The sequence below is a fragment of the Pongo abelii genome, chromosome 19, assembly GCF_028885655.2.
Source record: "Pongo abelii isolate AG06213 chromosome 19, NHGRI_mPonAbe1-v2.0_pri, whole genome shotgun sequence".
NCBI lineage: Eukaryota > Metazoa > Chordata > Mammalia > Primates > Hominidae > Pongo > Pongo abelii.
Window position 1 is genome coordinate 22,754,994 of NC_072004.2, and position 60,948 is coordinate 22,815,941.

General features: G+C 49.7%; 1 protein-coding gene across 1 annotated transcript; it reads right to left on the bottom strand.

Annotated features, from left to right (window-relative positions):
* Positions 1-13,064: 13,064 nt before the first annotated feature.
* USP22 (ubiquitin specific peptidase 22) lies at positions 13,065-56,537 on the bottom strand. The gene is made up of 13 exons (XM_009251395.4): positions 55,809-56,537; positions 41,812-41,944; positions 34,382-34,495; positions 32,385-32,486; positions 31,241-31,410; positions 29,075-29,222; positions 26,156-26,261; positions 24,470-24,628; positions 21,210-21,336; positions 20,260-20,351; positions 18,291-18,353; positions 17,587-17,736; positions 13,065-16,479 (listed from the first exon to the last, which is right to left on the bottom strand). Exons 1-13 carry the CDS (start codon positions 55,977-55,979, stop codon positions 16,437-16,439), a joined length of 1,578 nt encoding a protein of 525 aa, XP_009249670.3. The 5' UTR covers positions 55,980-56,537; the 3' UTR covers positions 13,065-16,436.
* Positions 56,538-60,948: the final 4,411 nt, after the last annotated feature.

Below are 60,948 nucleotides of genomic sequence, written 5' to 3' on the forward strand. Positions count from 1 at the left end.
ACCTTTCTCACCTCCAGTGCAATGGATTCCCCTTTGGTTCATCCTTACCCACATCACAGATCAAGAGACTTGAGTCTCAAGTTTGGAGTGACTCGCTGACAGTCACACCGAGAATGCACAGCTGAGTTGAGATTTGAGCACAGTCTGTGGGTTCCAAAGTTTGTTCCCTCTGCAACCGCAAAATGACCCAGTGGTGTCCACAGGGCTATTGTTCCTTGGGCATGAGCTGTCGCCCCTGGGACAAGGTTAGCCACTCCTGTGTGTGACCACCAGTCAAGCCCCCTTCCCAGAGGGCACTGGCAGAACATCAGATCCTCACCTTGGCTTCAGGGATGGAGCCCCAGGCTGTGAGCATGGGGGCTGTGTGAGGACATATTGGTGCCAATAGGGTCGGCGTTACCATGCCTCATCCCGCATCAGCTGCCACACTTGTGCCATGGCGTGGATTTTGGTGGCTCTGTGACTGTCGCTGCCCAGCCCTGTATTTCTCCAGGGGCCCAGGGCTAAGGTCTGTTCTTTTCTGACCTCCGATGCCTGCACAGGCTGGTGGGGCAGGAGGGGAGCTTGCTGTGGATTGCAGACACGAAGTACAGAGCCACATGGCCAGGGGAGGGGACCCAGAGGTAGACCTATTTGAGGACAGGGAGCAGAGGACACCATGTCACCAAGTTGTCTAGCTGCACACAGTGAAAGGGCTGACCTGTTCCTCTGCCCCCTTTGTGGGCTCCCTGAATTCTGCTGTCCCCTGTCTCCAGCCCTGCCAGGCCCCACCTCACCCCAACTCCAGGTTTCTCTCGCATCCCACTGAGAACTGCCACTCCTTAGTGAGACCTGGAACTGTGGTGGGCTTGTTGTGCGTGGGAAGGGAAGAGAGTAAGGCAGGTCCTGTCCCAAACCAGTGGAGTTCACCACCTTGTAGAAAGCCAAGCAGTGGACAAGTCACGCAGGTGACACATTTCTCTCAGTGCACGGAGGCCACGTAACCCAGCTGCAGGTGAGATGGGGAAGGGGAAGGCTTCCCCAAGGAGGACAGGGCAGGCTGTGGCAGGGGCGTGGAGTGTGGAGCCAGACCCCTAGTTATGTCCCTTACAAGGTGTGTGGCCTGGAGCAAGCTACTGTTGGTTCTGTGAGGCTGAGGTTGTTCACCTCATGGAGTTGCTGTGAGGATGATTTGGGAGAATACATTTTGAGGGGATCATGTGCTCTGTGCACTGGAACTGCTCATTCAAAAAGCAACCATGGGCCGGGTGCGGTGGCTCACACCAGTAATCCCAGCACTTTGGGAGGTCGAGCCAGGTGGATCACCTGAGGTCAGGAGTTCGAGACCAGCCTAGCCAACGTGGCGAAACCCCGTCTCTACTAAAAATACCAAAATTAGCCAGGTGTGGTAGGTAGGTACTTGCAATCCCAGCTACTTGGGAGGCTGAGGCAAGAGAATCACTTGAACCCAGGAGGCGGAGGTTGCAGTGAGCCAAGATCGGGCCATTGCGTTCCAGCTTGGGTGATGAATAAAACGCCGTCTGAAAAAAAAAAAAAAGCAACCATGTTGAAACCACACGGTGGGGACAGGGGGTTCCAGCCAGAGGCAACAGCACTTACAGGTGCTGCTAGGAGCAGGGAAGGCTGTGAGGGGCTCTGTGCTGGAGGCTGGGCTAAATCCCTTCCTCCGGGGCTCCCAGCCTGTGGGAGTGTGGGGTTCATTCTACAAACAGAAGCAGGAGGGACCCCACCCCAGATCTCCTTTGAAGGTGGAGACACTTCCACATGCTTACCAAGAGGGCACAGAAAGACCTTCCACACACACAGCAAGAGGGCTGTGAAAGACCTCCACAAGGAAAACTGCAAAACTGCTGAAAGAAATCACAGATGACACCGGCAAAGGGAGACACATCCCATGCTCATGGATGGGTAGAATCAATTTTTTTTTAGTTATTCCCAAATTTTATGAGGGATTCACACATATTATGAACATTTAATAAAATCCACCTGCTGCTATTTCCAAATATTTATGAGGGATTCACACATATGAACATTTAATAAAACCCACCTGCTGTTCACACATGGGGCTTCGTGGGGAGAGCAGGGGCAGGCTCTCAAGCTGGACTGAAAATGGCTTGAGATGTTGATCAGGAGAGGAGACTGGCCTGGGGTTCTGTTGCGACGACTCCAGGCTGACGCGAGGAGCTCCCTGTCCAGGCTTGGGGGTAGGTGCAGGGAGTGTCTGCATCTCCCTAAGGGGACAGGGAGCCTGCCCCAGTGACTGGGGGCTGCTCATTTGCCCGGCAGAGGAGGAGGAGGAGCACCAAGGGCACAACACTGTCCCTCCACGTGGGGGTTGCTAAGGACTGAGCTGGGAAGAGCAAGGATTCATGGGTGGCTGGAGATGGCACCAGGAGGGACCAGGTGACGGCTCCATGTGCCAGGCTGGGAGGCTGATGTCCTGCTGGGGGGAGGGGCAGCCACTGGAAGAGGGGTCAGAGCAGGGCTGTGGGGAGAGCCCGTTGTTGCGACTGAAAGTTCCACCACCCTGATTGGATGGGTGCCATCCTGGGACAGGCTGTATTTGCTTCCTGGGGCTGCTGTGACAGGGTCCACATGCTGGGTGCTTAAAATAACAGTGATTGATTCTCTCGGGACTGGAGGCCAGAAGTCTGAGATTCCACGGTCAGCAGGGCCCCACTCCCTCTGAAAGTCCAGGGGAGGATCCTTCCCTGCCTCCTCCAGCTTCTGGTGGCTGCCCCAGGCCTCCTGGGCTGGTGGCCACTTCACTCCCATCTCTGCCTCCGTCTTCACTTGGCTTTTCTCCTGGGCCTGTGTCTCCTGCCTTCTCTTCTCGTGTAGGACACTTGGCGCTGGATCTGGGGCCCAGCCTAATCCAGGATGATCTCATTTCCAGATCCTTGTATTCATATGTCTGCAAAGAATCTTTTATCCAAATAAGGTCACATTTGCAGGGGGCATATCCTTTGGGGGGGGCACCATTCAGCTCACTACATAGGGTGAGGGACAGGGCCGCCTGCCAGGGCAGGGACTTCATAGGGACCAGGACCTCTGAGCTAGGACCCCCCCGATGTGAGGGTGATGCCAGCCTTGGGGTCAGCCAGGGCCCCCATGTGGGTTCAGAGTTCTGGGGAGCCTTTCACCTGGAGAGTTTAGATTGTGTTGACCTAGAAGGTGGCAGTTGAAGTCACAAAAATGGAAAAGGTTGTGCAGGGACTGGAAGGTGTGAGGAGAGAAAGGGACAGAAAAGAAGGTCCTATGTGGGGGAATCTGCATTTGAGGGGTCAGAAGAGGAAGAGGGTCCCACAGAGACATGGGGAAAGAGCAGGTGGAGAGGTCAGAGCAGCTCCAGCAGGGCTGTGTCCACAAAGAAAGTTCTAGAAGGCCGTACTTAACAGCACAGAGAAGGGACATCATAAGACACCCACATATGTCCCCAGCTCTGCCACAAGGAGGTCAGGGGATGCTATAAAGGGCCATTTTCAGGTGCCCCCAAGTTGAGGTTGCCCTTGGTGGCTCCGGCCAGTGGCATGGTGGGGGCTGTGAGCTTGGAGCCCTGCGTCACTGCCTGGGAGGCTGACAAAAGGCTGACAAACTGGACCCTTCCTCCGCCCTGCTTTTTTCCTGCTTACATGCATCATTTGTCCGTCCCTTCACTGTGGCTCAGGGGAATCTAATCAGATACAAATGTGGCAGGGGTGCGGTGTGGGTGGACAGGAGCAGCACAGAACCTCTCTTGAGGGTCTCCTTGGTGTCTGGGGGACCTGGCCCCATCTGGAAGAAATCAGAAGTGGTCAAGCTGATGCCTAGGGGTTGGAAGACAGTGCACACTAGGGTCAGGCCAGACATGGGGTGATTGTGAACCCCGTGCTCACGGAGAGGAAGGACGTGCCAGGGAGTGCCGGCGTGACATGGAGTCATGGTAGCCTTGAAAGCAGAGGCCGCGCCGTGGCCGGTAGGAGCAGGGGCCCCAGGAGCCCGCCTGGATGGCAGCTTAAGTCAATGCTCCACTGAGACCTTAGCTCAGCTCTGCCGGGCTGGGAGTCGGGGGATGGAGTCACACTGCTTTTGCTCCAGGAACTGCTCAAGATGTCACTTATTTTAGGTGCTAGAACTAGATGGGGCGGCCCTGGCTGCAGGTCTCCTGGTTTGCATTTCATCTGTGTATCTTGGGTTGGAAGGGTGCTTTTTCTTTTGTCCCGACTGCACCACGTGCCCTCACAAGGGACCAGCAGGATGCTCCAGTTTTGCTTCCCAGGTTTGAAGCCACGGTCCAGGGACCTGCAAAGGCAGGGACAGAACCACAGGGGAGAAGGTGGGCCAGTGTCGCAGGGGTGAAGGGACACCCCTAAGGAGATGCTGCATAAGAAGCTGGGGAAGGGTAGGAGCTGGAGTCAGATGGGGGGTCCAGGGAGGCTTTTTTTGATGGGCATAATCTGGGTGCTGGGAACAGGGGCTGAAGTCTGTGTGTCCCTCCTGGTGTACACAGACAGCCTCCCACCACCAGCAGGATGGAGGCTCGCCTTAGAGAGGTGGCCCCAGAAAGACCCAGGGACCCCAGGCCCAAAGGAGGAAAACTTTCAGTCAAAGGTGACACTCTGGAAACCACTTCAGTCAAAGGCCACACACCGAATGGGAGACTTACGCCCAGCCTGCCCTCCTGCCTTTTTCTGAACTTAATACACGTGTGCATCATGCACACACATGCAGATGCACATGTACACACACACACACATGCACATACGCAGACACCCTGAGGACATAGGGTCCTCTGCAGGGAGGGCCTGAAGGTGTGCACATTTGGAGGTTGTAATGATCTCACAGGAAGGCTGTACCTCACATGGAAAAGCCCCTCTTAAATATTGGCAGCCCACCATGTGTCAGGAACGTTCATGGTGCCAAGACCACAGGGAGGGAAAGAGAGATGCTTGCAGAGCAGAAGGACCAGGAAGTGGGGACCACCACGGGGACCTGCAGCCTGGGACCCCCGAGGAGGGTGGCAGAAACCTTGGCCAGGTGAGAGAGCCGGCAGCCCCTGCTCGCCTGTGCCCACATTGCCTCCAGGCTCCCCTTGCTGGCTGGGCCCCCAAGATGTGAGTGCATGGCCACGGGCTGGAACTTTCTACCCAGGTCCTCTGCCTCCTTCATGTTTGCAGGGACCCTTGCTAATGCCAAGCCCCTCTGTGGAGAGAGAGGGATATCAGGCCCCACTCTGCAGATGCAGACACTGAGGGCCAAGGCGACTGAATGAAACATCCAGAACCATAGCCCCCTGCCCTCCTGCCCTGTCCCTGTCCCCCGCCAGGCCCACCCCTAAATGACAAGTCCCAGTGCTGTCTAGCGGGCTGGCCCGAGCCTGCGCTGGGAGCTGCAGCAGGCTGGGGCAAGTATTTTTGGGTGAGAGATGGCTTTGAAAACAGTTTGAAAAACAAAAGAAAAAGCGTAGAAATAAACTTTATGCCTGCCTGTCTGGTCCCAAGGCCTCAGAAGCTGTGGGTGCTGCCTCCTGGTGGTAAGGCCTGCAAACTGCACCTCTGGGACCCTTCCCCCTGGACTTGATTTTCAGACAAGGCTAGAGAATGAGCCTTTTTTTTAATTTTTCTTTTTCTTTTTTCTTTTTTCTTTTTTTTTGACAAAAGCTTGTGACTAGGCCCATTTGTTTCCGGGAAACAGCAGACGGTGAGCCGCAGGGCAGGGCCTCTCCATGCCGTGGATTCCCGCCTGTCCTTTCTCATATAATCTCAAGTGAGGCTTATTTACAGCTCCTTGTCTGCCTTCCACCGGGGTGGCATTGGAGTGCCTGCCTGGCTATCCTTACCCCACATCTCTTGGGGATCGTTCCCTCTTAGGACACATGGCCTTGCCTCACTGGCTGGAGTGACTGTGTGGTATTCCCTCTCATGAGTGTGTCATGGTGCATTTAACCCTTCATCCCCTGCAGATGGAAGGTTAGGCTGGATCCAGTCTTTTGCAACCTGAACAATGTTGGAGAGATACCATTTGTGTGCTGGGGGAGACGCAGCCCTAGAAGTGAAGCTGATGTAGCAAGGGGAGCCAGGGAGGCACATTGTAAATGGTGGGGGGTCATTCCAAATGGCCCTCGAGAGTCCATTCCACCACGAATATGCGAGGTGCCTGTGTTCCCTGCCCCACCCCCGGCGTGACAGGTAGAAAGTGATATTTTTCCTAATTCTAATTTGCATTGATTTTCTTAGGCTAGGGATTTTGAATCACGTGTGTATCCTAAGGGCCAGGCAGGATCTATGTTTCATTTCCCACGGAAAGCCTCAGATCACTGGTCTGGGCAGAGAGGAATGAGAAGCTGGGGCACCTTCTTCATGTCCTCAAGAGCAGCGAGTCTTTGTTCTGGTCATTCAAACTCAGTGCCCTAAAAATGACCATTATGTGACCTTGCATGGCTCTGTGGGGCGGCGGGGCTCAGCTGGGTGGGTCTTCTGCTGCTCTTGCTTGGGGCCTCTCGAGCAGATGGTCCTGGGGATGGAGCCATTGGAGGCTTGGCTCTGATGCTGCGATGGTCGGGGCTCGCTTCTCCTGCAGGTGATCTCAGGGCCTATCCCTCTCCATGGGGCCTCTCCACCTGGACGACTTGAGCGGTTCTCAAAGCTCCCAAGGGAGCAAACACCGAGGCTGTCAGGCCTTCTTGAGGTGGAGGCCCAGAGTGGCACAGCCTCACCCCCACGGCACTCTCCTGGAATGAGTCTCAGATAGTCCACAAGGGCGTGATGTTGAGTGACCGTACTCTGGGCATGGTGGATCAGCTGCTGGACGGTGAGAGGCACCCCCTGCAGGGTAGGTGGACAGCTGCCCCCAGGGCCTTACACGGCAAGGCCAGGGGACGGCCACCCTGGCCGGTGATCCCGACTTCCAGGCAAGGCGCCTTCCTTGCATCCCGGCTTGTTTGGAGCCTCGAGGACATCCCTACTGAGGGTCCCACAGGAGCCTGGGTCTGGACAGGGACCCTCTCACCTCAAGTCAGACGCCTTTCATCCCCAACAGCAGAGGGACTGATACCTCCCCCTGGCCACCCTCTGTTGCCCGAAGCCAGCCCTGACTTTGTGCAGGCGCCACTCACCTTCCTGAGGGTCCTCCCGCCTCCCAGCTGGCTGTGCTCCCAGCCACCCTCCCTGCACATGAATGGGCCAACGAAGCCCAGATAGCAATGTCGGCCCATCACATGTCCCCCAGCCTGACCCCATATCCAGCATCCCAGCACCCACCCTGTTCTCCCTGCTGGCACCCACCTGCCTCAGCCCTGCTTCATGGTGTCAGAGGCAGGCCTATCCTCCTGGCACCTCGACCCAGGAAGCCACTGGGCAGCTCCTCCAGCCAGGGCCCTCCTCCCCCGGGCTGAGGCTGTGTGGTGGGGTCACCGGATGGGAGGGAGGGAGGCCTTGGGGCCCGGGGTCCCTTGCCATTACCCAGCAATTCCAGCTGATGCCTCCACATCTTTGGAGTTGGGTCTGATTGGTGATGGGTCGGGGGCTTCTCAGTGTTCTACAGCCCAAATACTGCCCAGCTCCAGAGGCTCCTATCGTACCAGGAGCAGTTGTTGCATAAGTCCTTCCTGAAGATCATGAGACACCTGGCGAGTGAATGACACCCTGTGTCCCATGGGCCAGGGGAGACTCAAGCCCCTCATGGGGCTGGCAAGAGGCCGAGTCCCAGCCATGGCCTGACTTGGGATGGGGATTCTCCATGAGTTGGAAGTTTCCTTTTCCTGCCCCAGAGGATCCAGAGGTACTGGGACCAGGGCTGAGCTCTGGCTAAGCAGGGCTAAGGGAAGTGTGTCCACCGGGCGTCGTGCATGGACGTGTTGGGAGACCCCTGTCCACCACCCAGGGTTCTGCCTCTTGAGGAAGGGTCTGCAGAGGGGCCTGAAAAGGAGGATTGCAGGGCAGCTCAGGAGGCCCTGAGTACCTCTGCCCCTCCCTGCAGGGCAAGGAAGGACTGTGCATTGAGGGTTTCATGCTGCGGTGGCTCCTCCGGTGTTTCATTGATGGGGTAAGGAGGCACAGGGAGACCCCAGCCCATGGACACAGTGCCCAGCTGCCCCAGCTCAGGGGTCCAGCTCCACCAGGAGGACTCGGCTCACCCCCAGCCCGTAGGAGGCACAGGCAGGTCCCTGCGTGACACACAAACCAGGCCCTGCATGAGAGGGTGTATCCCACGGCAGAGGCCAGGGCTCAGGCCCAGCCTTATGGGCAGACTGGACCAGGACCCGACTTGGGAGGGCCCAAGGAAGCCCCAAGTCCTCAAGAAGCCCCTCCTTCCAGAAGCAACAGCGCTGCTGAGGTGGGTCCCCCATGAGGAGCTGCAGGACCTTGTCTGACCCTGCTTTATAGGGGGCTCTGATCCCATGAAGAGGGGTTCCCAGCACTCCAGGAGACTGAAACCCCAGGCGGCCCTGCTCAGGCCTCTGACCCCAGCCCAGAAAGGCAGGTCCTCCCACAATTCCTGTCCCCACAAAATCCTTCGGGCTCACCCTGCAACTGTGGGATGTGCTCATCTTGGAGGGCGAGCGGATACTGTCGGCCGTGGCGCGTGCATCATTCAGAATACACAGGGCCCGAGGGTGCCTGGGGGAATATGCAGGACAGACCCCGGCTGGCCTGAGGGAAGTGTCCTTACACTGTCCCTGTGACTCTCTGCTCTGTCTTGAAGGGAGGGTCTGGCCTGGTGGGCTGGGCAAGGCACGATGACACTGAGCCCACCCCCGACATGACCCAGATGAAAGTCAGGAGTGTGGTGAGCACTTCCTACCCGCCCTTCCCCTGCTCTGGCCTCCTGTGCACAGCTGGACCCCGGGGTGGCCAAGGAAGACCAGGCACCACCCAGTGGGAGGTGGGCCTGGTAGAAATGGGGTGCAGGCACAGATCCCCCCAAGGGACCCCTCCTGGCCTGATACCCGCCCTGTCCCTAGAGCACCTCATGAAGCTTTCCTGGAGCACCATCTGGGAGTTTCAGGAGCGACTGTTTCAGAGCTGGGCCCGGGAGGACAACGTGGTCCTCAGGAACCTTCAAAACTCCATGAAGGAACTCACAAGGAAACACTGGGACCTGCCACCCCCAGGTGGGCTCCAGCACCAAGTCCCCTCCCAAGTCACCCTCTGGGGCAGTGAATGGTGGGGAGTGCCCTGGCCCCACCCGTCCTCCTACCTGGCCTTCCTCCTGCACCTCTCCTTCCTCCTCTTCCTCCTCTACTCTAAGGAAGTCAAATGGGTCTGCCGCTCCTCAGGGCAGGCGCTGAGTGCATGTGTGCTGGAAATGAGGTGCGGACAGGCAGGGGCTGTGGGCAGGACCCCCCAACTTTCCTCCCACCCCTTTCCACATTGTCCCCATCGCCCCCTCAAAGGGCCCTGAAGGGCACTGGGGCAGTCAGATCCAGGTGTTGAAGCCCCCACCCCTGCCTCCAAGCAGCAGGATCCCTCATTCTTGAGTGCCCCTCCAAGGCTGTCAAGACAACAAGCCAGGGAGACAAGAGAGAATCAGTGTCCCTGACCCAGGGAGGATTCAGGCAGAGGGCACAGGGGGAAGCCCTGACCCAGAGCCAGAACCAAGAGTTCAGCCGGGCGTGGGATTTGTCCGGCCCTGGCATGGGGTGGACGGCCTGGAGGGCAGAGGGAAACCCGTGCCCATTCACTTCTCACCCACTGTGGAGACAGACCCCATGTGAGGTGGCAAGGGGACTGGGTGACAGCGAAGGTCTCTTTCACCTAAGGCCTGAGTCAGGGCTGCTGAACAGCTCTGAGGTGAGGGTGTGAGGCAGGAAGCCCTGAGCCAGCCTGAAGCCTGGGAGCCGTTTCAGGACCGACCTGAGGTTCCCTGAAAGCTCCCCCACCCCAGGCTGCACACAGCCCTCACCCTGGGATCAGCAGCCTGCAGAGGTGTCCTCAGTGTCAGGCCAGGGGAACACACGGGGACCCCAAGGACTCCAGAGGCCCAGGCCTGTGGGGCCCAGCCCTGGAGAGGCCCGATGGGCTCGGTGACCATGTGTTTTTTTCAGCAGAACTGAAGTGAGGGTCCTTGAGGGCGCCCCCTGGCATTGGACCCCTATGTGAGGGGTACAGACTGGCCCTCCCCACCCCACCAGCTCAGCTCCAGGGACTCATGCCATCAGTCCCTCTGGGACAAAAGCCTTGTCCTCCCTCAGCCTGGCCTGATGGAGCTGTCCCCAAGGCTGAGGCCAAGGCCCAGCAGCAAAAGGAGGCTTCACCAGAACCCAGGGCAGCAAGCCCCTCTGTGAGGGGCCCAGAGGCTCAAGATGAGGCCAGCCTGTCGCCCAGTGAGGTCAGGCCTTGCACATGAAAATGCCTGTGCTGGAACTCTATGCCACAGCTCCCAACAGACCTGGATGTTGGGAGTCCATGGTTCCCTAACTGCAATTTTGAACAGGGCTACTGGGCCCGTCACTTCAACATCTTACCTGGGCAGCTCTGGAACCACAGGACAGGCCCAGCCCAGCAAGCCCACTGGGACCCCGACACCAGGCCCTGTCTGGGCTTATGACAGGATGCAGGTCGAGAGACACCCCAGCAGCAAGGTGGCACCTCCCTGCAACCCCCCTCAGTAGAAGAACTTGGAATGGAAGGAGCCCAGACGGCAAACGCCCAGCTGCCTTCAGCCCCAGACGGCTGCCGGACCTTGGTTTTTACTGCTGTTTTATTGTTTGGCCTTTGGGCCTTGGAAAATCCATTTAGTGGGGAACTTGGTCCCATCAAGGCCTCTGGAGAGTAGGCTGACCATGGGGGTCCTGCAGCCCCAGCCAGCCAGCCTCAGCCTCAGGCCAGGGAGCCACACGGGGACCCCAGGACTCCAGAGCCCCAGGGCTGTGGGCCCAGCCCTGGAGAGGACCCTGAGGCCTCTGACCCCACCTGTGGGTCAGAGCCTGTCCCCCAGGGCCTGAGTCCCAGGCCCAGAGGGACCTGGCTTCAACCCAAGTTGTCCTAGAACAGGGGCATCGCAGGCCTCCAGGTGACCACACAGGGGACCAGGGCACTGCAAGCCCTGACGCTGTAAGGATTCACATCAGAGAACCTGAGCAAGCCAGGCCAGAGACGCTGAGCACTTGCAGTGATGACGATGTGGAGGGCTGGCTCAAGGGGGTCAACAGCTGTGAATGCTGCTGCCTCTTCCCCGCCTCATCGCTGCAGTGCAGGCAGTCTGCACCCCAGAGCCTGGCCCAGCAGCACCCCGAATGCCCTAGTCCACTATGCCAACATGGCACCCGGAGGCTTCAAGGCCCTGTCTGCCGCACCACACGCCTCCTGGAGGCCTCGTCCTGCAGCCTAGCCCCTGCCGTAGCCACAGCAGGCACCACTGCCAAGCGCCTTCCAGCCGGGCTTCCCAGAGGACAGAAGCACCCTGCAGTCATTGCCTCAGCAGCTCAGACTGTGAAAATAGTTTCGTCCACATTCCCATGTTCCCACCAAAAAATCCCTGCAGAGGATGCTCTTGATCCTGAGGTGGGGAAAACAGCACACTAGGTGGATGGAGTCAGCTCCTTTCCCTGGTCACCATGATTGCTGGATGGCCCACAAACAAAGCAGCCATCAGGCATGGGAGGGAAGAGGCTCATCATCCTGCTTGTTCCCTGACCAGGCCAACACCACTGCCGAGTGCCCCATCTGCTGATGAGAGACGTGATGTCCATCCCTGGACTGGCATCGTTTCCCAGGAGGACCGGCTGGCTACCTGTGGGCAGGGTGCCCAGTGTGGAGAGGGCTGAGATCGGCCTTCACTACAGGGAGCCCCTACCTGGACATAGACTTGCCAGCCCTGCCTGTTGCCATCACAGCAGCCCACATGGCATTGCTTGTGACCAGGGTACCTCATTCACAGTGAGGGACATGCAGCAGTGGCCTGACTAGGGAACTAACTGTTCTCGCTACGTCCCCCACCACCTGGAAGCAACTGGACTTACGATCGCTGTTATGCTGAAGTGGTGAGGTTGAATTTTATGCTTTCTACTGGAAGCCAGTGTATGGTGATGATTCTCCCACAACCAGGTGTAGTTCTGAGTGAAGGTGTGAAAGTGGACGATGTTCAGTGTTGCACCGCATGTCTCAAAGTTTTCCTCTGCCTGTCCTGGAGAAATGGAGCTTTGCTGGTTGGAAGGTCTTAGGACCCAGGAAGAGTGAAGCTTCCCCCAGGGGAACACAACAATGGTTCTATTTAATATGAGGAGACAGGACTAAGTCTGAAACCCCGGGGCATTCTCTGGTGTTCTTAAGTGTTTCCAAGTAAAGGAAGTCAAGTAACTTGCCACAAAGGTTTGCCACAGAAGCATCTGAAAAAGGAGGGGGCAGAACTATTCAGAACTCAGAGGCTTCAGAACCGAAGATGAGGCCGAGAAGACTCCTGACCCGCTGAGGGCAGGCGAAGTGTGTGGCGGCGGCTGGGAGAGGACGTTTATAGAGGTCCGCCATGGCCTCGTGACCTGTCACAGAACCGCGCACTTGAATAGCTGTGCACATCTTTTCTCCACTGATGATAGTATTTCTTTGCATTTGCTACTCTCCACACAGGGAACTTGCTACAAAATGCACATAACCACAGCCCGAGTCTTGCAATCTGAGCCTGGCAAGGATTCAGCATGTCAAGGGCTTCAGGTCTGAAGGTCCGTGGCTGTCCTGAATCCTGGATGTCACCTTCTTGCCCAAAAAAGGAGGGACGAAGCTCAAACAGCAGCAGGCCACTCACAGAAAGGGACGAAACGTTGAATGCGTGGCCTTCCTGACACCCAAACAAGACTTTGGGCACAAAGCCAGGCTGCAGCTTTGGCCACTGACTCAGGCCAGGAACGCCCCCATGCAGGCCGGTGTGCCCTGGCTGCTCTTCTCCCTCCTGCCACCCTCTCTTCGGCTGCTTGTGTCAATAAAAGGAAAACCGGCCAGTTTTCAGAGAAAATGTAGCTTTATTATGACATAGGAGAGACTACAAAGCATTGGGGGGGAGGAGGAGGAGTGACACAGCTCCTCAAAATGGGAGGGGAAAGGAAAGAGTAAACATCTTGGTAAATAAAGTCTCCAACCACAGCACAGTCATTGGAATTTTTTTCTTAATTTTTATTTTCAAACTTACAGTAAACAAAACAATCACTTAAATTGTCAAAAGAACAGCAATTTTACACAATGAAGAGCATACACACCAAGCCAAAATACAATAGCACTCAGGTCTATATGTTGCAGTGGTGCTGGCGCTGAAGGGAACGCCCAGGGAGGTTGCAGTGCTCACCAGGAAGCCCAGGTCCACGGAGGGAGCCCAGGTCCACGGAGGGAGCCCAGGTCCACAGAGGGCCCCGGGGCCGGAGGGAGGCGGCCCACACTCCCAGCACATCCCCTACCTCAAAGCACTCCCTTCAGGCATCTGAAGAGGGAAAGGCCATGTGTCTTCCTGGGAGGCACTGAAAGGCCAGCCAGCATCTCCAAAATGCAGGCCATTTTGACACTGCTGTGAATGTGTTGGGGTCACCGAGGGGGCCCCTTAGTGGTCAGATGCACTTTGTCACAATTTACACCTACATAGGGTGATTACTAGGCAACGGGAGGTTTCCTGAATTTCATAGCCAGATGGGGAGCTAAAAGGAGAGATTCCTGAACCCAACGTGTAAATATTTTGTTCTGACAAATTCACAAGAGCACATCAAACACAAGACCTAATGCAAGGGGCAGTGCCGGGGCCGCCGCCGCCTCCTGTGAGCAGCTCTTCAGCAGCAGCATCGAGTAACTGCTTAGAACGGTAATGCCACAGTGGAATAAGGGGGACTAACTTGGATACAAAAATTTAGAATAATGCCCACCAAGAATGCATGTGACTCCATCTCTCTTCCCAGTTCTAATGTTCTCAGAACAGCAGCCACCCCTGAATGCAAGTGGAGACCGGAAGGGGACTAGGGGTTAGCCGGCGGGAGGGGAGGCAGGGTCTGGCCAAACCCGGGCAGCTGCCAGAAAGGCCCAAGGCCCACACACTGCCTTCTGCACTCCGCAAGACACCCCAGTAAACCAGGGTGTCCCAAGGTGGCAAGCCTTCAGGAAGGCACTGCCCAGCTCACAATCCTGTGGGCCAACTTCAGTCAACTCTCCTTTCCATTAGATTTGTTCCTGATTAAAAGACCGCTCATAGGCCGGGCGCAGTGGCTCACACCTATAATCCCAGCACTTTGGGACACTGAGGTGGGTGGATCGCCTGAGGTCAGGAGTTTGAGACCAGGATGGTCAACATGGTGAAACCCCATCTCTACTAAAAATACAAAAATTAGCCCGGCGTGGTGGCGCATGCCTGTAGTCCCAGCTACTTGGGAGGCTGTGGCACGAGAACTGCTTAAACCCAGGGGGTGGAGGTTGCAGTGAGCCGAGACTGTGCCACTGCACTCCAGCCTGGGCAACAAGAGCAAAACTCCATCTCAAAAAAAAAAAAAAAAAAAAGACTGCTCATCCTCAAAAGAGATCTTCAAAGCACTGTCACCCAAACAGCAGAACTTGGTCACATGGGGCCATTTCTGAAAATCTCGGCCCATCTCTGTTTCTCTGTTAATTTTATTTTATAAAAACATGCTTCCATGTGAATTCTTTAAATGCAGAAAGACAACAGAAAATGAACTGAGCACGTGGGCAAGAAACCGCATCCCTCAGGCTTCTGCCACGCATGATGGTTCTGCAGGTTATGATCGCCAAGTCCTGTGTTTTCTACACTGAGCAGTGAGTAGCTACTCAGCTGCCACTGTCACTGCCCCCTCCCCAGCCCAGCCAGCTAAGGAGCTGGGTCTGGTCCCCACCAGCTTCTCCATGGCCAGTGAGCTAAGAATAGGTTTCACGTTTTTAAACAGTTAAAAAAAAAAAAAATCTTAAGTTTCTTGACATGGAACAATATATGTAATTGAGATTTCTGTGTCTAAAAGTTGTACTGGACACAGCCACACCTCTGTACTATTTATGGCAGAGACCATACAGCCCACAGAGCCAACAGTGTTTACTCCCTGGCTGTCTATAAAAACATCTGCCCACCGCTGAGACAGATGATCCTGTTCCTGCAGGACTGAAGAAGCCTCAGTTCAGATGCAGCTGGGGCTCCCGGGACAAGCACAGCCCGAGACACAGTTGCTTCATAAACTGTATTTCAGTACTTTTCCTCCCCCTTGTCCCTAGTTTATAATTTCTCAGTGGACAAATGGACAAACCATCTCTGTTTGAATTTGAATACACAGATACATGCAAGATATCTTACAAGGAACAATGCACATCCTTCTACTTTCTCTTTCAGCTCTGCTGACAAGCTCAATCACGATGTCATTTTACTGCCACCACGCCCGAAAGTACACCAAACGTAAAGCAGAGGCAGACGAGACAAGATGCAGGCTCCACCAAAGGCCACTCCAGCTTCGCGACCAACACCCTTGGCTGCCAGGCAGCGGTAGCCAGGCAATGGGACAGAAGGCAGACGAAGAAAATAGGAGGGAGGGAACCCATCAGACACTGGCAGAGGCTGCATTTACTCCAGACTGAGATGACAGAGACACCGTATGAGCTGCAGCACAACTCTCCTCTGCTGCGCCCACTGCCAGCCACCAGCAGACACCAAGGCACCCAGAGGAGCCAGGCACACAGGGCCACAGGGCGGGCAGCAACATAAACGGCACCGATTAAAAAACAAGACTCACTCTCGAGACTAAAGGAGAAGTTACCTAAATTTCAGTATAAACTCAGTAATTCATTCACTTTACTAGTATTACATTTATGAAATTCACCTTTGTGGAAAAAGGAGCGGGAGAGGGATAAGAAAATGCCTGTTTCTAGAAAACTGTGAGATGCTTCCACGTGCAGCTTGATGCTAAGTTACCTGCGGAACAGACACGCTTGAAAACGCGACGTAGTGTCCTTACTTCGAAGCTAGAAGGCTGCTTCACAGCCACTGAGAAAAATGGAGGTGAAGAGTTCCATACTCTCCGTATTTTAACACTAAAACACCAACAGAAAGGCATCTGCAAGGCCCTCTGTCCCGCACACTACACCTCTCTGTCTTCAGCTTACTGCTTTAATGGACCCATAATCTTACAGCAGGTAGGGACCTTTCCACACCGAGTGCTGGGGAACACCAGGCGGCGGTCACTCTGTGCTGTGAGGCCCCCGTTGCAGCCCCGTATCATGAGGACACAAGAGATGCTCTGGTGACGGGTGTACGCCGCTCCTCCCACCCAGAGCACACCCCTCATCTCATCCATCTTCAAAGCAGCTCCGGGAGCCTCTCCGTCCATGTGGTCCATCCCAACCCGATGGGTCCAGGTGCGGAGGGGCCACATCTGCATGGGAGGTGGTGTCACCAGGCCAGGGAGGCGGCGGGAGGCGGGGGGGACAGGGAGGATCACTTTGTGAGGCTTGCCAATGCGTTGCCTTTGTTTTTCTGACTAGCTGCAGATAAGGCTACTCGTATTCCAGGAACTGTTTGTGGTAGAACAGCAAGTACCTGTGGAGGCAGAGGGAGGGAGGAGGCTCACCTCTAACTCCTAAGACAGGAGCCAGAACAACCCACCCTACACGAGAGCCCACGTGCTCTGTGCTCTGCACAGGTCGGCCAGGCCCGAGTTGATGGTTTTGGCTTTAGTCCGCAAGGAGGAAAGAGTGCTTCGCTGGCTGGCCCTGCCCATCTCTGCAGCCTGACCACCACCCCCACCTGCCACGAGGTCACCCATTGCCTCACCCGACCTCCCACAGCCTCTCCCCCACTTGTGACAGCCCCATCCTTGTGCAGAGCCCACTGTTTTCAAGTGGGTCCAGTCCAGATCCACCTCATCGCCCTGAAGACTGTCCTTTATCCCAGATTCTTCCAAATAAAACCTCTCAAGAGGGCTTGGCTTCTGTTTTGCTCAGAATGTAAAGTGCAAAGCCCTCAGGGAGTTCATGGCAGCTGGGGTCCCCTTGACCCCTGGAGGGTCAACAGGTTTCTATGCCATGAAGGAATGAAACTGGAAAAGAGAGAGGCACTGATAAAAAACTGATGTGGGCCGGGCCCAGTGGCTCACGCCTGTAATCCCAACACTTTGGGAGGCCGAGGCAGGAGGATTGCCTAAAGTCAGGAGTTTGAAACCAGCCTGGTCAACATGGTGAAACCCCATCTCTACTAAAATACAAAATTAGGCGGGCATGGTGGCGCGTGCCTGTAATCCCAGCTACTTGGGAGGCTGAGGCAGGAGACTGACTTGAACCTGGGAGGCAGAGGGTGCAGTGAGCTGAGATCATGCCATTGCAGTCCAGCCTGGGCAACAAGAGCAAAACTCCGTCTCAAAAAAAAAGAAGAACTGATGTGTTCAGTTCACGCGGTTAAAAAACAACTGCTCTGATGTTCTCTGTGCTAAGGGAATGCCTCCAGAGAGGGCCTTTACTCAGGCACCTCTTCTCCCACCTGAGCGCACATCAAGACTGGCATCCCATCCAGAACAGGCCTCGTTACTTCGGCAAATGAAGGTCAACACCTTCGAGTGGTTCTAGGCTCAGACATGGGCTGGTCTCAGCTATACCGGAAGGGAAGCACCGTGGCCACCGCAGGGCCTTCCTCCCACCCCACAGGACGCACCCTTCGCTGTCCAGGACGTCCTTGATGCTGGCCTTGGTGATGATGGCATCGTCACACTTGAACCACTGGTCTTTGTGCTGCCGGATAAAGCTGGTGTAGTGGCCACTCTCCAAGGTTCCTTGATGGTTAACAACAGCAAACAGGGAATACCTAGTGCAGGAGGAAGGGAGAGGGAGGGCGCAGGTGACTCGATGCCCTCACTCGAGGTCATCACCATCAGAAACCAGGCAGCCCAGGCAGGGAGCGGGAGGCCTGTGGGCCTGTCAACCCCCAGGGCCTCAGGCTGATGCACAGGAGGCTGCAGGAACTAAGGGAGCCTGGTCACCCACCTTGGCTCTAGCCCGGGTCCAGGCGCTTCCTGGAACCACATCTAGTGGGAGTGGTGACTGTAGTCAGCAGTGGGGATCCTGGAACACCCCAGCCTTTCATACTTTCTACAACCCCAAGGCAAGAAGAATGGACACCGAGCTTTCCAGATGGAACCTCCCTCCTGCCAGAGGCCAGGAGTGGGGCTAGGCTCCTCCAACAGGAGGGAGCATTTGTGGCGCCACATGGAGCGGCCTTTCCTAGTGGAGCTGTGGGCAGCCAAGCGGGAAGCAGGTCAGTGGCGGGGGATCTGCTGGGCGCCCTACAAGGCAGACAGGAGCCCACCCCCAGCTCTTGGCCAGAGGCCCCAGACACCCACACCGCTGAGCACCACTTACTTGTTGTCATTGTTGAGACTGTCCGTGGGCTGCTGGTACTGTCCATTCATCCTGCTCTCTTTGCTGTAAAAGACAACGGCAGGATTCAGCATCATTAAAATCATGAGGCCCGGAGACAAAAGGCTCTCGTGAAACCAAGAGTTATCCACGCTTGACCATGCAGACGCTGCACCAAGGTGCACTTTATGCTTCAGGCAGAAATTTCCCCATGTTTCATGAGGACACTGATGCTCGAGCTGTGGAGGCCCCTGCCTCAGAGCACACCTGGGTCCTGAGGCCACCTGGCATGGCCCCTGGTTCTTCCAAGGTGGGTCCTGAATAGGGCTGGTGATGGGAGCTATATCTAGAGGAATGTGAGTTTGGTTTGGGACAAAGCAGATGGTGAAGGCGCTCTGCCTCCCACATGTAAAGGGTTAGCTTGAAAGGGTAAGCTGAATCCATTCTACAACCTAGGCAGGTGCCTCCTCAAAAGGGACAAAGATTGCTGCTCATTATTTCATGACCAGCACCTCTCCTGGTGAGATGGGGGAGAGGCGGTGCTGGGAACAGGAAGCCATGCACATTATTTACTGCATTTTCCCACAGCTGTGTTTGGCAGGAAACACCAAGATCTTTGAGACCCTGACCTTAGAACAGTACGGTCACCTCCCTCAGTACGTGACCATCGTGGTCATACTGATAACATGTAGCTCTGACTCTGGTCTTGTTTTATTCAGGAGGTCATCTGTGTGCCACAGGGGGGGGACAGCTATGAGAAAGGACACCAGGAAGAGGCCGCTAACTACCAAAAGGCAACATGCTTTCCACGGTGCTGGGGCTGGGACTGTGGCCACCAAAAAATAACACCCTGCAAATAACAACATCCACGTCTCAACCCTCAGAACCTGAGACTGGGACCTCATTTGTAAAACCAGTCTTTGCAGAGACTCAAAGCAAAGATGTTGAGATGAGATCCTCCTGGATGATCTGCCTGGGTCCTAAAGCCAGTGACCACGGTCATGACAGAGAAGCAGAGGGAACTGGACAGACTCAGGGGAGCTGGCCATGTGACCCGGAAGCCAGGGGAGTGACACAGCTACAGAAGGAACACGTGGAACCACCGGCATGGAGGCGGTGAGGAATGGAATCCTCCAGACCCTTGTAGGACACGGGGCCCTGCCAACACCTTGATTTCAGATTTCCGACCTCTAGAACTGTGAGGAGATTAATTTTAAGCTGCCAGGTTTTGGTCATTTGTCACAGACCCACAGGAAACTCCTATGTGGCTCATGCATTAGTAAGCAGCTCAATTCCAAGTGCCCCAGAATAGGCAAATTTGAAAAGGAAAACGCAATCTACAACTGCAAAACCAACTATGTCTGTCTGTACTTCAACATCTGTTCTATGAACTAAAGTGTTGCCTTCTCGCTGTGATCCCACCTTGAGGACTTTGCCGGTTTGAAAGTGGATTGAGAATTGTTGAGAAACATTCAAAACAAAAACAGGGTATCTGACGAAAAACAACTCATTAATGTGTGCCGTAGCTTAAGATCAGGATAAACAGATTTGGGGAAGGTGGGGTTTATATTAGTATCAACAGTCTTTTTTTTTTTTTTTTTTAGACGTAGTCTCGTTCTGTCACCAGGCTGGAGTGCAGTGGCGCGATCTTGGCTCACTGCAACCTCCACCTCCCGGGTTCAAGCGATTCTCCTGCCTCAGCCTCCCAAATAACTGGGACTATAGGTGCCTGCCACCACACCCAGCTAATTGTATTTTTAGTAGAGACGGGGTTTCACCATGTTGGCCATGATGGTCTCAATCTCTTGACCTCACAATCTGCCCGCTTCGACCTCCTGAAGTGCTGGGATTACAGGTGGGAGCCACTGCACCCGGCCAACAGTCATCTTATCATAGGAGCTCCGAGCTGGATTCCTGTCCTGATAGGATCACAGCCCCTCCGGACACAGAACGGGCCTACACCCCCACCTACCTGGAGGCCATGAAAGGGGTCATGTCCAGCTCCAGGGGGAAGGACACATACGTGGTGATCTTCCGCCGCAGCTTGGCTGAGTGTTCAAATCGCTGCAGAAATAGGAAGGGGGCAGAGGGAAGAGGAAAGAAGATCAGAAATGTCACTGGAAGCTTCAGGGCCTTCTTCCAATGACAGGTGTCTGTGTATTGAACTGCCTTGTAGCTACATCTAGAATTACAGATTCAAAAACACAATGGTAATCCACCCAAGTCCTCATTTACAGGGTTCAAGTCTTCAAATGATGGGATTGTTCAGTGGTAACACCAAGGGTACAAAAAGTAATCTTACAGCAAACCCAGCAAAGCACAGAAAACAAAACAAAGATCCATGGCCCGTGGCAGCAGAAATGAACAAATTGTTCCTTTCACCAGACAGAAGACAGTCCTTTGCCTAGATCAGGAGTCACCTATTCCAGCCAGCAAGCTAGGAATGGGCGCTTTCCATGTTTAAAGGGTGGTGAAATGAAACAACATGTAACAGAGAATCGTATGATCGCGCGCAGCCTATGGAGCTTGACATCTTCACTATCTGGGCCTTTAGAGAGAGCTTGCCAACTCCTGGACCAGATCTGCATGCTGAGGGCCTTTGTCTTAAAATAAAACAGAAAACCTGAGGAGGGGGTAGCTGGAGGAATGGTAGAAGTAATAAAAACTTCACAACCACTCTACTCCCAAGAAAACTCACATCCTACTTTCACTGTGAAGCCACTGATTTTGTTTACCGCAGCACAGACAAAAGGACAATTCACAGACGGGAGGACAATTCCCTCACACCCTCCCTTCCTTGGTGTTCTTCCTGCTTGCTGCAATTATAAAAAATGTAACTGCACAGCAAACCAAAAGGCTGAGGGCCATACTGTGGACTAAAAACTAAGTCTGCCATTAGAGTTGGCTTTCTAGAAAACTTACTTTGAGATGAAAACAGGCTACGATGGGCAGTTTCTTCATAGTGAGCTGCTTTGTGGACTCCTGGTAGCTATGGCAACCGCTGCACTTGATCTTGGCGCTGCTGCCCAAGTGCTCTGGTCTGGTGAATCTACAGACGTTCAAAAAAGACAGGAGCGGTAAGGGAGATGCGAGAGACGGAAAAATGACAGGAAAGAGATATTTTATCTCTTTCATTGGGTTGATTTCCCTACCAAAAACATACACTTAACAACTAAAAACGAAACAATGAAAAAAAGAGAAAATGCTGTCCACCTTTGCTGCCTGTCTCTTTACAGAATATTTATCTTAACTATTTTGTTTCCAGGAAAGGCCTGGGGAAATGGTAATAATTTTCTAAGTACCATATGACCCAGCAGTTGAATTTGAGCCAGAAAAATGACAACTAATGTTCACACAAAAACTGTCCACAAATGTGTACCAGAATGTTCCTCCTAAGAGTCACAAAACTGGAAACACCCCGTTTCTTCCCATGGCTGAATAATTAAAGAAATTGTGGAACACTGTACCATGGAGTATGAGACAGCAGCAAAAAAGGAAAGAACTACTGATCCCAAGCTGTACCCTGGATTCGTCCCCCGAGAATTAGGATGTGCAAGAAAAGCCAATCTCAAAGGGTTCTCTGTTACATGATTCAGTTGACATGACATTCTGGAATTGTCAGGTGTATGGAAATGCAGGAGTCCAGGGCGACTAGGGTTACGGAGTGGGTGGTGAGGGAGGAGGCAATGGAGATGCTGGGTACTTTCTGCATGAATGTCTGAATCCTGGCCAGGGCGTCACACCACAGTGCTGAGGAGGTCACCATCGGGGCACCGGGGTAAAGGGTACCTAAAGGCTTCTTACAACTGCATGTGAATCTACAATGATCTCAACATAAGCAGTTTCACATAGAGAGGTGAGAAGTTGGCCAGGTGCGGCGGCTCACACCTGTAATCCCAGCACTTTGGGAGGCTGAGGCAGGTGGATCACCTGAGGTCGGGAGTTCAAGACCAGCCTGACCAACAGAGAAATTCTGTCTCTACTAAAAATACAAAATTAGCCGGGTGAGGTGGTGCATGCCTATAATCCCAGCTACTCAGGAGGCTGAGGCAGGAGAACCGCTTGAACCTGGGAGACGGAGGTTGCAGTGCGCCGAGATTTGCCACTGCACTCCAGCCTGGGCAACAAGAGCAAGACTCCATCTCAAAAAAAAAAAAAAAAAAGGCGAGAGGTCTGGGAAAGGTAATTTCCTGACAGTGCAGAAGCAGGAGGTAGGAGGGCTGCATCAGAAGCGTGTCTGGCACAGGTGTCAGCTGCCACTGACAAAACCTGCAGAACAGATGATTCAACAAAGCACACGCCAAATTTTGAAGCTGAAACACCAGCAAAAAATTCACTCTTTTCACAAGCAGGTATGGAAAGCCCTTGTTTATGCTCTGGAAATTCTGCCATCTTACCTAGGGCAAGATGAGGGGGCCTCTGGGCAAAGCTGCACCTGTTTCGTTGCTAGCTTTGTGATCTGCTCTCCAAAGGACTCGAAAAGGAGCCTTTGCTTGCAATACAAAGTGGGGAAGGGCGCACTCTACCTCTCCTCCACCTTCCCAGGAGTCAGCACCACGTTATGTCTCTCCTACCAACACAGGCTTCCTACACATTGTAGTTTGTGAAGTGTGGTTTCTCCCTCATGGCCTGCTGTTTTGGCAAAGCTTTCATTTTATTGGAATTTATGATTAAATTTAATTTAGCTGCAAAGACTTTCTTTAAAAAGGTTTTGGTTGGCCGGGCGCGCTGACTCACACCTGTAATCCCAGCACTTTGGGAGGCCAAGGCAGGCGGATCACCTAAGGTCAGGAGTTTGGGACTACCCTGGGCAATGTGGCGAAACCCAGTCTCTACTAAAAATACAACAGTTAGCCGGATATGGTAGTGGCCACCTGTAATCCCAGCTACTCGGGAGGTTGGGGCCGGAGAATCACGTGAACCCGGGAGGTGGAGGTTGTATTGAGCCGAGATCGCGCCACTGCACTCCAGCCTGCACTCTAGAAAGAGCGAGACTCCGTCTCAAAAAAAAAAAAAAAAAATCACAAAATCAGCTGGGCATGGTGGCACACACCTATAGTCCCAACTACTCAGGAGGCCGAGACAGGAGACCAAGGCTGAGCCCTGGACACTGAGGCTGAGCCCAGGAGATCGAGGTTGCAGTAAGCTATGATGGCACCACTGCACTCCAGCCTGCATGAGAGAGCAAGACCCTATCTCAAAAAATAAAATAAACATGCAACTTTGGTCCTGCTGACTATGCAGCCAGACAGAAACCAAAGGCTCGTACCTCTTCTAAGGGATACTTCCACTCAACAAGGACTCTTCTGCATTACCTTTAATTGATGCAAATAAAACAAAGGCTATAAAACAGACAAATTTTAGGAAGGTTTTCTGCTGTCTTTACAATTGTATGCTACAGCTACTTAAATACATTTTTTTAAAAAATCACTCACAGGTGTGGTGGCTCATGCCTGTGAGCACTTTGGGAGGACAAGGTGGGTGAATCACCTGATATATCACGAGTTCGAGACTAGCCTGGCCAACATGGTAAAACCCCCACTCTACTAAAAATACAAAAATTAGCCAGGCGTGGTGGTGCACACCTGTAGTCGCAGCTACTCAGGAGAATCACTTGAACCTGAAAGGCAGAGGCTGCAGTGAGCAGAAATTGCACCACTGCATTCCAGCCTGGTTGACAGAGCACAACTCTGTCTCAAAAAAAAAAAAAAATCACTTTGTAAATATTATTACTTATCCCAAATGAAGCAGTACATGCACAATTTCAAAACCGGCCCTAAGAGTACAGAACATCACAACTAAGTTTTAATCATGTGCAGAGAAGGCCGTGGACCATGGGGAGAGGCCCGGGCGCATCTCAGCTCACACTCCGGGGTAGGTGATTAGTACAAGGGCTAAGGGAGCAGCCAGTTTGGCTCTGGGTTCATTTACATGCGGAGGTTGGAGCAGCAGATGCTGACACTGACATCTGGCGCTGTGCGAAGCTGGGGGACAGAAATATTGAGTCATCTGGCCAAAACAAAGGACAAACTACCACCAGAGACTGCAGCCAATCCAGGCTCATGCTGCATCTTTGCCCAGGCTCTGTCCTGGGCATGTGAAAGAGCCCTGCTTTGGTCCTGATGGAGCACAACCTTCGGGCCAGGAGACACGCCCCCACCATGGGGGTGCAGGCCTCTCACCGTCGCAGGCAGTCCGTGAGCGTGGTGGTTCCCGACACGTGGCTTTCCCCGTTTACCACGTTGCCCTCGCTCCCTGGGCTCAGGGGCCAGAATGGGGTGGAAGAGCCGGGGAGATCCAAGCTGATGTCCCAGAAGGGGTCGATGGTGGTAGAGACTCCACTGGAAGCAGAGGGAAAACAATGGCTGTGAGGACTGACACCCACCCAGCTCCAGAGGCAGCCCGGGGTGGAGGCCGTTCCCACATCCCTTCCCCGCTGTGCCCTTTGTCACACTGACACTCAGGTGGGATGGGGCAGGAGCGAGAGCAGCAGTGCTCACACCCAACGTGTCCTGGCTCCCAAGGTGGCCCTGGGGAGGGGCCTGTGTGAACTGGGAAGGTGAGGGGCACTCCTCAAGCAAGGACTTCCCAGTCTGGAGACCATCACAGTCACTGAGGGACGTGGGAGGAGGATAAACTCATGGGCCCTGTCAGAGGCTCTGAATCCACAGGTCTATCTCAGCTGCATCTAGAACTTGGGGCCTGTGACCCTAGGCGACACTGGAGACCCCTGCACATTTCACAGAGCATGCCCAGGCCAGGCCCAGCGGCCCGCACTGGACATTCAATGCTGCATCTCACAAGGCCAGTTCCTTGCTAGAAATTTATTTAACAATATAAAAAACAAAAACTTGCAGACTGGGAAATTCACTCTAGGTATTTATACAGGATTTAAATCTTGAGACAATCTCCTACTAATGGAATTCAGTAGTTAAGGGACAGCGAGGAGGTCCAACTTGCTCAGAGCAAACTCGGTTTCTAATGCTCAGAGACAAGGCCCCGAACGGTCTACGCTCCTTACAGAAAACGGCCCCCGTGACACAGGCAGCACTGGCCTTTCCCGACATTTGCTGGTCTTATGCAGTTTAGAAGTGACAATCCATTTCGGGTTCTGAAATACTTTCGGTAGATCATGTCCAGGGTTTTTAAACTTCAACTGGAGTAAAGAACAGAGCCAGGCACAGTGGCCCACGCCTGTAGTCCCAGCTACTTGGGAGGCTAAGGAGGAGGATCACTTGAGCCCATGGGTTCAAGGCCAGCCTGGGCAACATACACAAGACCCCATGCCTGAAAAAACAAAAACAAAAACCAGTAGCATGCACTGAGGTTGGGTGAGAGGGTCCCCTAACCTAACAAAGCAGTGGATTCTCCCTACACTCAACACTTGAGGCGCTAAGCAGAGACCACACCCGAGAAGAATTAGGGCCACTACATCAGAAAATGGAACCAGAAACCGTAAAATAATGAAAACTAACACACTTTGAAGCACGTATAAAAACAATCCACCATGCATGATCCACGCCTTCTTGAAGAGGGCTCTTTCACTTGGTCCCTGGTCAAGGACTGTAAGATGAGAAATGGTGGGGGAAGCTTCCAAGAACACACTGCTGGCTGTGGACAACAGCCAAGACCTCAACACGAAGGGCTCGCATCCCGAGGGGACACCTGCCCTACGACCTCCCCAAGAGGAAGCACCCCCACCCCACAACCTTCGCGCTCAAGGCGTCTATTAATCATTTCTCTCGTAGCCTCCTTAAAGACCTCTCAGAGCACACACAGCTCTGGAGACTGGGAGCTCTGGAGACTGGGAGGATGTCAGTATGGCCCCAGAGGGTTTGACATTGCCAAGCACGCAGCCTCTCACTTACTGGCAGACTTGGCAGGTGACGTCTGACTGCAGCCCGCCCGTGAAGATCTGGTCTATGATGCAGTTGCAGTGGTTGGGGTTGTTGGCCTTCTTCCCATTGTCATCACCTGGAGACAGACCACGGCTCTGGGATTAGCGTCTCCCCAAATATGGGGAGTCTCTAAGGGAAGAGCAGTTCACCCTGCAGAGGCCTGGGGGAGCCAGGGCCAACGCTTTAAAAGCCCATGTGAGGACACTCCTCATTTTAGCAGAGGGTCTCCTCGTTATTTTAATATGATGAGAAATCACAGCACTTGGATTTTCAATGCTCCTTTTTCTCATTCCCTAACAAGAGCCCCACAGCTTCAGTCTTGCCAAGAAAACCCACCTAATGCCCAGTGACTGAGCAGAATAATCGATTCTCATTATCATATAAAGAATGAATCAATATTGTTCCGGTGATACAGCTGAACATATGGTGGGCCAGGAACACCTGGGGAAGCCCCAGCAACCTCCCTCCCTGAGTAGGTATCATGGTGCCCCAAGTTCAGAAAGTGACACCGCAGGACACAGGCTGTCCTCATCAGCTGGAGCCCCCAGGGGACAGCTTGTCTTCCAGTCAGTTGCATCTGGAAGCGCCACTCCCACCCTCTCTATTCAATACACGCTTCATTCATATCCATGTGTGCAGATCTGTGAAGAAGAAACTTAAGGAGCGGAACTTAATTCATATGTGGAATACATATTCTACATAACTTCACTAGACAGTGGGGACAGGGCACAAGGCCTGTACATCACAGTTCAAAAACGCTGAATCATGACAGAGGAATAGAGAAGGGCCACTGAGTCTTCTGAGAGCGGAAGGTTTAAGATTAGAGAGAAAAATGCTTCCCAGAGGGATCTCAAATTCATGGGACAAAATTCAGGGGACAAGAATATCCATACAGGAAGATGCGAAGAATGATGAACAGAATGGCCAGGCGCGGTGGCTCACGCCTGTAATCCCAGCACTTTGGGAGGCCAGGGCGGGTGGATCACGAGGTTAGGAGATCGAGACCATCCTGGCTAACACGGTGAAACCCCGTCTCTACTAACAATACAAAAAATTAGCTGGGCGTGGTGGCGGGCGCCTGTAGTCCCAGCTACTCAGGAGGCTGAGGCAGAAGAATCACTTGAACCCAGGAGGCGGAGGTTGCAGTGAGCTGAGATCGCACCACTGCACTCCAGCCTGGCGACAAAGCGAGACTCTGACTCAAAAACAAAACAAAACAAAACAAAGATGAACAGAAAGATGCCATGAAGGCCACAAGGACAAACAACTGCACGTAACCAATGGCACGTGGCCAGGCCACCTCGCTGAACAGCTCTGGCAACCAGGTTTCTAAACAGAAGAACCTTATATTTCTTTTCAGACATTTCCAAGGGAATTCTGTCAGAAGCACGTCAGAGGTTTTGTCACATTTTTGTCATGTGAACATTTTAACAGCAATGCATTTTTGAGCAAGTGATTTTTAGAACATCTTTCTGCTGCTTACAGAAGGCTCTTTGTTATTCTCACTAGGTGCTTGGGATAACAGCGTAGTCGACTTCCACAGTGGCTCTTTCCTCTCTTATAAATCATACTAGGACATGAAATTCTACCTAGTAAGCTACTAAGTAACTTTCATTTGATTTCTAGGTAAGAATGAAAAGGATCACGCAGTTTTTCAGAGGAAAAAAAGTAAGTACCAAAAGAAAACAGAACCCAAAGTCACATTTGACCAAAACCAGCCATTTTAGCTCAACCGTGGGTTGTTTCTGGGCTGTGATCTCAGAACCCATAGGTTGTGCGTAAGCGCCTAGGGCCTGGGTGCACAGCCTTCAGATGGATGAGAAGCGATGGGAAGGCCAGCCTACCAAGCTGTTCAACTTGGTGAACCGTCAAAATAGGACTCTGTTCTCTAAAAGACTCCAAGTTAAAATTAACTGGTAGGATATCGGCTACAACTAGCTGTGCCAGCCCAGAGGCCACGGGAAACTCACTAGCAGCCAGGTGCCCTGTGACCTGAGCGCATGCGTTCTCAGAGCGTGGCATCTGAACCAGCGGCATCAGCATGGGCTGGGAACTGATCAAGAGTGAAGAAGCCCCTGCCCCCCACAGACCTGCTGAATCAGAAATGCCAGCACGGGCTTTAGGAAGACCTGCAAGTGACCAGCCCACACTCATCTGAGAATCACCCCTCAGTCTCTCTGCCTGTATGGATAGACTTCAGCTGCAGGTCCCTCACACTGGGATCTCCACCATGAGGGGTGGGGAGGAGCCGATCTTGGCTCAAGTCGTTCATTCCCAGCCTCCCGCCTCCAGCGCTAAGAGCTGCCCCCGCCAACTACCAACACCACACATCTCTGAAAAATCATGAGGGTACCACCCTGGGGCCAGGCTGTGGGACTATGTTGGGGGAGATGGCCCAGGTCCAATGAGACCCCAAGAGAAGCTTTGCTCGTCCTGTGTCCCAGCTCTCTTGGCTATTTCAGAGCAACCATCAGTCCTTTTGGAGAGTCCCCAATGGGAAGGAGACAGCTGGGTGATTAAGTTGTGTTGGGGGGATGTCCAGAAGCCTCAGGCCTGATAACCCACAGGGTCCCAGAAATGCCAGGGCAGGTAGGGGCTTCAAAGCACAGGCCCAAGAGGGCTCCAAGAGCTTGCTGTTCACTGTGATCGGTCACTGAGGACCTGCCATACTGCTGCAACTACTTCCTTGCCTCTTAAAAATAAACTAGGAGGAGCCTCTCTGAGGTCATTAGTTGTGGTGACCTCAGAAACAAATGACAACAAGGGCTACAAAACAATGGAATGTGTCGCCTGTGCCCCTTTTTGCACGAGTGCATACATTCGCTTTGCTTCCTTCCCCTTCAAGGAAAACATCCTGCCCTGGTGGAGGGTGCAGAGCCCAGGGCCCACCTTTGCAGTGTCGGTGGAGCACATCCAGGGCCGCGATGAGGAACTCGTGGGCGTCCTGCTGCTCGTAGCCTGCCAGGTGCCTCGCGTGGGTCCACACCAGGTGCAGCAACTTATACGGGATGTGAGGGGACCGGTGTCCAGAGTAAAACTGCCAGAGATCGGGGAAGGAAACCTTGTCAGGAATAAATATAGACTCTGAACACAGAGTCCACACAATCAAAACCTTTATAAGATGCCTACCATTGGCTGTGGCTCATTTGACACAAATGGTTCAATTTTACTTTTCTACTTTTTGCAAAGTCTATTTTTATCTGGGCTCACTGGACTTTGAGTCTTCATATGAATTTTTACCTTTCCACCGTCTAGTTTTCCACATATAAGCCTAAAAGATGAATTATGACTTGCTACTGTGAGATCACATGCAAATAAAAGTGACTCGATTTGCCCAATACTAGTTTCCTCAAAGCACTAGCCAAACCACTCAGGCCCATGGACACCAGCACCTCTGCAAAGGGAAGCACATCAATGTGATTACGCAGAATTCACCAGCATCAGCCACAGGACTCTCTGCCTCTGAGGCTAATGGCAATTAGCTGAGGGCTTGCCAGCCAGTCCTCTCCAACAGCTCAACTCCAGACCCAGACCCAGCAGCACACCTTCCATCCCACGGCTTCCTCACCAGGTCAGAACCCACAGAGGGGTCTTGTCTGTGCAAATACAGAATTCACGGCAGTTTTATTTCTCATCAAAAAAACCCAAAACCACAGACCACCCAAATGTGTCTGAACTGGGGAACAGACAACGAAACCATAACCCATCTACATAATGGAACCCAACTCAGACATCGAAAGCACACATCATGGATGCACGCAAGACACGGGTGAATCCACCCAGTATTATGTTAAGCAGGGACAGCCAGATTCAGAAAGGCTACTTCCTGCATGCATCCATCCGTATGATGCGCTGGTAAAGGACACTCAAGGGACCGAAGACAGATCGGCAGCTACCAGGGTCTGGGGACTGGGGGGTGACTTCGGAGGGGCACGAGGGAGTTCAGAGAGGTGACAGTTCATCATCTTGAGTAGCAGCAGTTACACAACTATGCATTCGTCAAAATTCATCTATCCATACGCTAGAAGGTGGATGTGACTGTAATTTACACCTTAACCAACCTGAGTCTAAAAACAATCTAACACAAGTGAGCTTATCACTAAAGTCAGTGATAAAACCACCCACCAACTTCCCAGCTGCACCCTCCTTTCTCCTATTTGGGCCGTGCCCCCAGCAGTTATGGCACATTGCGGGTACTTTGAGGAAATGGGTTAGGCTCGACCAGAGGCTAGCAATCTGTTTTTGAAAGGCCCAGACAGTAAATAATTTCAGTTTTGCAGGTTGGATAGCCTCTGTCCAACTGCTCAACTCTGTGCCTGTCCCACAAAAGCGACCAATGACCAGACAGACATGAGTGAGCTGGCATGGCTGCGTCTCTCGCAAAGGTTACGAACTGGAACAGGCCAGGGCTGTTGGCTGGCTCCTGTGCAAGGCACCTGAAGAACAGGCACCAGCCTGGTTATTAGTTGAGGTGACTGAGCTGCTTCAGCTCTGAGAAGCATGTCTAGGTCACGGAGCCGGTGGGGGCTGAGGTGGCAGCCGTGATACGCCTTGCCCTGAACGCTGCCATGCTCTGATGCCGGGGACGGACGTGGACAGGAACACCACACGTGCAGCGCATAGCTCATGAGGACAGAGGCTCTGACGGGGCATGCTTAGAGAGGCCTGGCAGTGGAGGAGACTCGCACACCAGGAGGACGCAGGAGGGTGACACATGCGTGCCTTTCTGAGGCAGGAAGGTAGACCACGGAGGAAGAGGAAGGGGGAGAATCATCCGTCTTTAGAGACAAATGTCACCCACCAGGGAAGTCTCTGCCACAAGCCTCTCAAAGGGCTTCTCCTTGTTCTGAGTCAGCAGTGCGTCCCGAAAAATCACGCCAGGTCTTCCCTTTTTGGAAAACTGTGTTTTCCATAATAGACATGTATATTAAACATTAAGTTACTACAAAAAGTTCTAAATGTATCTTCCTTTATCATGGTCCACTTTAAATTTTTTTTTTGAAGGTGAAAACAAAGTAACAGAAATGCTCCCCTGCAGAAGTCAATGGTGCTCACCTCCTGAAACAGTGAGGACATCTCACAGACCAGACAGGAGCTGGGGCTCTGCATCTCACAGCGGTGCCTGTCAGACAGGAAGAAGTCCCGCAGAAGTGGCGTGTGGGTCAGGGCCTGCACGATGCAGTTCATGAAGCACGTGTTCCCAAGGTTGATCAGCCCGCGCAGACCTGGACACAAATCACCAGAGAGCAGGAGTTACCTGTGTGCTGAACCACAGGTGTCGCTGGATCCCAGCAGCTTCCTCTACCTCTACATACTCATTTTCTTTTATTCATTCATTCAAGAAGCCAGAAACGATGAGATATCGCATTTTGCTAGTTTTTATGCCACTTTTACATGAACGGTATTGAAAAATGTCCACCACCATCGACCCCTCCCACTTCAGCCACTGTATGCTTTGACAGAATTACACAAATATAGTTTCCACAACAACAGGCCAGGTCAGAGTGGAGCCTAACGAACAAACAAAATAGGTTTTTAAAAATGTTCTAGGGCCAGGTGCAGGGGCTCATACTTGTAATCCCAGCACTCTGGGAAGCCAAAGCATGAGGATCACTGGAGCCCAGGAGTTCGAGACCTGCCTGGGCAACATGGTGAGATGTCTCTAAGGCAAAACACAAAAATTAACCAAGCATGGTGGTGTGCACCTGCAATCCCAGCTACTTGGGAGGCTGAGGTAGAAGGATCGCTTGGGCCTGGGAGACAGAGGTTGCAGTGAACTGTGCTCCAGCCTGGGCAACAGAGCAAGACTCTGTCTCAAAAAAGAAAAAAAAAAAAGTTCTAAAGGGTATTCCCTCAATTTGCAGAAAATTCAGCAAACACACTCACACACATCATTTCCCTCCCTGAAGATTACTGTGCCCAGCCTCACCCTGGCCAAAATAAACTTACGTCCCTTTACCCACACAGACGCTGACGGCTGTGAGGGCAGGGCTGTTGCTACGCATCACTCTGCGCCCCAAGCCCACTGCAGGTCCCTGCAGAGAACAGGTGCTCAAGAGCTGGTCACTGAGCACATTGATGAGTGACAGTTATGCAGGGCTTCAACAGAATCACGTGGACTTAAGAAACCCACAATTCTGTATTTACTTTTAAACCCGGGAAAGAAACCTAGCTGAGAGTGACGACGCGCTCCACCCACCTATGGTGCAGTTCGAGGTGATCTTTCTCCTTTTCGGGTTGTGCTTCAGCAGTTCAAGCTCCCGTTTGGTTGGTTCCCAAGTTGAAAACTTCTCTCCAACGCCTAAGCAGATGAAGGATAGTTCCAAGTGCTATTAGCTAGATTTTCACATCAAGTGTGTTTACACATAAAAGCTGTGGCACTGTGCTGTCATGTCAGGGTGCATTTCAGTGAGCAACATCCACAGCACCAGGGCTTTCTCAAACTCTCCTGTGCTGAGAGGGGCTACACAGAACACTTAAAGGAGCTTCTCACAGAGGGTATGAGCATGTGAGCTAAGTTTCCTGCAAGAAAAGCAGCACCTCCAGTCAAAACTACCCCAACACCAATGCCAAAACAGTTGGTTTTCAAATGTCTTCCATCCTTCAGCGCAGAGATGGCAGCATCAGCACCAGTGGGAACTTACATGAAGGATTCTCCCGCAAACAAGTGAAATTGAAGGAGAGAGCATGCACTTTTCAGCAAACTGAAATAGCATAAACACAGCCTCGAGTTACCAAACTAAAATAGATCCAACAGTTAAAAATGTGTGTGCCACAAAATATTCAAAGAGAGTGGTGGTAAATGCTAATTGGCATCGTATTCCATTCAACGCACACCCTATGCACTCAGAAGTACTTGTTCCATGCCAACCAACATTTCTGAATACTTCAAAATACTTTAAAAGACACAGCATGTTGGATAGACAGATGATTCTAGAAGAATTCCATTTTAATCCTGGACATACATTACTTAGGCCCGTGCTTTAAGTGCTCTGCACAAAATAATACACCCACACTTAGTCACAATGTTATTAAATTTCTGAGAGGGAAAAGAACAGGGAACACAAGTCAGAGATCGCTCTCCAGAAAAGACTTGTTAAACACAAATAATTCTGCTCACTGAAAGAGCCCCTGTTGCTATTCTTCCCTTCTCAAAACACTGGGGTGTTTTCAATGGAGAGTAATCAAGGCAAGAATGTAAAACAGGTGTCAGGTTCATATGTTTCCTTTGCAAACAGTGATGGCTTTGCTACCAGAGAGCTCAGATGCTCACCTGTCAACTGGGGTAAACCACACCTGTCACTATGTCACTATCACTGTCAACCACTATGAGCATCTGTCAGAATCAAAAACCAAAAAAAAAAAAAAAAAAAGGAAAAAAACTCAGGGAAGCCAAGAAGAAATAAATAATAAAGAAAATGACTGCATGTTTGCTCCTCTCACTCTGTGTGGCCAATAACCAGAGTGTGTGGCCGCAGGGTGGTGACGGCAAGTGTGAAACCCACACTGGTGTGAGAGCCGTGAGGGCAGCTCACAAGACGGCAAGCATCTGACTGTGCAGTGGGGCTGCTGGGAGACTCTCCTAGTTTCCGTCTAGTGGGTCTAGTTTCCATCTGGTGGGTGCATGCTGTTGACATGGATTTAACATCACCCAAACAGTCCAGAGTTTTAAAAGAGATTCTACCACAACTTGATCAGAAAATAGTCTGCTCTCCTGGGAGGAAGCAGGTATGTTTACATATAACATCACTGCAAAGAGATCGCTTGCTAGAATTCGGCAGAGCTGAGGGCAAACCACTCAGGGATGTCCAGATATGGAGTCATCTGTCCCCGAGAGGTGTGACCTCGCCACACTCGTTCAGCCCCATATCTGCAGGTGCGCCCTGGGAGAGCTTAAGTAATGCTGGGGGTTGTTCCCTTGACCCAGCTGCAGGCCCATGGGGGACCTGCAAGGGAAGCACCCTGGAAGTGGTCCCAAGCACACGGGCAGCTATGCATGCCTCGACACTAGCCACCTCCCCTGCCATGCAGAGCTTCAGCTGACTCCACTGTGGGCCTTAGGGGAAGGTGGGGGAGTCCTCTTCCTACCAGCCCGCCACTTCCCACCTAGGTACTTCTCTTTCTCCTACTGGGTCTGCCCTTGATGGACATGAGGGAACTGCAGGATCAAGCAAGTAAACTGAGGTGGAACCAAACCTTGCATTTTCCAAGCCTTTCGCTGCTCCTCCTTGGCAATTATTTCCATGTCTTTGTCATAGATGTAGTCCTGGCACAGAAAACAGTAGATGCCTCCGTACATCAGATCAATGGCTGAGGAGAGAAAGGAGGGAGGAGAAAGCAAGTTGAATTAAAAACCACAACGGAAGGCTGCAGGGCAGAGTTAAACACAGTGAGGTTCTGTAGATACTGACTATTCACAGCACCTTCCTATGCACAAGCAGGGAAGCCAGTCCAGCGGGGTCTCCTATCCTGAGCAGGTGAGGGGCGTGCACTGTGTTTGGCAGCTCATGCCCAGGGCTGAGGTGTCTAAAAAACAGAGGCGACCTATACATACTTTTCAAAGCAGCCAATGTTCCAGGATCAGGACCTCTGCCACCTTCTCTGAATGCGTGGTATTTAAAACTGGTACAACTGCATTGGATATTTTCAGTCCTGGCCACCTGACATGGAGTGACTATGCTTCCCTCCATTTAGAATTCCTGACACCATCACCATAAAGAATGTGACAGCAACTTGCTGTGACTTTTGTGGTTGGCGGCATTTGCTACTCTTACCTTAAGTACAGGGGGAAAACAGTTTCTCATCAGATGACCCTGATTGACATCTTGACCCAGAGCTACCTGAAGGTGGGTCTTCTACCACAATTTCTCAACTGCATCTTCTATAAAATGGGACTAATAGGCCGGGAGCTGTGACTCATGCCTGTTACCCCAGCACTTTGGGAAGCCGATGTGGGCAGATCATTTGAGGCCAGGAGTTCAAGACCAGCCTGGTCAACATGGTGAAACCCCATCTCTACTAAAGTACAAAAAATTAGCCAGGCATGGTGGCACACGCCTGTAACCCCAGCTATTCGGGGAGCTGAGGCATGAGAATAGCTGAAACCTGGGAAGGGGAGGTTGCAGTGTGCCAAGATCTTGCCACTGCACTCCAGCCTGGGCAACAGAGTGAGACTCTGTCTCAAAAAATAAAAATAAAAATAAAAAAATTATAGTAATACTAGTATATTCTTTTTACAAATAAGAAGAGATACATATGTATGTATAAATTTCGATTTTCTAAAACAATCACAAGAAGCTGTTGACAGTCGTTTCCTTTGGGGAGAAGTATACATTTTCGTGTCGTTTGACCTTTCTAATCATGTGCATGTCCAGTTTTTAATTGTCAACATAAACCTTTATTTTATGTAAATAAGATCCACTTTTGCTTTCTTTGTTAAAAGTAATAATTTGTAAAAAGTCAAAAAATAAAATAAAATAAAATAGGACTAATAGCTTGGGCTCTTAATTATTTTATCATAAAAGTAAGTAAGATAAAGTCCTCTGAGTGCCTGAAAAAAGGTACTCTCTCCATTCAACAATTTATAAACAACCGGGGTTGACCGGGCGTGGTGGCTCACGCCTGTAATCCCAGCACTTTGGGAGGCTGAGGTGGGCAGATCACGAGGTCAGGAGATTGAGACCATCCTGGCTAACATGGTGAAGCCCCGTCTCTACTAAAAGTACAAAAAATTAGCTGGGCGTGGTGGCAGGCACCTATAGTCCCCGCTACTCAGGAGGCTGAGGCAGGAGAATGGCGTGAACCTGAGAGGCGGAGCTTGCAATGAGCTGAGATCTCACCACTGCACTCCAGCCTGGGCAACAGAGCGAGACTCTGTCTCAAAAAAAAAAAAAAAAACCACCAGGATTACCTACCCAGAGGAAGGTAAATGGCTCTACCGTAAAGACACACGCATGCGTGTGTTCATCGCAGCACTATTCACAATAGTGAAGACATGAGATCAACCTAAATGCTCACCAATGGTGGACTGGATAAAGAAAACGTACATATATACCACGGGATACCATGTACACATAAAATGAAATGAGATCATGTTGTTTGCAGGAACATGGATGGAGCTGGAGGTCATTATCCTTAAAAAACTAACATAGGAACAGAAAAACCAAATACCACATGTTCTCACTTATAAGTGGGAGCTAAACGATTAGAACACATGGACACAAGAGGAGAACAACAGACACTGGGACTTACTTGAGAGTGGAGAGTGGGAGAAGGGAGAGGATCAGGAAAAACAAAAAAAACTGTCAGGTACTACAGTACATACCCAGGTGAGGGAATAAACTGTACACCAAACCCCTGAATCATAGGTTTATATAACAAACCTGCACATGTACCGTTGAAACTAAAATAAAAGTTAAAATATTTTTTTAAAAACTGGGAGAGAAACCCGGCGTGGTGGCTCACACCTGTAATCCCAGCACTTTGGGAAGCTGAGGTGAGTGGATCACTTGAGCTCAGGAGTTCTAGGACCAGCCTAGGCAACATGGTGAACCCCCATCTCTACAAAAATTAGCTGGGTGTGGTGGTGCGTGTCTACGGTCCCAGCTACTCAGGAGGCTTAGGTGGAAGGATGGCTTGAGCCCAGAAGGCAGAGGCTGCAGTGAGCCAAGATTGCACCACTGCACTCCAGCCTGGGTGAGAGTGCCAAACTCTGTCTCAAAAAAAAAAAAAAAAAAAAATTGGGAGAGTGGGGCTTAAATCCACGCGATGTCAGACACCTGGGAGGCAGCGAAGCACAGAGGAAAGAGCATGGATTGAGAGTAACTGGCACCAGCCCTCACTATACCATCTGCCAGCTATGCACCTTTCATCAATTACTACACGCCTCTGAGCCTCAGTTTCCCCTGCGGTAAGATGCTGATAGCAACGGTACTAGTGCTTCCCAGAGCTGTGTGATGATTAGGTTAGTATATAACTTAAGTGCATCCCCGGATAAACAGGGAAGTCTTGGAACATCACAGTTTTATTCTATTTCATGTCTTAAGCTACTATGACTTATATTGTGCTAGATCTTTGAAGTCTTCCAAAGCAGATCTGTTGAAACTCAAAATAGCAGTTTAAGATTCCCAGGGCTACCTTCTGCCCTACTCAAAAAATTCACAAAATGCCAACAACGATGTTAAAATCCTGGTGGGAGCTGTCGCAGAGCTCAGCCATCAACCCTTTGCCACTTCCTGTTCATCAGCAGTACAGCCCCAGCACATGGACGTTACAGAGAAATCCTGACAAGTTTACAATAAGGGTGATGAGAATTTACAGTAAGGCCGAGACAGCACGTGAAAAACAGCCCACACGTGTAGCTGACAACAAAAACTCTAGCCTGGGAAGACGGATCACCATTCCAGTGCCTATGTAAATCCTTCTAGATTTAGGCCTTCTTTAAGACGCCTTCGCACTGCAACGCTCCCACTGCATAAAACCAACTGACATCCACAAGGCGTCAAGACCATTTGAGGGGATAGGGTATCTAACAAATGCTGCTGGGACAACTGAATATTCACCTACAAATCCTTACCTCATACTGTATACAAAAATTAACTCGAATGGATCACAGACCTAAATATGAGAACCAAAAGTATAAAACTCGTAGAAGAAAACATAAGGGCAAGTCTTCATGACCTCGGATTTGGCAAGGGATTCTTCGATCTGACACCAAAACCATCAGCAACAAAAGAAAAAATAAAACTAGGCTGGGCGGCAGCCGCTCACACCTGGAATCCCAGCACTTTGGGAGGCAGAGATGGGAGGATCACTTGAGCCCAGAGTTCAAGATAAGCCTTGGAAACATGGTGAAACCCCATCTCTACACAAAATACAAAAAATCAGCCAAGCGTGGTGGCGCATACCTGTGGTCCCAGCCACTCAGGAGGCTGAGGTTGGGAGGATCACTTCAGCTTAGGAGGTTGAGGCTTCAGTGAGCTGTGATTGTGCCACTGCACTCCAGCCTGGGTGACAGAGGGAGATAGTGTCTCGAAAAGAAAAAAGAAACTGGACTTCATCAGAATTAAAAACATCTGATCCTGTGCTTCAAAGGACACTATCAAGAAACTAAGAAGAACCTACAAAATGGGAGAAAACATTTGCAAATCATACATCTGCTCAGAGTCCAGTATCCAGAATATACACACACACCCTAACACACGCACACACTGTATACTGTGCATGTGTACATATAAAGAACAACAACAAAAACCAAACAATCCAATTTAAAAAAAGCCACGGACATGAACTGATATTTCTCCAAACATATACAAATGGCCCAACAAGCACATGAAGAAATGTTCAACATCACTGGTCATTAAAAAAATGAAAATCAAAGCCACAATGAGACACCATTTCACACTCACTATTATGGATATTAAAAAATAAAAGTGTTGGCAAGGATGTGAACAAACTGGAAAGCTTGTCCATCACTGGTGAGAATTAAAATGGTGCAGCCATAAAAAAAAGATCGTGTTTCACATAAGCAGAGTGACCTAATGACCCTGCCAGCTCACTTCTAGGTATACATCCAAGAGAAATGAAAACATGTCCCCCCTAGAATTACACACGATGTCCACAATGGCACTATTCCTAAGCGCTAAGACAGTGGGAACAACCCAAACGTCCATCAGCAGATGAACAGATGAAGAATGTGTTCTACATACACAATGGAACATGACTGAGCTATACAAAGGAATGAAATACTAATCCATAATGCAACTCAGATGAATCACAAATGCATGCTTGCGGAAAGAAGCCAGACACGAAGGGCCACGTGTTATATGATTCCACACATATGAAATATCCAGGAAAGGAGAACCCACAGAGACAGAAAGTAGATTCAAGTCACTAAGGGACAGGAGAGAGAGCAACAGGCAGTGATGTGTTAACGGCGCATTCCTCTGCGGTGCAAAAAAGTTTCGAACTAGAGAGATGGAGGACACACAACATTGTAAATGTGCTAAATGTCACCGAGTTGTAGACTTAAAAATGGTTAATAGGGCCAGGCGCAGTGGCTCATGCCTGTAATCCCAGCACTTTGGGAGGCCGAGGCAGGCGATCACCTGAGGTCAGGAGTTCAAGACCAGCCTGGCCAACATGGTGAAACCCCATCTCTACAAAAATACAAAAATTAGCTGAGCATGTTGGTGTGCGTCTGTAAGCCCAGCTACTCGGGTGGCTGAGGCAGGAGAATTGTTTGAACCTGAGAGGCGGAGGTTACAGTGAGCTGAGACCGCGCCATTGCACAGCATGATATTGAGGCGACAGCTTCCAGATGTCCATAAGAAAACAGCTGGATCATAAACACATCGTAGAAGGTACAGGTATGTTTTGCCTTAAATCGTCTCACTTCTTTTTTACTTTATTTTTTTGAGTCTTGCTCTATCACCCAGGTTGGAGTACAATGGCTTGATGACAGCTCACCACAGCCTTGACCTCCTAGGCTCAAGAGATCCTCCCACCTCCTGAGTGAGTAGCTGGGACCACAGGCACACACCACCACGCCCTGCTAATTTTTAAATTTTTTGTAGAGACAGGATTTCACCATGTTGTCCAGACTAGTCTTGAGCTCCTGAGCTCAGGTAATCTGCCAACCTCAGCCTCCCAAAGTGCTGGGATTACAGGTGCAAGCCACACCGCTCCTCCCTCATGTCACTTCTTTAAAAAAAAAAATTAGTAGGGAAAAAAAAATCAGACACACTGTGTCCAGGCATGGTGGCTCACTCCTGTAATCCCAGCACTTTGGGAGGCCACAGCCGAAGGATCGCTTGAGCCCAGGAGCTCAAGACTAGCCTAGGCAACATAGTGAGACCCTGTCTCCACAATTTTTTTTTTTTTTTTTTTTTTTGAGACAGATTCTCGCTCTGTTGCCCAGGCTGGAGTGCAGTGGTGCGATCTTGGCTCACTGCAACCTCCGCCTCCTGGGTTCAAGCGATTCTCCTGCCTCAGCCTCCCAAGTAGCTGGGACTACAGGCGCACGCCACAGCACCCAGCTAATTTTTTTGTTATTTTTAGTAGAGACGGGGTTTCACCATGTTGGCCGGGATGGTCTCGATCTCCTGACCTCATGATCTGCCCACCTTGGTCTCCCAAAGTGCTGGGATTATAGGCATGAGCCACCACGCCCAGCCTACAAAAAATTTTTCAACACAGGAAGTCACTCGGCCTCCCAAAGTGCTGGGATTCCAGATGTGGTGGTGTGTGCCTGTGGTCCCAACGAGAGGCTGAGGCAGAAGATCTCTTGAGCCCAGGAGGTCAAGGCCGCAGGGAGCCATGACTGTGCCACTGCACTCCAGCCTGGACTCCAGACAAAGCGAGACCCTGTCTCCAAAAAAAAAAAAATCAGACACACTTTCTGTGTCGTCAGCCTCAGTTAAAGCCGTGGGTCTTATCCTTTACTACGAGTACTCCTTGTAGAGAGCTGTAAGGGACGTGGGTGCAGTGACTTTTTGGACTCGCACGTTGTTTCCAATAGGTCTTTCTAGGCTAATGTTTTTAAGAGAGCATCAAATTACAGAACTTCAGGGCGGGAAGGCCTAAAAATATCTTTACCTGGAATTGCTAGGCTCACGTGAACTATTCCCTAAAACAGGTCTCTGGCTTGGACCCCTTGAAAATGCTATTCTGAAGGATATCCTGCCAACTCCATAAGCATTCCAAGGAAAACACTAATGTGCAGAAGAAACAATTAATGCACAAAGTCAGAAAACAAAGTCAAGGCCAGGCACAATGGTTCATGCCTGTAATCCCTGCACTTTGGGAGGCAGAGGCAGGAGGATCACGTGAGGTCAGGAGTTTTGAGACCAACCTGGCCAACATAGGGAAACCCCATCTCTACTAAAAATACAAAAATTAGCCAGGCGTGGTAGCAGGCACCTGTAATCTGTTACATGGGAGGCTGAGGCAGGAGAACTGCTTGAACCCAGGAGGCAGAGGTTGCAGTGAGCCAAGATCACACCACCGCACTCCACCCTGGGTGACAGCGCGAGACTCCATCTCAAAAAAAAAGAAAAAGCCAAGAGCAAAACTGAGTTTTATGTAACTTCTAGAATGTAGAATGAGTTTGATTTTGTAAGGCTGTGAAAGGTAAATCAATCTTGAGGCCACACACAGTGCTAAGGGAGCCTTTTCAAGAACTGTGTGACTGGAAACAATGAAACCCATTGCTGAAGGCCATAAAATCACCTATGCACACCCAACCCCATGCCAACCTCAGCGACCTCATATTGCATGGAGCTCTTTCTTTATAAATGTTTGCCTAAGGTGATTCCTAACTATGTGTTTCAAAAGGTCTGATGTTTCATTAGCAGGGACAGTGTAACTTTTCACAGGAAGTCAGCTGGACATAAGACAGCAGGCCATTCACTCAGAACTGTCGGATGCTAAGGCAAACTGAGGGCGCGATTCAGCTGAGTTTGGCTTGTCCCTTCCACTTCCCTTGCCAAGTGTCACCAGTGAGGGGCACGCATTACTTGAGACAAGGGCAAAGTGGACTTTTGGAAGAGTGGAACTGCAAATCAAAAAATCAAAGAGTAGCAATTTGGGGGCCACAACTATCCCCCCATCCCAGAAGGTCGCCTCACCCAGGTTATGCCGCTTCGACTTCGCATGCTCGTGAATATGCTTCTTTGTGAAACAGCCGAAGAAGACACAGTAGAGGCAGGAATGCAGCCTGTTGAGGTGGACGCCACAGACATGGCAGATACAGGACTTGGCCTGAAATTCAGAGAAGAGGAGGAGTGAGCGCTGTGTGATAGGACAGGGGTGCTCAGAGGAAAACAGTCAAGCAAAGCATCCCCCCAAGACCGCTACTGGAGGAAAGGACAAGGAATTCCATCTCCAAGGCTTACCACTCTAGAGGATCAGTTTAATCCTTTCAATTCCCCCAAACAGGACTTCATTCGGTTGAAAACTAGCTCCCCATAGGAAAACTCAGCCCACAACTTCAACTGCCAAACCCTGTAAGCTACGGGGATGTTCCCCCACCTCCTCCTCCTGATCCTGATGGGCACCCCAAGCCCAGCTCCCATCCCCACTGCAGGCCAGCAACTCACACCTAGTCACCCTTAACCTGGACATCATTTCAGGTTTGCGAATCCAGGTTCCAGGACCACAGCAAATTTAGAAGCAATAAGAAAAAGGGAGGGAGACATGAATCAAAGCAATGTGCAGAAGAAAGAAAAAGGAGCAGGGCATTACCAAGAAACAGACCTCACAAACCTGAAATGTTAATCACGGCAATGATGAGCACAGTGCTAAACAACCCTTACACCCCCAACCACCCAGGAGTGCCACTGACTCACAATACTGATGGGACATGTGAACAGGGACAGCCGCCACTGGCAATATTTGCACAATTTGAGCACAGAAATGAATAAGAGAATTATTTATACTGAGTTTTAAAAGAATCCCTAAGTCCAGATTGATAAACATATACACCTACTATGTACCCATCAGATTTTTAAAAAAACAAATTAATACTATACAAACACAAAGTCTTCTTCGCAGGAGAATTCCATCTAATAAATATCGTAAAAAGAAAAAAATACAAGATCTTCATTTTATGCTTATCATAGTAATAACTGATTCAGACAAGAATCATCAGTAGATGCTAGAACCATTGGGTAAAAAAATATTGTGTCATTCACAACTGTCAAAATAGTAGAAAAGGTCCATATATTCATCAACAGATGAGTGGATGAACAAACTGTAGCATATACACAATGGAATATTAATTACTCCACCACAGAAAGGAGTAAAGTACTGACACATGCTACAATGCAGACTAGCCTTGAAAATATCACGCTAAGTGAAGGAAGCCAGAAACAAAGGATCACGTATTCTATCTATTTATATGAAATACTCAGGATAGATAAATCCACCAACACAACTCAGATAGGACGTTGCCAGGGGCTGGGGACAGGGAGAACAAGGAACAGATGAAAACATTTTCAAATCTGATAGAGATAAGGCAGTGACTGCACAGCCGTGTAAACCATGAAATGTTGCTGAATGATTCCTCTAAAACGGTTAACTGTATTACGTGAATTTCACCTGGATTAAAAAAATATATTGTTACATATACAATTGTCCCTCGGTATCTAGGAATTGATTCCAGGATCCCCTCAGGTACCAAACTCCACGGATACTCAAGTCCCTGATACAAAATGTACTTGCAAATAACCTATGCACATCCTCCCATAAACTTTCAATCATCTCTAGATTACTTACAATACCTAATACAAAGTAGATGCTATGCAAACAGTGGTTATAGTGTATTGTTTCAGGAATAATGACATGAGAAAAAGTCTGTACATGTTCAGTACTGATGCACCTATCCCTTTTTTCCCCCAAATATCTTTGATTTGTGGTTGGTTGAACCCACAGAGGTGGAACTCAGGCTGCTTGTGTATGTATGTATGTATGTATGCATGCACACATGTGTACTTGTGTATTGAGGCAATAGAGATCTACAGTTTCAGAGTATCACTCCAGAGACTACTTCAGTCAATTAAACGGGAAAAGATTACCTCTACAACAGAGAACTCTGGCCACCGCCACCCTAACCAAACTTATCCCCACCACAGAGCAGGCAAGTGCAGAGAACAACACGGCGGCGCCTGTGGCATGCTCAGACCAACACGACCCATCTGGAACCTGCTCCTGAGAAGTAGGGAGGTATATCCAAATTGAAGGACTTCTGCAAAATGACTGACCTGAGCTCTTCAAAAACATTAATGTAATGAAAGAAAAATAGGCTAGGAATTTCTAGATGAACCAAATCTAAAGACACATGAAATCAAATGCAATCCATGATCTTGGATTGAATCCTATATGCCAATTTTTAAAGGCATAAAGGATATTATTGGAACAATTCAGGCATTTAAAGTTGGACAATATATGTTAGATAGTACTATTTGAAAAAGTAAACTCTGAGTGTGATAACTGTTTTGTGCTTATGTAGGAGACTGTCCCAGTTCTTAGGAGGTAAACTATCATGATGTCTACAATCAGCCCTCAGATGATTCAGAAAAAGGTACAGACATAAAACCAGTTAGCAAGAAGCTAACAATTGATGAATCCATATAAATGTATACATATTCATTTTAGCATTCTTGCTATTTGTTGTAGGTTTCTTATTTTCCAAATAAATGGATAGAAGACAAATATTAAATTGAACATATGTACCCTACAGCCTAACCATTCAATTCATAGGTTTATATGCAACCAAAGACATGTACAAGGACTTTTGTAGCATTATTACTTGCAACACCCCAGCGCTGAAAATAAAAATGTTCACGACTAGTAAAAGAATAAACTATACTACAGTTAATTCAGTAAAGTACACAGCAATGAAAAGGAGCTTATGATATACTCAGCAGCGTGGATGAATCTCAGAAACGTAACACTGGACAAAACAACTAAACACAACAAGCTCCTGCTGTGCTACACACTCCATTATAGTCTATCTCTACTACACAACCTAGGACTGTGCTACACACTCCATTATAATCTATCTCTACTACACAACCTAGGACTGTGCTACACACTCCATTATAGTCTATCTCTACTACACAACCTAGGATGCTCCCCTGCACGGGTTTACCAATCACCAGGGAAGACACATTTTACAGGCCTTATGGAGCCAACACAGCTAAGAGACAGCTTCTCCAACATTATTCAAGCAGCCAACCAACAAGACAACTGGCGCTAAATACAGAAAACAGCTGTCTCTGACATACTGATAAAACCTCAATCTTATGTCTGGTATAGTCACGCACCACATAGCAATGTTTCAGTGAATGACAGGCTGCATGTACAATGGCGGTCCCGGAAGATTATAGTATCATATTTTTATTGTAACCTTCTCTGTGTTTAGCTATAGATACACAAATGCTTACAATCATGTTTCAACTGCCTACAGTGTTCAGTACAGTACATGCTGTACAGGTTTGCTGCCTAGGAGCAACAGGCTCCATCTCACACAGCCTGGGTGTGCAGTAGGCTGTACCACCTAGCTTTGTATTAAGTCACTCCATGATGTTCGCACAAAGACAAAATCGCCTAACAATGCATTTCTCAGAATGTATCCTGTTGTTAAACAATGCCAACACTGTATTATTATTTTTCCCCAATCTACACTGTGGAGCAGCACGTCCATTGATAATACTGTATCAGATTTAAATGTAACAAAGGCAGACACAGGAGTAAGGTAGCACATGTCTTCCAGTGTCTGGAGGAGGCCAGGAATAGCCTCTGGAGTGGCTACCCTGCAAACACTTTATTTTGGACGTCCAGTCTCAGAATTTGAGATGAAATTTCTGTTGTTCTAAGTTACTCGGTTTGTGGTGGTTTGTTTGCAGGCCCGGGTCACTCACATGGGATTCACGTTCATTTTTATTCTATCTCCTTTCACAGCACTGTAAAGTAGAAAACACAGCCAGGCGTGTTGGCTCACGCCAGGAATGCAGTACTTTGGGAGGCCGAGGTGAGAGGACAGCTTGAGGCCAGGAGTTCAAGACCAGCCTGGGCCAAATGGGGAAACCTCATCTCTACAAAAAATGCAAAAATTAGCTGGGCATGGTGGCGCACACCTGTAGTCCCAGTTACTCAGGATGGTTTGAGCCCAGGAGGTCAAGGCTGCAGTGAGCCAAGATCGCACCACTGCCCTCTAGCCTGAGCAACAGAACCAGACCCTGTCTCAAAAAAAAAAAAAATGTTGAAAATGCATTCCCCAGGCACCCCTGCAGCTCATGTTCCAAACATATCTTGAGACACATTTGCAGACGATGGGGTTGGTGAGTAAGCTAAGAAGAGAGGCCCAGTGGGGGCATCCACAGGCTGACATGGACCCCGGAAGGGTGGCACTGTTTAAGCAGCCCAGCACACCACTTCCTGGTGTGGTGGCTCCTGCAGAGGCAGGATTCCCCAGGCTGGCGGGTTTTCCTAGAAATTCAACCTAGAATCTACTACTCCATAGCCCTTGCAATGATTTCTGAATTAAATCCCTTTCTCCTATAAATTAATTCAAGTAGATTCAGTAGACTGCAAGTAAATCCTGAAACATAACTAGGATTTGTATGTGACAGGAATTAGAAGAGGGATCAATTATTTAATTGTTGTTCATCTTATGCAGTGCAGAAACACCCTGCCAAATTCATTAATTCAGTCCCGATATTAAGAATATTCCTCTGAATATCCTGTTCTCTTATCTCCTTACTCACACTACCTCCCACCCCAAGAAGGATGCAAAGGAGCAAGAGGGGCAGAGCCCTTGTAGTCAACCAGACTTACCCTATGGGATGACTCAACAGTACATTGAATTTTGAGTCCAGTTTTTAAAAGTGTGCAAACATGACACACCACCTTAAGAGCTAGTGCACTTTTCACACATTACCCATGACTTCCTACTGGTCTAAAACCTGAGCATCTTAGGAAGGTAAGTTTAATTCTTGTGCATTCTCTTCAGTGACTTTTTCAAGGACTCAAACACTGACATAAGTGAAGGGACAGGTATAAATTTTTTTTTTTTTTGAGATGGAGTCTTGCTCTGTCACCAGGCTGGAGTGCAGTGGCGTAATCTCGGCTAACTGCAACCTCCGCCTCCCAGGTTCAAGTGATTCCCCTGCCTCAGCCTCCCGAGTATCTGGGACTACAGGCGTGTGCCACCATGCTCGGCTAATTTTTTGTATTTTAGTACAGACGAGGTTTCACCATGTTGGCCAGGATGGTCTTGAACTACTGACCTCAAGTGATCCACCCACCTCGGCCTCCCAAAGTGCTGGGATTACAGGCGTGAGCCACCGTGCCCGGCCTAAATATTCTATCCTTTATATGAAAAAAAAATGGCACTGAAAAGCTAAAGACTTTGCCAAAATTAGATAATCTTCTCAAATTAAGTTCCCCAACCTCAAAAACCTCAGCGTCCAGACTCGGGCCCCTCAATCTCGGAGCCAAAATCAATCTAAGGGTACAGCGACTCCAGAACTTTCAATTTGCAGAAGGGGTAATTTCATTCAGCAAAGACCTCAGACTGACCTCATTTCAAGGCTGGAACCCAGCAGTTGCCGGGGATGTCCTTGGACAGGTCAGGAGACTTACCTGCTAGGCCTACCTAAAAAGTGTATCCCAAGTACCAAAACCAGAAGGAAATTACGTATGAAATATAAAATATCACAGCAGTCCTCCCTTACCTACAGTTCCGCTTGCTGTGGTTTCAGTTACCCACAGTCAACCTCAGTCTGAAAATAGTAACATGGAAATCCCAGAAATAAACAATTCATAAGCTTTAAATTGCCCGCCGTTCTGAGAAACATGATGAAACTGAGTGACATCCCGCTCTGTCCCATGACCATCCCTTTGTCCAGCTTCTCCATGCCGTCTAGGCCACCTGCCCCTTAAGTCACTTGGTAGCTGTCTTGCTGATCACATCAACTGTTGCAGTGGCTTGTGTTCAGGCCACTTTTATTTGGCTTAATATGGCTCCAAAGCTCAAGAGTACTGATGATGCAATTTGGATATGCCAAAGAAAAGCCATAAAGGGCTTCTTTTACGTGAAACGGTAAAAATTCTTAATAAGAAAACAATATCAAATGACGAGGTTGCTAAGATCTACAGTAAGAACAAATCTATCCATGAAATTATGAAGGAAAAGTTTGCACGTAATACAAATGGGGTTCAGTATTACCTGTGGTTTCAGGCATCTACCGGGAGTCTTGGAATGTATCCCTCAAGGATGGGGGTGAGTACTCTATTATCATAAACGGGAAATGAGGAAGCCCAAGAGATGCTGTGCTGAGGGACACACACTTGGACGGAAGCAAACTGGGGCAAAATCCTCCTGGTACTGACCAGCTTAGGCTAGTCTTCCTTTAAACTGAGCTCACCTCACGCAACTGTCAATTACACATGTATGGGGAGCAATCACATTATCCTAAAGCCTCATTTTAATCTATCGTTCTCACTTAATTCTCTGAGTTTCTTACCAGAGCTGCTAACATGTAATAATAAAACTCACACTCAATTCTATCTCAATTTCTACTCTTCAGCACCCTCTGCTACAGGTATTGGCCAACATAAAACAAGAGGCAACAAAAAGACTCACATATCTATTAGGCGGGTCATTTTAATCCTTGAAAACTGAGTTTACTTCCTATCTAAGCTTCCATCCGCTTGATAGTGAGGTGATCAAGTCTGTGTGCTAAATACAGGAAAAGCCTTGATAGGAGACCCTGCTACCAATTTGTAGGAAATAGGACAAAAAAAAAAAAAAACCACTTTGAACTTGCACTGTTGAGTATGCAAACAGCAAAATCCAGACTATAGGAAAGTCAATAAGTCAAAAGGCCCAAGTTTTTCAACAGATAAAGTAGAAGCAAAAAACTGTAAGAAAAGAATGAAGACAGAACCTACAGATTAAGAAACTTAAACGACTTACCAGTATAGCCACATGATAAATACCATTAAAAGATAAAAAGGAATGAACTTTCGGCTGGGCGCCGTGTCTCACGCCTGTAATCCCAGCACTTTGGGAGGCTGAGGCAGGCAGATCACAAGGTCAGGAGATCGAGACCATCCTGGCTAACACAGTGAAACCTAGTCTCTACTAAAAATACAAAAAAATTAGCCGAGCATGGTGGCAGGTGCCTGTAGTCCCAGCTACTCGGGAGGCTGAGGCAAGAGAATGGCGTGAACCCGGGAGGCAGAGCTTGCAGTGAGCCAAGATCACACCACTGCACTCCAGCCTGGACGACAGAGCAAGACTCTGTCTCAAAAAAAAAAAAAAAAGGAATGAACTTTCAATCCACTCAATGGATACAATGGATATTGCTAGACAAAAGCCAGTATGAAAAGGCTACAGACTGTATGAACCCAATGATAGGACATTCTGGAAAGAGAAAAACCTCCGAGATGGAGACGAGATCACAGTGGTTGTGGAGAGTTAGCAGGTGAAGCACAGGGATTTCTTGGGGCAGTGCAACTGTTCTGTACAGTACTGTAGTTGTGGATACCTCTGTCAAAATCCACTGAGCTTTAAAGCACTAAGAGCAAACCTTAATATATGCGATTTTAAAAATAACTGATGAGGCCCTATGGAATGCAGGCTAAGGCAGAAGAAACTAATTGTATTACACATATAGGACACAACTCCACCAAGAGGGGTGGGGAGGGAAATACCTAAGTAATGCGGAAATCAGGGGAGAGTGTAAGACTAAAAGCAAAAGGAACTGTAACTGAGCACTGTACTCTAAGGGGGTAAAGTCATTTCCCAAGGGAGTACAGGACAACAATTCTGAAACCTCTCTTCACGTATACCAAAGCGGAACAAGTAAGTAAATAGATTGTCGATAGTGGGAGCAAGCATTTTCTCTGCTGGACAGAGAAGTTACAGATAAACTGGAGGGGAAGGCTAGAATAATCCCTATAGAAATGGATTAGAGTTGGAGATATAAACATGAACTCATGTAGAGCTTAATAGGGATGCTGATGGATATATATCAAAATAATTACAGACATGTATATGCACGGATTTGTATATACACACCTGTTTCCCAGCTCTGTGCCTTGAGGGGGCCAAGAAGCCAGGATATCACAGTAATAATGAGTACACCAGTGCCCAGATCTTGGTTTCTAATTCCATTCTCCCAAGAAAGGAACTAGGGATCCTTGGAAAATGCTGGAGTCTAAGGCTGGGGCAGAACACACATAAGATGATCCCAGAACATCGTGTAGCTCCAGAAAGTAAGGAAGTGCTCAAAAACAACAAACAAAAAATAATGTAGCTATGTGAAACGGACACCAGAGCCAGCTGAAAGAGCTCCCAGTGGATACAGCCAGATGATGGGAGCAACACAACAAACCACACAGCACTGGATGATAACCCAAAGCATATATTCAATATCCACAAGTCCATATTGATACACACAAGTGAATAAACACACAAGTGAGGATCAGCAAATCTTCCATACATAAACGTTCCAAATAATTTAAGTAGCTACTCCGTCCTCAAGGAGGAGGAACAGAACTCCCCACCCCAGTAGAGTACCTATGCAGAGTGACTCCCTTCCAAAATAAACAGTACATAAAGGAGGGAGTCACTCCACAGTGGAGAAACCGGCAAACATGACCTCAGTCATTCAGTCAAGCCCAGCAACCCAAGACATCTTGACAGCATCATCCTTAATATACGGGAATGAGAAGGGCACTTCATCTCTGTGGTCTTCCTTCCCAAAACTCATAACCACAGCTAAATCATGAGAAAAACATCAGAAAACCAAAACTGAGGGACATTCTACAAACTACATGACCGGGACTCCTCAAAACTCTCAAGGTCACCAAACAGGACGGCATGAGAAACTGTCACTGTCTAGAAGAGCCCAAGAGGACGTGAAGACTCAAAGTAATGTGGGATTCTGAGACAGAATAAGGACATTAGATAAAAACCAATGAGTTCTGAATAAAGTATGCAGTGTAGTTAATGAACTAAATACACAAACACAAATGAGTAGAAGTAAAAGCGGGGAAATCTGAATGAGATGGTGGATTATATTATAGATACACTGTATCAATGTCAATATCCTGGTGGTAATTGTACTCCATTTCTGCAAGAAGTTACCCATAGGGGATGGGGGAAAGATACACAGGATTACTGTATTTTCTTACACCAGTATGTCAATCTACAATGACCTCAAAATTAAAACCTTAAACAGAAAAATGTTTACATTTTAGACCTTTTACTTAGACCCCACTTAGTATGAATGGTGTAATGTTTTGTTGTGATGATTTGAAAGATCCAGTTCACTATAAAGTAAAAAGTAAATTCCTCAAAGAAACGAAGTTTTAAAGTATACTTTTAAAATAGCACATATCATCCCAGCACTGTGGGAGGCTGAGGTGAATCCCCTAAGGCCAGGAGTTCAAGACCAGCCTGAGAAACATAGGGAGACCCAGTCTTTTATTTTGTTTTAATAAATAAATAAAGACAATAGCACATATCAGGAAAATGAGCTAGACTATTAAAATAAAAACAAGTAATGAGAGCTCTCTACAATGTGCTCACCACCATCCCAGCACCTGGCTGAGCCAGTAAAGACGAACTGAGGCATTGTTGGATGGCTGGGAGAGGTGGCTCATGCCTGTAATGCCAGCACTTTGGGAGGCCAAGGAGAGAGGATCAATTAGCTCAGAAGTTCAAGACCAGCCTGGGCAACACCACAAAACTCATCGCTACCAAAAATACAAAAATTAGCCAGGTGTGGTGGCGCATGCCTGCAGTCCCAGCTACTTGTGAGGCTTAGGCAGGAGGATCACTGGACCCCAGGAACTCGAGGCTGCAGTGAGCCATGATCATACCACTGCACTCCAGCCTGAGTGACAGAGACAGACCCTGTCTCAAAAAAAAAAATACATAAAAAATAAAAAATTTAAAAATTTAAAAAGTGTTTTGAGGACACAGTGCCATAAAATTTTAGATTCAAAGAGAGAAATGGTTTTAAAAACATTACCTGCTCTCCAAAGTGTCTATATTCAAAATATAATGTAGAATGTTAAATCATAATCACTTCCTGCCAGTTCCTATCTTTACAGACAAACCCTGAAATGGTAAGAAATTTGTTATATTTAACACACACCAAAAACACAAAGGAGATGCCACTGTGGTCGTGCCAGTCCTAAATCATGGAAATCGTTTTTTTCTTTTTTTTGAGACAGTCTCACTCTGTCGCCCAGGCTGGAGTGCAGTGGTGCGATCTCGGCTCACTGCAACCTCCACCTCCCTGGTTCAAGCGATTCTCCTGCCCCAGCCTCACGAGTAGCTGCGATGACAGGCGCGTGCCACCATGCCCAGCTAATTTTGTGTATTTTCAGTAAAGACAGGGTTTCGCCGTGTTAGCCAGGATGGTCTCGATCTCCTGACCTCGTGATCCACCTGCCTCGGCCTCCCAAAGTGCTGGGATTACGGGCGTGAGCCACCATGCCCAGCAGAAATATTTTTATAGTCAGCAATACAAGAGTTTTACTGCAATTCGGGCCAGGCACGGTGGCTCATGCCTGTAATCCCAGCACTTTGGGAGGCCAAGGTGGGTGGATCACCTGAGGTCGGGAGTTCAAGACCAGTCTGACCAACATGGAGAAACCCCATCTCTACGAAACATACAAAATTAGCCGGGCATGGTGGCGCATGCCTGTAATCCAGCTACTTGGGAGAATCACTTAAACCCTGGAGGGGGAGGCTGCGGTGAGCTGAGATCGCGCCATTGCCCTCCAGCCTGGGCAAAAAGAGCGAAAACTCCATCTCAAAAAACAGAGTTTTACTGCAATTCAAGCTTCTTTTGGACAGAAATTTATCAAGCCTGGTCATGTTTTTGTAATGGTCTGCCTGTTAAAAGAAGAATCAAAGTTTGGGTACAAAAATCCATAACCCATCTGTCCTTAGATAACAAAACTTGTAATTCCTATTCCTTCAGGGATTCACTTCTTTAGTTAAACTGTACCAGAGATGTCAATCTCAAAAAGTACCTGCTTGTTTACAAAGATTATAATTCAAGTTGAAGTTTGTTTTGAGATAGGTTTTGTTGTCCAGGCTGGAGAACAGTGGCACAATCATCAGCTTAAAGTACTTTTACAGTCAAGTTCATATCATTAAAACCAAAAATATGGCTGGGCTCAGTGGCTCTGGCCTGTAATCCCAGCACTCTGGGAGACAGGAGGATGGCTTGAGTCCAGGAGTTCAAGACCAGCCTGTGCAATATAGTGAGACACTGTTTCTACAAATATTAGCCGGTCATGGTGACACACGCCCATAGTCCCAGCTACTCAGGAGAGGCTGGAGTCCAGGAGTCTGAGACTGCAGTGATCACTGATCAGACCATTGCACTCCAGTCTGGCTAACAGAGCAAGACTCTGTCTCTACAAAAAATAATTTTTAATAAAATAAAATTTAAAAAACAAAATGTCCTAAGCTTACAGATCTGATGGGAATCCTATGCAGATTGTCCAACTGTTAATCATCAGGTTTGTTAAACTATTTCTCAAACCAACTCTTCCTTAACTGGGCCACTAGAGAGTGCTAGAAATGCAGGACACCGCACATGAAGCGATACAGGTAAATAAGTCCCCCCAGTCAGAGGAAAAAGCATGGAGGGCTTAAGGGCTCCTTGCTGGCACACTGCCAACTGGCACTGCAGCAGCCCCCACCTGAATTTTGAAAGAAACATTTTCACTACCCGACTACAGTTCAACTTCTAACTGGTGAATAACATACATGTGGCTCAACATTTTTGAAACTAAGCAACTGACATCTGAAATTAAAAGATTAATCAGAGTCATAAGTCGCAAAAAAAAAAAGTAATTCTTTCCTTTAGAAAATTAAGCAAAGTTAGTTAATGATGGTTTAAATTTGACTCCTTCAGCTTGGTTAAAAAAATACCAGAGGGGGGAAGAAAGGGAGAGGGAGGGATGGAAGGGAAAAAGAAAAGGAGGGAGAGGAAGAGTGGGGCAATCCCCCCACTTCATCCAAAGTAGAAACGAATCTTGGGCGCATCACGTCGCAATCCGGACACTACTGACCCAGAGTGGCAACAGCACATTCACCTGTAGAAGACCGGCTTCAACCAGGCCATCTTTTTTTTTTCCAGACGGGGTCTTGCTCTGTCACCCAGGCTGGAGTACAGTGGCACGATCACTGCTCACTGCAACCTCCGCCACCCGGGTTGAAGTGATTCTCTTGCCTCAGCCTCTGGAGTAGCTGGGATTACAGGCGCCCGCCATCACACCCAGCTGATTTTCGTATTTTTAGCAGAGATGAGGTTTCACCATGTTGGCCAGGCTGGTCTCGAACTCCTGACCTCGTGATCTGCCCGCCTCAGCCTCCCCACGTGCTGGGATTACAGGCGTCAGCCACCGCGCCAAGCCAGGCCATCTTTTCTTAGACACACAATTCTACTAGCAAGACTCTAACTCCGATCCTGAAACGTTTTATCTCTGATTTTAGTTCATCTAGACATAACGCTGCCGGATATCATTACGATAAAAAAAATTTTGAGGCCGGGCGCGGTGGCTCATGCCTGTAATCCCAACACTTTGGGAGGCAGAGGCAGGTGGATCACCTGAGATCAGGAGTTCGAGACCAGCCTGGCCATCATGGTGAAACCCCGTCTCTACTAAAAATACAAAAATTAGCCGGGCGTGGTAGCAGGAGCCTGTAATCCCAGCTACTCGGGAGGCTGAAGCAGGAGAATCGCCTGAACCCGGGAGGCGGAGGTTGTAGTGAGCCGAAATCGCGCCATTGCACTCCAGTCTGGGGTGCAAGAGCGAGACTTCGTCTCAAAAAAAAAATTTTTTTTTTTTAGTTGCTTATTAACATACCCTACAATCTCAGCGGGCCTGTTGGTATTCCCATAAATAAAAAGATGCCACTCAAGGTGGAAACTGCCCTCACAACTCCCAATCTCGAGTTGTAATCTACAAAAGCGGGTGAAACTGTAAAAATAAAGTTTATTCACATAGAAGAATCACGTTACGTTTTGATTTCCAAACCCTTAACAAGCCTAACTGTGGGACGAAAGACTGGGCTCCCCGAGGGGACTCACTCCTGGTTAAGGCCTCCCACAGCCCACGGCGCGCTTCCAAGTCTACTCCTCGGCCGCAAGGCAAACCCGGGCTGCCGCTCCGCACCCACAGGCTCGCTCCGGCCCCAGCCCCTGCCGCCCTCCACCTCCAGCTCTTCGCGGGCCCCGAGGCAGCCGCGAAGCTCCCGCCCCGCGCCCCTCAACCCGCCCCCTGCCCCAGCTCCCGTACAAGGTCGTTCCTGGCGGCGGGTGACCGCTGCAGACCAACGCCCAGAACCCGACAGCCCCCCATCCTTTACTCATTTTTTTAAAATATTTCTCTGCACCCCCATCCAGCCCCGAACCCTCCAGAACCAGGAGAGTTCCCCGCAGGGACCTCGCGCAGAAACGCCTGGGACCGCCCACCGAAGTCCCAGGCTCCCCAAGCAGTAAGGCCGGAGAACACCGCCCCCCGCCCGGAAGCACTCGCCCCTCCCGGGCCAAGAAGGGTAAGGGAGGGGGAGGGCGGAGAGGGGGGAGGGGAGAGAGGAGGAGGGGAGAGAGGAGGAGGGGAGAGAGGAGGAGGGGAGAGAGGAGGAGGGGAGAGAGGAGGGGAGAGAGGAGGAGGGGGAGGGGAGAGAGGAGGAGGGGAGGGGGAGGGGAGAGAGGAGGAGGGGAGGGGGAGGAGAGAGATGAGGAGGGGAGGGGGAGGGGGGACGGGGGAGGGGAGGGGGGAGGGGGAGGGGAGAGGGGAGCGAGGAGGGGGACGGAAAGGAAGAATGGGAGAAGGGGGGAGAGGGAAAGGATAGGAAGATGAGGAGAGGGGGGAAGGGAGGGAGTTGAAAGGGGGAAGATGAGGGGGGAAGGAAAGGAGGGGGGAGGGATAAAGAGAAGAGAGGGCAGGAGAGAGGAAGAGGAAGGACAAGGAAAGACAAGGGGGGAGGGAAGGGGGCAGGAAAAGGGCCCCTCCGCCGGCCGGCCTCAGGAGCGGCAGGAAGCCCCGAGCCCGCCCCGGGGTGGGCTGCCGGGCGCACCTTGCGCTTGCGGGCCTCAGCCGTGCCGCTCCACACGAAGCACTGGTAGATGGCCCGCAGGTTCTGCTTCCAGTTGTCCACCTTGAAGCTGCCCAGGTGCGAGCAGCCCGGAGGCGCTACTGCCAGCTCGGCGTCCATGGCCTCGCCCTCGGGCTCTGGCCGGGACACCATGGGGGGCAAGGCCCGGCCGCGCGCGGGGGGCGGCGGCGAGGGAGGCGAGGACGACGCCAGCGCGGCGTGGGGGCTGCTCGGCGGCGGGCCTGGCCGGCCAAGGCACGGGCGCCGAGAACAAAGCACAGAGGCCGGACAAAGATGGGGCTGCGCGATCGCCGAGGGGAGGCTGCAGGGCAGGCACCGCCCCCGAGCTGCGGCTGCTGCGGACCGCCTGCGCTGCGCTCTCCCGGTTCGCGGAGGGCGTCGCGGGGCGGGGCGCCGCGGCCGCGGACGGAGATTACGTCATCCCCGGCCAGCACCGCACTGCGCAGTCTCCAGTCCGCGCCAGGCCCTTCCCCCACTTTCGCGCGCCCATAGGCTCTGGGTAGACCCGCGCCGGAGGAAGCGTGGTCGGCGGGGGGGAAGCTAACGAGGGCCCGCCCCTTCCCTTCCTTTATTGGTCGCCGGCCACTCCCCGGCACCTTCGGCCATTGTCATAGGCTCTCAGTACAGTCCGTCTGGTACAGAGCCGCCTCCCGGGACCCTGGCGACTAGATGTTCCCTGTCTCTTCCAGAGGACTGGGGAGGTGGGGGCGTGCTGCGGTTGGGCGGCGCGAGGCGTCCGTCCTAGCACTGAACCGGTTTGCGCCGGCCTGAGCTCTGCCGCAAAGAGGCGGGGCGATGAGCTGGAGCGCCGCAGGTCGGGCTTCCATCCAGGGCCTGCGCTTTCCCACCCAACAGCACCCCGTAATCGGGAGCTGTCTGCAGGACCCCCGGTTGCCGTAACCTGGGTCGGGCCCTGCAGTGCCGTGGCCCGGGGTTGGAACTGCCAACTGCCTGCTAGGCGCTGCTCCCGGCCGCAAGGTGGGGCGCCTCCTGTCGGGAGCCCGCGGATAGTGAGGGGCCAACCGGGCGCCATCCAGTTGAAAGAGGCATCTGCGCGCCACACGCCTGACACTTCACATTTGCTAGTGGCTACATTTTTCTAATGAAAAAAGAAAGTTATAGTAATATATCTTAACCCAATAGAGTCAAATTATTTCAGCATGTAGGCAGTATTGCAAAATCCTTAGTGGAATGTTTTACAGTTTTTGCAGCAAGTCTTCGAAAACTGGTATTTACACTTAAAGCACATCCAATTCCTACTAGCTGCTACCGCAGTGGGCGGCACAGGTCTAATCGGTATACAAATAACTGACCCAAGGCAAACTGAGAAGACCTTTAAAGACGAATGCAAACAAAGTTCTGGGGGAGCCAGGGCGCCAAGGGTCTGGGGGAACTTGGATAAGGTGTCAGGTGTGGTGCTGCTCCCCTGTACTCATCCCACTGCTAACTCCTTTGCTCATTCATCCACAGATTGCAGGAAACAGCAATGGCCGTCCAGAGCCATCACAAGTTAAAAAATTAAAATTGTGATCTCACAACACTTAAAGCTGCAGGGTTTAATGGGCTGACGACTAGAATAAAGCTTTTGTGGCCAAGACAAATTGCCGAGCACAGGTTTTTGCCTCATGGCCTTTGTGCTTGCAGTACCCTCTCCCTAAAATGCTTTCCCCACCCCCTCACCCTCCGCATCCTTATATTCCATGGGTGATGCTCGCTCACCTCCTTCCAGCTTTATCACACACCTCCTTTTCCGTGAAAAGGAAAATTGCCACCCTAATGAAAATTGCAAGCCCCCCAAAATTCTCTATTCCCTTACCCTGCTTTGTTTTTCTCCGAAGAATTTATCACTATCTGGCGTAATGAATATTTACTTATTTTTTTATTGTCTCTTCCCTCAATAGCATGAAAAATTCCAAGAGGGTAATCATTTTTTTTAATTTTTTTTATTTTTGAAACAGAGTCTCGCTCTGTTGCCCAAGCCTGGAGTACAGTGGTGCAATCTTGGCTCAGTGAAACCTCTGCCTCCCAGATTCAAGCGATTCTCCTGCCTCAGCCTCCCCAGTAGCTGATATTACAGGCGCCTGCCACCACGCCTGGCTAATTTTTGTATTTTTAGTAGAGAGGGGCTTTCACCATGTTGATCTGGAACTTTTACTGGAAATCGGGTTTCGTCAGGCTGGTTTTGAACTTCTGACAGCAAGTGGTCCACCCGCCTCGGCCTCCCAAAGTGCTGGGATTATAGGCGTGAGCCACTGCGCCCGGCCTCCAAGAAGGTAATGATACTTGTGTGTTTTACGTACTACTACAGCCGCAAGTTCCCAGAACTGTATTGGCTACATGCAGGTACTCGGAATTACCTGGTGAAGCCCTGTAGTAGTCCCAGCTACTCCAGAGACTACGGCAAGAGGATCGCAGAGCTCAGGAGGTCAAGGCTGCAGTGAGCTGTGATTGTGCCACTACACTCCAGCCTGGGCAACAAAGCAAGACCCTATCTCTAAACAAAACAAAACCCTGCCGAATTAATTAACCCGAAACACATTTACAGAAAAATCTAACAAGATCATTTCTAGAATAAAATACTTGTTAAGGAAAACCATGTTTATGTTAGAGGAAAGAATGTCAGCTTACGAAAAACTAAAATCATAACTAGTAAGTCAGGAATTACAAAAATATGTGATCCATCTCTATAAATATTGATGTAAGGAGTTTTCTCATATTGTTGGGCTTATACAAATATGATTTGGCTTCACAGATGTGCACTTAGCATTCAGGCCCTAATATTTATTATCTTTTTTTATCAATATGATCATCTAAACACAGAAGAATATCTGTGCTGTCCACTTGAATCAATTATAATGATTTAAATGTTCAATAATCAGAACAACCTTAGTGATTTAAAAAAATTTAAACTACAGAATATACTCTTAAGAAGCAGCCCCCAAAAGATGTGCGGATGAAGTGCTTTTTTTCTAATGGGAAACAAATGGAAACGTTAATGACGATTAATAGGAGAATCATTGAATAAATGATGGACTAGCCATTCTAGGGAATAGCACACAGCATTAAAAAGAATGAAGTCCAGCTTGGGCAATGTGATGAAACCCTATCTCTACAAAGAAATAATAATAAAAAAAAAAAAGCCAATTGTGGTGGCGCATGCCTGTAGTCCCAGCTACCCAGCAGGCTGAGGAGGGAGGATTGTTTGAGCATAGGAGGTCGAGGCTGCAATGAGCCCTGATCATGCCACTGATTCCAGCCTGGGCAACAGAGAAAAAAAAAAAAAAAGAACTAGATCTGTAAGTACTAGTACAAAAAGTCATAAAACATAAATGAATAAAACAAATTGCAGAAAATTACAGAAAATATGGAAGCCCTGGAAGAAAGAAACACACCCATCAATAACAGTAAATTCTGGAAAGGAAAAGGTAGATGTGACTTAATAGATGTGACTTAATCTGTAACGTTTGAATGTTTTCTTACAATGAAAATTAATATATTCCTTTGTATTTAAAAATCACTAAAACTTAAAAAGAAATGACAAAGTGTCATGGTACAAGGGAACACACTGTTCTACAACATGTAGAAAACAGTGGCCCACATGTTCAATATATTCATTTATTCATGTATCCAAGAATCAAGTCAGATTGCTAAATTACAGTCTGGCTCTACCACCTACTGTCTGTGTAACCTTGGGCAGATTGCCTAAATTTCTCAGCCTGTTTACTTATCTGTTAATATTGGGAGAATATCAGCTGTGCTTACATTGAAGTGTATGGCAAGGAATAAATGAGATAATCCATACAAAACTCTTAGCAAGTGCTTGTTGTTTATTAAGGGCTCAAGAAACATTAGCAGTTATTGATCTGATAGTTGCTGGGAATTGAGATGATTACAACAATTTCTTGCTTCAAGAATCCCAGGGGGATGGGAGGGGAGAATTTTTTTTTATTATTATTTAAAAAAAAAAAAGGCCGGCCATGGTGGCTCACGCCTGTAATCCCAGCACTTTGGGAGGCCGAGGCGGGCGGATCACAAGGTCAGGAGATCAAGACCATCCTGGCTAACATGGTGAAACCCCGTCTCTACTAAAAAAATTAGCTGGATGTGGTGGCTCGCTTTGTAGTCCCAGCTACTTGGAAAGCGGGAGGCAGAAGTTGCAGTGAGCTGAGATTGCGCCACTGCACTCCAACCTGGGCGACAGAGCGAGACTCTGTCTCAAAAAAAAAAGCTAGGTGGCCCACACCTGTAATCCCAGCACCTTGGGAGGCCAAGGTGGGTGGATCACTGAAGGCCAGGAGTTCAAGACCAGCCTGGCCAACATGGTAAAACCCCATCTCTACTAAAAATACAAAAATTAGCCAGGCATGATGGTGCATGACTGTAATCCTAGCTACTTGGGAGACTGAGGCAGGAGGATCACTTAAATCTGGGAGGTGGAGGTTGCAGTGAGCCAAGATCGTGCCACTGCACTCCAGCCTTGATGACACAGTAAGATGGTGTCTCAAAAAAAAAAAAAAAAGAATCCCACAATGTAGTGTGCTTAGTAGCAATATTGCCAGCAACATTAGCAGGATGTTATAGGAATATAAAACTGCAGCAATAAAGGAAAGTCTAGGTAATATCATAATACTCCAAGATACCTCTTTACCGTAATCTTCCCCAGAAAGGTATGGTGGAGGGGATCTGGAAATGTTTTTTGATGCCTCACCTAGGTATGGAAGACAGTTTTTAAAAAGGAGTGTGACCTAGTCAGGTTTTTGCCTGAAAAGGCATTTCCCACCATGCATGACACTAACACAGCCTTAAATGTTATTTTCTAAATTTTTTTTAAATTTAAAAGAATTTAAAACACCCATGGAATTATGGTTCCTAGATGGTCAAGTAATAATCCTAGACCAATCCTCCCTCATATAACAACTATGAATTGTGGACATAATGCAAGCACAAATATCTAAAGGCTTTGGAGAGTGAACCAAAGCAGGCAGACCTAGTTAGGTGCAGACACATGGAAAAAGGGACCTGCCCAATGGGAGTAACCTGACGTCGATAGTTTATAGACTGAGGACAGGCCATACTTGGAATCTAGACAGGAAGCCTGAAA

Bases quoted from the DNA above. Each gene is read 5' to 3' on its own strand.
- USP22 (XM_009251395.4), bottom strand. From the start codon at position 55,979: ATGGTGTCCCGGCCAGAGCCCGAGGGCGAGGCCATGGACGCCGAGCTG. The intron at 32,487-34,381 runs GTTTGGTTCCAC...TCATCTGCTTAG, and splicing joins AAAGGCTTGGAAAATGCAAG to GCGTTGGAGAGAAGTTTTCA. The intron at 21,337-24,469 runs GTGAGAGGCCTG...GAACGTCTGTAG, and splicing joins CTCACGGACTGCCTGCGACG to ATTCACCAGACCAGAGCACT.